The sequence below is a fragment of the Rhipicephalus microplus genome, chromosome 5 (genome assembly GCF_043290135.1).
Source record: "Rhipicephalus microplus isolate Deutch F79 chromosome 5, USDA_Rmic, whole genome shotgun sequence".
NCBI lineage: Eukaryota > Metazoa > Arthropoda > Arachnida > Ixodida > Ixodidae > Rhipicephalus > Rhipicephalus microplus.
The window spans coordinates 99,859,709-99,928,214 of record NC_134704.1 but is presented as its reverse complement, the minus strand read 5'-3'; the positions used below and the strand labels follow the sequence as shown (position 1 = coordinate 99,928,214).

The following is a 68,506-nucleotide window of genomic DNA, read 5'->3' as shown; positions in this document are numbered from 1 at the left end:
TTGCACGAATAAGCGAGTGTTTCCAACACTTTGCTAAGACGACACGGTGGTGGCACCTACCCGTCACCTTGCGTTCTACACTTTATCATCTCTGAGACGGGAGCGCACGCCCGTCTCAGGGCCACGCGCTTTGTTTTCGAAAAAAAAAAACGGCCAGATGGCGCTCATGTCTCACGTACCACGAGACTTGATGCGGTCGTTCGCCTCCGCTGCACGCTCGAGGCACTCTAACGCAGCGCCTCCGGAATACCATTCACCAATTTTCTTGCACAGGACATCAAATAAATGTTTTGTTCACTCTCTCCATACGCAAGACAATCGCCTTTCAACAACATTTGCAGATTACATGCAGATACGAGGCCAATTTTCCCTCCTCGTTTCACGAGATGTCCTTTTTCGGAGTGTTTATTGACTCCCGTTTTCGACCTGCATGCACGGCGTTTTCAAATTTCCATACTTGGCGCACCTTTCACTCCTTGTTTGTCATGCTTTCTTTTTTTACCCTCTCCTGCCCACCTAAAGTAGCGCAGCTCATGTCATGCGCTCTTCATCCATATTATTTGGCATAAGCATGCGCAGAGTACACCTTCAGGAGAGGGGTTGGCGCCAGCTCTCTTCCTCCCCCCTGCCCATGTGCACACCTATGATATCTGGGTTGTAACGTCACTAAACCACAATATTATTATGAGAGACGCTGTATCAGGGAGGGCTCCGGAAATTGGCCACCTGGTGTTCTTTACACTGCACTGACATGGCACAGGACATGAGCCTGTAGCACTTACCTTCGTTTAAAATGTGGCCGCTGCGGCCATGGGATCGAACGCGCGACCTCCGGCCCAGAAGCGGAGCAGAGTAACCGCTACGCCACTACGGTGGACACACCCTCCTTCCAGGCTAGCGAGAGCGGTTCCCAGCAGCCTCTGGTGCCCGTGGTTCTGGCCCCGGCCGAGCAAGAGCTGCTGTCCGGGACAGGCGGCGTGGCCGTTGAAGGCTTCTTCGACTTCACGTGGGACGCCCCGGAGGAAGGGTGGCGGCGAAGCTTCGGCATGGCGAGGCCCGACCGCGCAAGCTCTGCTGGAAGCGGTGCCGACCTGGGTCGCTTTTCCTGGTCATCGGACGCGATGCGGCGGGCGGGCGAGAGGTCCAGTGGCCGGGGCTGGGGCTCCAGCCGGGACCTAGGAACGTACGAAACCTACCGGGGTCGGGGCTCCAGCCTGGACCGAGCGGCGTCCGAAACCGTCTATGAAAGGTATCTTAAGCGGATAGATCGAGCATGCTGGAGAATTTCGTCAATCATGACGGCAAGAACAGAACGAACGTAGGAATGGTCCGTGCTTTGAAAAAAGAAAAAGTCTATTTCGTGCCAGGGCCAAGAATTGATAATTGTTGGCGTTTAAAGTACGAAAACAGCAATATGATTATGAGAGACGCTGTAGTGGAGGGCTCCGGACATTACGACAACGTGGGGTTAAATCTACGCACGCCAGAAGCAAGATAAAATTTGTAAGACTGGCCACGTGAGATAGTTTGTCACTTGGAATGAAAGTGTTATCTACTGCGCGCAGGTATCTTATGACCAGTCGTCATAAGATACCGATCGGCGTATATTAACCAGAGCCCGTAATCTTGGCCGAATGAGCTCAGCCAATATCTGAAGATGCCAAACATTGCTGTGTGGTCTACGCCGAGCATTTATGACACTTCTTGTGGGGAAAACACGAGTTTATTAACAATCGCACTATAAACGTGCATGGCAATAACAGGGAATGGATCAAAACTTTCCTGCTAGAGGTCTGTGGTCATGAAATAGAGAATAATAATAATAATAATAATAATAATAATAATAATAATAATAATAATAATAATAATAATAATAATAATAATAATATGTTATGTACCAAAAGCAGGATGTGATGATGAGGGACGCCATTGTGAAAGGCTCCGAGAATTTCGACCATATGGTGTTCTTTAACGTGCACTGACAGCCTTCACCATTTCGCCTCCATTGAAATGTGACTGCCGCGGCCGGAATAGAACGCACTACCTCCGGTTCAACAACCGAGAGGCCTAGTAACTGATCCACCGAGGCGGACTTCAGTCCCATAAGGGCAAGAATAAAGATGGTGAAAATGGGAGGGTGGGGTGGCGCAGAGAGTAGAGATTTGAACAAAATGCTACCAGATGCTCCCGCATAAAAGCGCGTCTTTTGTACATCCCACCCGTGAGTCAATTATGAGGTCTATTTTATGGTCACAATTATGAGGGCACGTTTCGAAATGCACGTCGCAATTGATTCCCGCATCAACCAAAACCTAGACTCGGATTCTAAAATACAGTTTTTGTTCCACAGTGATGTTCCAACTGATAGTGACGTCATGGAATGCTTCGCGAACAAAAAACGTTTGAGACCAGTCTTATCACTGTAGCACATGAACCAAGTGCTAATATTTGCAACGGGCAAGAACACTATACGAGAACAATTTAGTAATGCCAAAAAACTAGTCTCATCCGACGTAACTCTTTAAAAAATCTCCTCAATTTTGGTCGATACGGCTTTATCCAGTGAGGCCCACGGAAAGGCTTTTAGCCCTGACATAGTAGAGTACCAACTACTCTAAATCGTTAACCACATTTAACACGATAGCTTTAGAGAGCTCGTGTCACTGAAATTAAGCCGTCGGCGTCGGCACCGTTGCTTGTGAGCGAAAAATTGTTCGTGAGCGAGAAATTGAGAAAGAAGCAAATAAAATAAAGAATAAACTTTTTGGTCCATTTTTGGTCCCGTGTTGCATACAGCTACTTCGAAAACAAAAGTGGGCCCCGTATCTGCATGTTAATCTGCAAATGTTGTCGAAAGACGATAGTCTTGCGTGTGAAGAGAGTGAACGAAACATTTATTTGATGCTCTGCACAAGAAAATCGGTGAATGGTATTCTGGAGGCGCTGCGTGAGAGTGTCTCGAGCGTGCTGTGGAGGCGAACTAGCGCATGAAGTCATGTCGCACGTGAGACATGAGCGCCATCTGGCAGTTTTCTTGGAAAACGAAGCGCGTGGCTCTGAGACAGGTGTGCGCGCCCGTCTCAGATGGGATAAGGTGTAGAACGCAAGGTGACGGGTAGGCGCCACCACCATCTAGTCTTAGCAAAGCGTTGGAAACACTCACCTTTTGGCGCAAGCGTTGTATGGTCAGCGCAGCATGATAAGCGCTATGGTCCTTAAAATTACTTATGTATTGCCTTTTCTAGTAAAAGACGCACATGCAGAATATATATGTGATGTTATGGTGCCCCAGATACGCTCAATAATTGCTTTTTAATTGACAATTGCACAAGTATGAACGCTGAATCTTGAGCAACATTGGTGGGCGCTGCGAATAGGGTCAGCTGTTTCGAGTACCTCGTGCCGTTAAAAGTGGACAAACAGACGAATGTACAGACAGACAGACAGACAGACAGACAGACAGACAGACAGACAGACAGACAGACAGACCAAAATTTTTGCGTCGAAGGTTCCCAAGAAAGGCTATCGTCTTTAAAAAAACACTACATAAATGTAGTGGAAGGAGTCTCTTTAACGCATTATCTTCGACAGGTGTCACGATGAAAACTAGACCATTCGGCGATTTGTGGGCGCATTTAGGGGGCCATCAAACTACGTCAAGAGGGGCCGGGATTGTGCAGCCGTCGCCGCTAAAAACACACAGGAACACAGGAACAACTATGCCCATCTAGCGGAAAACATATCATGCCTTTCCAGAGCCGTTGATCAAGCAAAGAGCAAAGGCTAGATAATGTGCTGCCATCTGTGAGACATTGTAAGACTCTTTATGGCCTCCGAGATGGCAAGCGCGCGGCGTATATTCTGGATGCCATGCGACTCTTGCTATAGATAAAAAAACATGTGCGTACCAATCACACGCGCGTGCGTGTGTGTGTGTGTGTGTGTGTGTGTGTGTGTGTGTACCTGTGTGCCATCTGTGAGACATTGTGAAAAACGTGTCTCGACTACAGCAAAGCGCCACACAGCCCAGTCACTGCATTAGCAGAGGGAAGTGGCCACACAGCCCAGTCACTAGATTACTATAAATACGTCGCGCTTGCGCGCGCGAGCGTTTGTGTGCGTTCGTGTGTGCAACAAAACATATCAATAGTATACTTAGCACTGAAGGGCGCACTAGGGGCTGAATTTCGCTATTGTGTTCAACTCTTATTCAAGGCTAAACTTAAGGGTCCCTTGATTTTTTTTCTAACCCCCTTTTATTTTACAAGTTTTTGTGTCTGTGCATGTTCTGTTTTGTGGAGATGTTTGGTTGGGTTGTCGTTGATGCCCACTGTTTCTGAGATTAAATCTTTCTAAAGGTATTCTATGTGAACCCTTGGGCTGCATACTTGAGACCCCTGTGTTAAGACGCATATAAATGTGATCGCAAAATCAAACTACGACAACGCCAGCAGCGCACAGAAAAGTTCAGCTGCCTCTTTTAAAATAAACTAATATGGGCAGCCAAAATGAGAAAATGTGCAACTAAAGATAAACCTCCGTAGCTGCTGATTAATAATACTTGCAGTCTGGCTTTACCCAAGATGCTTTCACAGGTGTAATGGAAGTTCACGGGTGGAATGGTGCTAGACGAAGGGACGAAGTCCTTCCTTACAATGTCGTCCAGTGAATGGCGTCTGGCTCACGATGTTCCTGATTTCCTCGGCAGATTTGCACTTCAGTACACGTTGCTATATGCTGCCAGTTCACAACGCACTACATTGAGGCATTCTCCAAGCAAGCGAAGCTCCGTCAACTAAAGGAACACTACGCGCCCATATTGGCAGCACAACCGCCATTCACGAACACTTGGCTGCTGAGAAAAAAGTAAAAAAAAACAGTAGCCAAAAGAAATTTCACGCTATTTTTGTGACGTCGGGGTGGTTTCGCCTGCCGCATCCGAACGGTGCGCTTGACGCAATGGAAGTCTGGCTTTATGGCGAGCTCACCTGCACAACGTATTCTACTCCTAAGTACGGCTATATACTATATCCCTTAGGTTGCCCTCGTTGTGTTTATTTGAAGAAGTAGTCACATGAACATACAGTACCACATAAACCCTGAACAGCACTGCTGCGTTTGCCGGCAGGCAACGTCTTCATTCTTTGCTGTAGGCTCGTGTGCTGAGATCTGGGTGCACGATAAAGAACCCCAGGTGGTCGGCAATTCCGGAGCACTCCACTACGGCGTCTATCATAACTATATAATGGTTTTGGGATGTCGAACCCCACATACCAACCATATCAACGTCTTCATTATTTTTAGCGTGCTGAGGAATTAAGATGCGGATATGTCTGCTGCGTTACCTTCCGGTCTACGTTAGAAAACAGAAGCAGTGGTACGTGATCGCCAACAACCCCTTCATTTTCAAAATGGTTTCAAGGCGAAAGCCTCAGGTGCTTTATCAGACTGGAAAATTTACCGCCGGCAACAACATAAGCAATCCGAAAAACCCGCCAGCTCGGTGGTTCTTGATTGCTGCAGGCGCAAAGCTCGTATAAAACCAAACCCCGGCCACCCCGGCCGCGTCTTCAATGGAGGCGAAATGATTGAGGCCGGTGTACTTTGATTTTGGTGCACGCTGAAGAACTCCAGGTGGGCCACATTCCTGAAGACTTCCACTGCGGCGTCCCTCATAAATGTATTGTAGGTTTCAACACTAATAATTACGTAATAATGCATTGTAGCGCCGTGGCAGACGCGACAAAAGAGGAGGAGAGCCGCGTTGCCCGTCGTGCGCAAGGCTCGTGCAATTCAGAACGCTCTGGCTCTTGGCCTTGCCAGGCTTGTCATCCGCAACCCCTCCGTTTTTTTTCTTGTCTTCGCCCGCGTCCCAATAAAGACCTTCGACCATGGCCTCGTCCACCACCGCTTCGTCTCGTTCATCCACATCAGTATCGCGTGTTGGTGTCATTATGTGATGTTGCAGATGGCCAAACTCGTGGCTTCATCATGATGTCATGACGATACCGCGGTTACGTCTCATAACGAGACGTCTCATGCTGACGTCATCACAAAACATGTCGCTTAGTCAAAGGTGCCGCGCCGATAATGGAGGCTGTGCAAAATGAGCTGGAGTGCAGAAGGGTGCAATGCCTTTGATTCTGGGGCCATTTTAGGCGCGCAAAGTTTTTGGAGCTGGGCGGAGGAGGATCGGCCCATCGACTGAGGAGAAAGAAGACTGGCGTCCCCTTCGGCGTGTGTTGTTCTCAGACATTATTGCAAAGAGCGTGCGAGCATGTGTAACAAGTTTTGTTCATGTGTCGTAGAATTAAAGGCAAGAATTGTCGCGCTTTTCTACGTGATGAGCAATCAGAAGGTCACAGTGTTGTCTGATATATCGCCGTGTCGAGCCGTCACGCATATCAGTAATTGAAACTACTTTATTGTGAGAAATGAAGTTCCGGCTCTTATTATCACTTTGTTGGAGTGATGTTGCCGCCGGAATGGTCAGCACCTTGCTCAAAGGATGCTGTGGATGGTTGTGAAGAGACGAAAAAGGATGTAATATAACAAAATAAGGACCAGAAATGTGATGTATCACACTCTTTTTATTACCTTGTACACGTAAACATTTACTTTTGAAAAATTCTTCGGAATGCCATGGTTTTTATTGTGGCATTCGTGTTTAAGTTTCTCACTAAAGCAGCAGCGTTTTTTACGATGTGATGATCGTTGGTTTCATTCTGCCTTCTTTTCTAGCGAAGCTGAACTCGAAGAGGAAGAAGCAGCGTAAGTGTAGATTGAATAAAACGTTTAATTTTTTCGTATTTATTAAACCTTTCCGGTCGAATGGTTTCAGCAGGAAGAACGTCCTAGCGACGCATTGATCAAGCGAAAAAAAAAAAACGACAGGACAGAGCGCAGATCTGCGCTTTGTCCTTTCTTGATTTTCCTTCTTTCTGTTCGCGCAACACGTCAAGGAATGACTAACACACCGTAGGTTGCAACTAAGTTTTGCTGCAACTAGCCTCTTTTATTCTCTTAAACAGGTTACCCAAAAGTGGAGGATACAAACATCACCATTACATAAATGCTAGTTCTTCAATGTAGACTATTTCTTTCGTCGTCCTTGTTTCGCAGATAAGTTTATCTAGCTCACCTCAAAGTCCGAGTGTGCACTCCTGACAAAGCTCCAGTCGGATGACGGATCTCTGTTTTCCTTAATACGTATTACAATGTACTGCACAGACAGTGTTAATGCTCTATGCTACGTCGCCCCGCCACGGTAGTCTATAGTGACTAAGGTCACTCACTCACTCAATCAATCAATCAATCAATCAATCAATCAATCAATCAATCAATCTGGGTGCCCTCGTGATCAACCCCTTAACTCGCCATGAACTAAAATCTGGTGGCTGAATTTTCGATGGAGGTGAAAATGCTGTATACTATAGGCCCGTGTGCTCAGATTTGGGTGCACTTTAAAGAACCCCAGGTCGCGGGATCGAATTCCGGCTGCGGCGGCTGCATTTTCGATGGAGGCGAAAATGCTGTGTACAATAGGCCCGTGGGCTCACATTTGGGTGCACTTTAAAGAACCCCAGGTGGTCGAAATTTTCGGAGCCCTCCACTGTGGCGTCTCTCATAATCATATGATGATTTTGGGACGTTAAACCTCACAAATCAATCAATCAATCAATCAATCAATCAATCAATCAATCTGGGTGCCATCGTGATCAACCCCTTAACTTGCCATGAACTAAAATCCGGTGGCTTCATTTTCGATGGAGGTGAGAATGCTGTATACTATAGGGCCGTGTGCTCAGATTTGGGTGCACTTTAAAGAACCCCAGGTGGTCTGCATTTCGGAGCTCATAATCATATGATGATTTTGGGACGTTAAACCCCACATATCCATCAATCATGAACCAAATTTATTATGGGAGCGTAAGATAATTAGAAAAATATGACGCGCTGGTGACACGAATAATGTCACAATCCCATCGCGTACGTCATCAAACACTTTCCACCAGACAGTGGCACATACCCGTGGGTGGGCATGCGCCACTGGTAGGCGGGTATGTGCCACAGATGATTGACATTTAGTAACAAGCTTTAGTTTAGCGCACGCAATGACCCTGCGATGCAACGGGCTAAAGAGAGCAAGACTGCGCATGCGCTTATCGTAAGAGTGATGCGTGCGTTTGCGCGTGCAAGAGATGCGAACGCTAGATGTTGGCGCTTACGCTACGCCCGCTACGGCCGTTGCGTACCTCACCGGCGGCTGTCTCGCGAGGTCTCGACGGCGGCGAGCGTCGACGACATTGCTCCTGCGAATAAAGGCTACGTATATCGACAACTGCAGTTCATTTCTTTGGCTATAGATGGCGCAGAGCAACACTCAGAATTAGAGTAAATGTATATGCAGTTACTCTATTCGAATTGGAGGCTGCTTGCACTGAAGCGGACACCACGTTTCGGTTGTTGCGTACGGTAAACTAACGCTGTGCGCAACAGCGGAACACAACACGCAGCGTGCTGTGTTCTTTGGGCGTTGCGCGCGCTAAACTAAAGCTGTCTACATACCACGGACCACGTATCTATCCAGGAACGAAGAGAACACACAAGGGCAAGTTCAGTGCGCAAATGTGCGATTTGGTCATAGCTGCGCACAATTTCGCTCTACAACATAACTAGATATTTCTCCAACTCTCCTTGGACTAAATTTAAGGGTATTTTCATTAAAATTACTAATATTTTTGTGATGAAAAAATTAATAAGTTTTTGCTTCTTTAAGGATTCTGAGAGAAAGTCGCACCGTTTTTTTTCTTTAAAGAGGGCTCAGTTTATGAAGATTATTCGCTTACTACTTCGGTAGCATATAAAAAGTAAGCATCCCGTTGTGAGGAAATAAACGATCTCGCATGTTCACGACAGTTACTGCTTAGCAGTTGCGAATGTTTTTTTTTCATATATATTGTGCAGAAAAAGTGACCATGGAGTTTCTCTCTCGCATACAAGTGGTCGTGCGTGCTGACGGTGTACGTATGGTTTGCTTTAGAGTGCCTTGAATTTAAGCCTCCGCTCGATGGCGTCCTTCATGCTGTCTGTGACAGGCGAGAGCTATGACGTAGAAGAAATGCATGTTCGCTGCTTACCAGGCTCAGATCTCGCAGTGACGCTTGCGTTTCTATAATTGATTGATTGATTGATATGTGGGATTTAACGTCCCAAAACCACTCTATGATTATGAGAGACGCCGTAGTGGAGGGCTCCGGAAATTTAGACCACCTGGGGTTCTTTAACGTGCACCCAAATCTAAGTACGCGGGCCTACAACATTTCCGCCTCCATCGGAAATGCAGCCGCCGCAGCCGGGATTCGAACCCGCGCCCTGCGGGTCAGCAGCCGATTGCGTTTCTATAGGCTCTAGCCTAAACGCCAAGATGAACTTTAATTAAAGACACCACACAGCAGCTCATTACGACGAGAGTAGTGTTGGCTCCAATATTAATTTCTGACCTTGGTGCTTGCTGTTAATTTTTATGAAGCAGCCCCCTCGACGCGAAGTGAAGGGCTCCAGCAAGTGTACAACGCGAGCACAACACAAGGAAAGAAAAAACGCACAGGACGAGGCTGGTCTGACAACGTGTAAGTTTATGAAAAGATAGTATTCCCTGAAACACCGGTGGCGGTGTCGTCTTTTATTAAACTGCCGTTTTAAGTACAGCCTTGTCCAGTGTGTTTCTTTTCTCTTTGTGCTCGCGTTGGAAACTTCCTGGAGCCCTTCACTTCCTGTACCGAGTGACCCGTATAACCACACTGCTAAGCTGACTGGATGTTTTTTACGCCGGAACAACCGTGGAAATCAAGGCGGAATAAAACAGCTGGAATCAAGGTACACATCACGCTCGAGAATGAGAAGTGTACCCGATGCGATGAAAGAATCTCACGCGTTGATGAACATTAAGAGGCAATGAAGAAGCAGGTAATTATTTCCCACATTCGTATTCCTTTCTCATTAATAGAGTAAAAATTGGAGCTCGTTTTTTTTTGTCAGACACAATAATAATGAGAACGAAGTGGCCTTAGCGCATGCGGGGAGTATGCCTTAGCGCATACGGTGTAGTGGCCTTAGCGCATACTATGACAGAATCACTCTACAATTTATGGTTTTCAGTGAGGGCTAAAAGTACAGAGTCTATTATATTTATACATATATGAAAGAGGGGTATTCGTACAAATTTTCAGTGCAAAACAGGCCTTACAAGTCGCTACCTGTAAAGTCCACCCACTGCAGGCGACTGTCATTTTGTCACGGCGACAGTGACGTCCCATGCAACAAGTATTGGTGCCTTGGTCTTCTGCCACAGTTTTAGCCGCTTCAAATTATTTGTTTCCAGAGTCAAGCAGACTAAAAGCTTAAATATCTCCATTTCACGCGCAGCTGATCGCGAAAAAGTATCGTTGACTGGAATGTAGACGCTCGCAGTCAGCTGCTTGTTACGTCAAGGCTGACAAGTGCGCCAGCGTTGCCCGGCGCTCAGGCTGCTTGCGTGTTTTGTAAAAATATTCAAGTATAAATTACGTTCTCGACAGAATGTGCCTAATTTTGCCAGCTCTTTTGTAGATGCTCAAGAGCTAGCTTACAGATAACACTGATTGTGATGGAAAAGTGGGTGTCCTGGCTCCTTTAAGGCTTTACGCTGCGACTATGCCGTGTTTTCCGCGCCGGTTTTGGAATTCGCAAGGAGCGTTTGTTTTTGACACTTGCGAAACACTGCGAGGGACGTTTTGAAAAGAAAGCAGCTCTTTCTCTGACGAGGGAGCCGAGTCTCTGCCTTTAGAGCCGATCAGTTCCCCAAAGTACAATCTCAGAAAATTCAATGCGCTACTGCTCCCCACCCGCATGCTCTAATGACTTTTTCAAGCTTCTAGCAGAAGACTTTTTCGATTTTCTTTTTCCTAGACATACTCCCTGTGAAAAATTCATCCCGCATGCAATTTTGTATATTTGCACACTTATTTCTCTGTATTTGCATACTGAGGGAACTACGTCCTTTCGTATAACTTTAAAGCCTTTCCAGATAGAATATTTTCTTGCATATAAGTAAATATATGCATATAAGTATAAGTAGATATTTCCATGTTCTTTTGCTTTCTGTGCTCTTGCTCTGTTCATTCTGTATCTTGTGTAGTACTATGAACCACAAATTTGTGCCATATGCTCATGTTTTTGTTTCTGCTTGTTATCACCTGATCATTTGTATGTCCACTCCTGCAATAGCCCTAATAGGGGCTGCAGTATATATAAATAAAAAAATAAAATAACCGGCCCCTGCATAATATGACCCGCACACCTAACTTTAATTTTACAAAAGAGAGGAAAATACACATACAACCCTTGATCATATCCCGCAACCCCATCGCGGAATCGAATCACGGTTGCAGCGGCTGCATTTTCGATGGAGGCGAAAATGCTGATGGCCCGTGTGCTCAGATTTTGACGTACGTTAAAGAACCCCAGGTGGTCTAAATTTCCAGAGCCCTCTACTACGGCGTCTCTTATAATCATATGGTGGTTTCGGGAAGTTAAAATTTCACACATAATTAACCTGCAAACCCGCTTTCTAAGTACATTCATGGTTTTCAGGGTGCATGCGCTATATGCCAAAAGATACGTGAATTCAGTGTTCAGTTCTATTGGCGGCGAGTGGCAGTTCAGAAGAGAAATTTTTAATCGAAAGGCGGCTGCACCGAAATATTATGTCCGCTCGGTAGTGACGGCACATGAACACTGCCGTGATCGGTGACTCCCTAAAAAAAAAAAAAAAAAAACTCTGCGAGTGCCGCGTCTTTAAAGGTTCTCGGCGTTCGAAAATGAGTTCCTGAGCTTAGGGAACAAAACTGCTTCCGGGTTATGGCTTCAAAGCAATCTCTTTCTCGAGTGACAGCTTCCGCCCATGTGAACCGGCCTGTTTCATTTGTAGTAGTCCGCATACTATCAGGAGTTCTGCAGCATTTGCGGTATCGGTCGACCCCCCCACAACTTACTCGAGCAGTCATGTCTATTCTAAAGAAAACAGCGTAGCGTATACAGCCTAGAGTAGGCTAATGCAAGCCACTGGAAGCCAATTCATTATTGAACGTTGCATCTGGTCCACCTGCCTTCATCGAACTATGAGAAACACTAGGCCAGTGAAAACGTTACGTATTAACGTATCAGTTCTCGTTTGTTTTACGTGTAGATCTTCATTTACATACATATGTGTGTATGTGTACGTGTGTATGTGAAACATGGATAATAATTTTCGAAGCAGCCAGGCCGAGTCCTTCGCTGGAGAGTCTTCTGCGGTGCCGGTTGCCATGGAGACCAACCTGCTGCACTCTGATACAGCTACGTCCGAGGATGCTGCATATAAAGTGGATGAGGTGAGCGCACTTTATTGCTACGGAAATGAGACGACTGTAGCCGCCCACTGGATCCACACGGATGCGTCCGCTGCGACTGTTATTGCAGCTGGGGCATCCTGGGAAGAAATGCCTGGGCCTGGTACTCGACATCTTCGTAATGTCATCCGCTCACGGTTTCAAATTATCTCCACCTGTGTTAGTCGGCTGTTTTATTTTTTCCGATACCAAACTTTAAAACGTTACTCCTGTCTATTACTCAGCATTACGAAGTCTTACCTGGAGTATTTGCTATGCTATTTTTTAACATGAAAAAGTTTTATGCTGAGGTCAACCAAGAGTTCAGTGACGTACTTTCATTACGGAAATGACGCCTAAAATAACACATCAAAAGACAAAAAATAAGTTCTGTTATAGGAGTTCAACCCATGATATCTTATTCGGTGACACCAGTTGCCGTGCACGCTATCCACTGTGTCACGGTAACATGACTTGTAGGCTTTAAAAATGTGCCTTTTATGTCTACCACTGCCCTGTCAAAGTATTCTTGGTAAATTGCAATAATGTATCATTACCGTGAAATCTACGATTAGTTCCTTGAACTCGTTGTCTCTACGCCTCCGTCCTATTTGGTGTGTTTTCAATAGAAGTCTAATTTTGTCCACGGTATGACACACTGCCAGGTGGCGGCCTTACCCAAAGCGTCGACGTGGCCCATTGCAAGCGTCCATACCAAAGTACTTCTGTAACGCATAGAGTAACTAAGGATAGAACCTTCTTGAGAGAAACATGCCTGCTTCGCCTGGATGTAACTCGGCGTTTCTCGCTTATGCTCGCCACGGATGACACAACGCGCTTAGTATTTCTCTCTAATTGAGCGGTTGCCTTCTGTAACTCTAACATGCCGTAAATTGGTGATCATAGCCAAAATTTGGCGTACAATCAGTCATGGTGTTATCGCTGTCAAACCACTTTATTTTTTTTATTTATACCATCCGCCGTCATAGAGGTTCCTATGACTCGTAGCAGAGAGGACAATACACTTACATAAAAAAAGTAGAGTTTACGTCAGTTGCGTAATACCTGTCAGATAAGAGTGAAAACAGATATTCTTTTAACTACTGTTGACAACAATACACACTTTACTGACATTTTTCAAAATAAGTGCAATGAACATGAAGTCACTTGGAACTGAAAAAAATGAACTTGGGCGCACTCGCAAGTGGGCCTAGAATGAATATTAGATGTCGGTGACATGCTTTAGTACAACGATAGCGTTTGGTAGCTTGTTCCACATATCTACAACATTCGGGAGGAAAGAATACCGAAATGTACGGTAATTGTTTGGTGTAGTTTCAGGACGCAGTTTTCGTTAGTTCGAGGTTTTAATGTGCCTGGAGCGTGGGATCAAATTGATGGTTCACGATTATTGTATGTCGCGTTTCTGCAGTTGTGAAGTCTACTGTTCGCTGTTTCAAATAGAGCTGAGAGTACACCGTTGCAGCTGATAGTCAACAGTTGACGTTACACTATAGCGTTAAAGCATATGACTTTTTGTCTTTTGTCGTTCGTCTTCTGACGCCACTGTGAAACACAGGTTTCAGCGCAACGCACCTACAAAAATGTGTCATCTTCTCGCTGTACTCTCGCTGTACAGACTACAGAGAAAAGTACAAGTGACAAATCGATTTATAGAACAAAGCGACGCGCTCTGCGCACCAATCTCTTGTTTACACTGCCACCGTAAGTTACTTTCAATAGAATGCATAGGTGGTTTGGCCCGTTCGTTTTGTTTCCTCTTCCACGGGAACGTTATGCTGCTTAATACCCTGCTTGAATTAAACAACAAGCCCAACATCACAATGCGTCACGCTTTTTTGAATTCACCGTATTGAATCCGCAGAGAAAAAAGAGGCTTACAAAGCCAGTGTATACTTTCGTTGACTACATTCGTTCGCCGCAGGGGCACTCTTTTGTGGGCACTCAACAGCTCACCCGAGTCTCACGTCTCTCCAGCGCATCGAAAACGCGCTAGCGTCTGCGCGTTTGCCGAGGCTTGAAACTGGAGAACTCTGCTGTGTGCTACGCACGGCAAAAACAGGCCTTTGTTACGGCTTTTGAAAAGAATTACACCAGGTTAATATTGGGGGGGGGGGGGGGATCCGTATACGTTAACATGCAGCGCGCCGAGTGCACCGCCACAAAGCGTGACAGCGCGGCCGCTACTGGCGCTGCCATCGCAATTCATAGTATAGGAATAGCGTGGACACAAAGCGGAAAAAAGAAAACGAACTAAGAGTATCACCAGTATATATACGGTTGTTAGTGTGGGCGATATGGCAACAGGAATCATTAAGCGAAAAGCCATGGAAGCAGAAATGATTTATTGGATATCTATGGAAAAGAAACCGGCTCTCAGTAACTACCGAAAGGGCAAAAACGAAATAAGGAGGAAGTGGTTTTTATGATAACGAGGGGAAGTGCTCTACTGTCTGAAGCGAGACCAAGTTGCCTTAGAACGCGTAGTTATAGTACGAGATTTAATAAAGAAGAAGAACAATGCAGATGCTGTGGAGGAGCTAAGAGAACGATAGAACATGTGGTGAGTGAATGTGGAAATATCCACCCAGGGATACGGGTGGGAACGAGCGTACATGAGATCTTGAGCTGTAGGGACAACCATGGAAAGCTGAGCACGTCAGCGATAGAAGCAAGTAAGAGACGGTCAGATTACTGGTGGCAGAAAAGTAAAGGTAAGGAGCAGAAATAGTGAGGGAAATGAAGTCATTCTTTCGGAGGAGGCAGATAGATGGACCGTAAATTCATAATTTCACATGAGTGTGTTTTAGGCCGTGATCCACGAAGACTTCAGTGACGTACTGCCGTCACGGAAATGATGTCAAAATGCGATCAAAACAGAGAAAAAAAAGTTCCGTTGACGAGAGTGAAAGCCACGACCTCTCGGTCAGTGACAACAGCTGCCGGGCACGCCACTGGTTCTTGTGTACGTATTTGTTATGAGGTCGGGTTCCTCAATTCCAAGATATGAACTAACAAGTCCAACACTAGACTGTCCCACGCTATGTGCATAATGTGACGGGGTCGTGAGGTGAACGAACGGAGCAGCCTGCAGGTGGAAGATGAAACTGTTTGTTAGCTGAATTCAACTGAATTCAGGAACAGCGCAACCTACAAGTAGTTACTTCGTAACTACGGAAGCGAAAAAAACAAGGACAGAAAAGAGCGCTGTTTGTTAGGCCGAACTGCACTAAGGCCATTTTTTCTCTTTATTGTTTCCTCTCTTTATTTACGGCGCCACGCCCACATAATTTATAGCCTTTAAAAACATGCCTCTTATATCTACCACTGCAGTCTCACAGTAATCTTGGTAAAGCTTAATAATGCCCAATGACAGTGAAATTCTTGATTAGTTTCTCCAACGTGTCTACGCGTCTGTCCGATTCTGTGCGTTTTCAATGGAAGTGCAATTTTGTCAACGCCTTAACACACGACCAGGTGGCGACCTTAGCCAAAGTGTCGGTATGGCTCATAGCATACATTCATACCAAATGTAGTTCTGCAGCGCATAGAATGACATGCCTGCTTCAACATGATTCATGGAGTTTCTTAAAATTGACTATAGGGAACCCTGGCGTTGTGATCGTTCAGCGACCATGGTAATGATGGAAAGTATACACGAATTTGCCTAGTCTTAGTACTTGCTAGCGGCAAATCGCACTTTCGCACTTGTGGCTTCGTTTATTGCTGTGTTTTTGTTTTCTTTTGGAGAAATGAACGAGCGCTTTTGAACTTCTTGACCCGATTTGAAATGGCGAGTTTAAAATATTGAGGCGGTAAAGCACAAGCTTCGAAAATTTGCTGGTTTTTGTTTTGCGAGTAAACAGCTTCAGGCCACACGAATCCAAACTGAGCCACAAGTAGTAAAATAAGACAAATCCGCTTACTACCCAATCATTACCACGCTCGCTGAAGCGCCGTGCGTTGCAGCTCTCATAGACACTAGCGCCAAAGTTCCCTCTAGTGTATATTTAGGAAAGCATATATACCTGGATTGTAGACGGTTTCAAGGTCACAAGCGTTGTACCCTAGAAAACTTCCGGTCACCTCATTTACGGGCTCCTGACGTCGAAACTGAAAGTACATTTCCAAGTTCGTTGTAAATGTAAGAAATGTCTCTCTTTAGTTTTTCAGATAAAAAGAACGTGCGTAAAGTTTAATATCAGCTCTTAAAATTTTTATGTAGCTTAAAAGAACATTGATTTGTATATATTTGCCAAATAAAGGAAAGAAAGCGTAGAAAATCAGCGGGCTATTTTCTGAAGCTCTTCTTGCCCATCGATGCTATTTTGGTACGCCGGTGGACAAAACCGAATGTCATCAAAATGCTGTGTTCGTAAACACTGAAAGGGTCTATAGTGAACCAGAATAAATAGTCTGGATGTTACTCTGCGTTCCCCGCTTTATCTCGCCATGCGAAAAATCATGGCTGGTGAAAGGGAAGACTGATGCAACGTGCGTTGCGTTTCCCTCTAATCTGGCTGTGGCGTTCAATAACTCTAACATGCCACGAGTACGCTACCTTAGCCCAAGTTTGGCGTAAAACCAGTCATGCCCTTCTGGCTATCACACCACTTTCGTTGTTTCCGCTCTCACCGTTAACTACTACAGCTACCACAGGCATGCATGACTACAAGGGCATGTTTAATCGTTAATCAATCATTAATCGTGAATGTTAGTCATCGGGATGGAGATGTATCACTAAGCGTCAACGTGGATGTTTTTACGGAAAATGGTGCTTTAGCTGTCAATCGTCAAGGGACATTGTATAAGCTCTCTTGAACCGCAAGCACTAAACTACCGTTGTAAGAATACGGATACGTTTTAGTTTTATGGGTTTTCTCTGTTATAATAAGATAGATGTCATCCCAGTAGATAAGGTATAGGCCAAGATAAAAATAGTTTTTTTTTCGGTTGCTTCTTTCAAACCTAGTGGCACACCTGTCACCAGCCCGCTATAAAGGGGACGCTCATAGCACCCATTAATTCATTGTAAACTAGGAACTACTACTGTTGCCGCATTCCTTCTTGAATTGTGTTACCGCCCCGTAGCACTGTCAGTTATTCCCAGCGCAAAACACGCCTGCGATATTCAAGACTCTTCAGGACTGTAGTAGATGATTTTGTCAAGATTATGCCCACTTTGACGCTTAGTTAGGCATTTATATCATTAGCAGTGCTGATAAAGATGAGTGAGAGAAAAAGCTGCTTTTAGGCAGCTTGAGCTCTCACCCAGTGTGCCTTAGTCTTCGGTAAGCATTTGGCCAGAGACTCTAATAATACAAGTCATTGAAATAACTTGTTTCCACACTATTATCATCAAGAAAAGTAGTACAAAGAAAAAAAAACAATACAATGAATAAATAGCGCGTGATGCTGCATACTTACTTATCCAGTAACAAATTGTGAAAATGTTCCAGTTTATTTCAGATTAAACTTCGCGAACATTACTGAAAATTCTAGAACCTACGTGGCCGTTAGCAATAACGCCGCAATATTCGACGGCACGTGTACAAATGGCAACGTGCTTCACCGCCGCTTGTCAGTTGATCGACACCCGACACTTTCTTTGCTGCTGTTGGTGCCATTGTGTATCGCTGTAATCTGACATGTAGGTTGCCCCGCCGCGCTGGTGTAGTGGCTAAGGTAGTCGGCTGCTGACCCGCAGGTCGTGGGATCGAATCCCGGCTGCAGCGGCTGCATTTCCGATGGAGGTGGTAATGTTGTAGGCCCGTGTGCTCAGTGGCGCAATTATGTAAAAATTCCAAATCCGGACGGAGGCGGTCTGTCGGTGACGTCAAAAAATGGGCGGTCCGCAGCGGTCGCGAGGACGAAGGGAAGTGAACAGCCAATGAGCGAAATGAAGCCTCGCGTCATCATTTTGACGTGGACTTGGGGACCGTATAGCAAAGTGAAAAGTGTTTATAACGTGTTGAAAAATGTTTAACTACTATTGATCATTATCAAATTGTGTTGGCACAAGTTTTCAAACGTTTATCAAAGAATACGGCACAATATAAACGTATTTTTCTCGTTATTGTTTTGAAATAAAGCTAAATTTAGCGGGACGGTACGTAGTGGCGCCAAGTACAACCCCGTTTCAAGCAGTTACTGTTTTCATATCTCCTCGACTATACAAACCTAAACGGCGCAACTTTCGAAGTTGTTGGCTCAGTCGAGCGCAATCGTGGCGGAGGTCAACTGTACCAGTAGTCAACAGCAGCAGCGGCTCATCGGCGTTATCCGAGGCTCAGCGCGCGCTGGTGCTCGCCTTTATGGACGAACATCCCCAGCTCGTGGCGAATGCCATCGAGCTGCGGCACGGCGTCACCATCACCGACCGGTGGCGGCTGTGGCAAGAGCTCAGCGACGCGCTGAACCATGAAGTGCCTGCGCAGGAATGGCAGGCTTGGTGGCGCAGGCCGGTGCACGAGGCCCGCCGTGACACCGCCGCCATCAGAGACGCACAAACGTGAGTGACCGTCGAATGGCACGGGCAATTTGTTCCGTGACATTAGTGTATATTTCCAGGGGCACTGTAGGGGGTTGGCTGCCTGGCTTCCGCGGCCGGGTTCTACAGTTGACTGGGATGACACGCTTCAGTGGCGTTTTTTGTCTCACCTATCAACAGGTAAGCACTGTGCCGCCGCAGTATCACGGGTTCCTGAGCGGTACCATGACAGTTTGATATCTGAAGGGGTGCCTTTAGCGGAACCTTGTTAAACGGGAATAAAGCACACGAGAAAGTAATCAACAGTGGGTAGGTTTAACTAAAATCTCAGTTTGCAGCCCTTGCAGTACAAGGGGTATTAATTTATCATAAAACACGCAATGACTGCGGGCAAGTGCATGCACTAAAATGGTAATACATGACATCAATGACCACTGAATAGCTGCAGAACATTTCCGCAGATGTTTGGTACTTAAGGTTGCAAAATAGCCAGAGTAACGAATACCCACTTTCTGAAAGATCATGCTTACTACACTTTCCAGCAGGCGAATGTTCCCACTGCTGCAGTGGAAATGGATGTGGAGGCCACTGAAGCGGCTGTAGATGGCAGTGACACAGTAACACGCAAGTATCTGAGAACTTAGTGCTTTATTGAGTGCAGGACTGGAACCTTGAGCAGGGCGACAAGGTGCTCAAGGTGAGTAGACCCTTTGTTTACATTTTACATGAGGGGCATAAGCATTCTACATGTTCTATTATGATGACTGAAACCAACTTGGGCTGTAAACAAGAACCATTCATTGTATTGAGGGCATGGTATCGGGTATCTGCAATGATAAACTGCCGGGCAAAAGGTTGGTTAGCCCTGGGGCTCTTTCATGGTGAGAGATGCATTTGAGGACATTAATAAAGAGCAGTTTCAACAAATGTTTGTAGGTCCGCACGAGGAGGGCATAGCTTGTACACAAAGCTTCCCACTTTCAAAGGATGTCATCAGGCCAGTTGATCTTCAACTGAGGGGAAATTGTTGTGCCCGTTGAAATTCTTGGCAGCAGGAGCAGCTTCCAACCACGGGATGGTTAAGGGTTTACCGGCAGGTCACTTAAACATTTACACCATGACGATTCATCGCAGGTGCTGTGGGAGATGAAAAATCAACCACCCGCATCGCTTCTGCAGCACGGCGTGTGGCAGCGGCACAGGAGAAGGCGGCAGCGGTGCAGGAGAGCATTGGCCATGGCTGAGGTCTTTCTGCGAAAAAGGGATACGTAGTTTAGTTTAATTTTTCGTCATGTGTTCAGTGTTTTTTCTTGTCATCATTCATTAATGATTTGTCGGTTTCAATGTGTTTAGGTGCTGCTGTTCATGTTCAATTTTATACGCTTCGGGAGACATATACATAGTTTAGTTTGTTTTTCGCCATGTTTTCAACTTTTTATCATTCATAATTGGTTTAGTGTTTTTGATATGTTTACGTGTTGCTGTTCATGTTCTATTTTATTAGTTTTTTGTTTGCATTTAGTACATATTACTAGATTTAGGTTAGCATTTACTTTGTACAAGGACTGCAGCATTTTTTATGTTCGATATATGCATTTCTCAATGTATGTTCGAGCTGTTCTAGTGGCAGTGTTTTTTACCCACATTTCAAAGGTGTCTAGTCATTCACACGGAGACCATGAGTGTATAGTTGACATTTTCTGTTAATGTTTCTGGGATATTTGTATTGTCCCACTGTGTTTTCTAGCTCACTGTGATTTTTATTCAGCATTACCACATAGTGTAGTAATGTGATATCTTTTTGCATCACACTGTTTTGCAGTTCACTGTGATATTTTCATTTCAGCCCAATGAGGCTGAAACAACTACATGAAACAACTACATGCAATGAGGCATGCAACAACTACATTCTGAATCTTGTTTGGGAGCGCTAAGCTAGTAAGTGGTCATCTCGCACAGTTTCACAAAGGAAAATGGTCATCACAGCAACATGCCAGCGATTGATTTCATCTAGTTTTCATTGTAAACGACTCTTTGCGGGAATAAATTTCGAACGTGGTATGGTTTAGGAGCCTCGAGATGGCTGAGCGAATTATTCATGCTGTATGTTATCAAAACAACTCGCCTGTTGTTTGCCGTCTTGATTTGCGTATTTTTAGCATTGCAGCATGACTGCAGTCGTGAATTCAAATTAAATGTTATTTTAACATTCACACAATGTTTAGGACAATGAGCAAAAAAACAGCACAACTTGACGAGCACAATTGCTCGTCAAGCCTGGCGTGCACAATTGAATGCTTGTAGTCAGTCACTATGAGAAGATATGGACTTATGTATCGTGTGTTCATACAACATGTTACTAATGGAATCTCGATTTTTATGCGTTCTGGTGAAAAGAATTTTGAGACGTTGCTGCATTGTTTGCACAATTTTGTGATAGCAACATTCAGCACAGAGTGCCGCTCATATATGCTTGCTCCAATCTAGTCAGTTGTGACTGTTATCGCTAATATGGAAAAGGGTGTTTCTGTTGCATATTTCATGTGCCATTTAAAGAAAATGCAGCATTTTGACATTGCCACCTTGCTTCATATTGAAACACAAGTAAGTACTTTGTGTATTCAAACGTGGCAGACACAGCCCTTTCATGTCTAGATGCACTAGAATCAGTGTAAATGAATTATGTGTGGGATATGAAAACATGAAAACTCACCGTTCCTGTGTACTTCAAAAAAGGTCCAAGACAGCGCTGCTGCCGTCTCTGAGCAGCACGTTGCGTGGTGTGAGCATATGGCTCCCCCTTGGCTCTCCATCGTCATCCTCAGCTGGTGGCATGTCCACGACATACTCGTCCAAGGTCCAGTCGCCTGCATGCAATGCAATGTTGTGGAGAGCAAAGCAAGCATAGATGATTTGCGCTGCCCGATCGGGGTTGTAGAGCATCGTTCGAAAGTGCTGCAAGCAGCGGAACTTGCTTATCAACACGGCGATACACCTTTACACAACATTGTGCATGGATGCGTGCTCCTTGTTGTACCGGCCTTCGGAAGCGTTGCACGGTTGACTGCCAAGGACTGGAATTAGGAGCCATGGCTTGAGGGGATAGCCTGTGTCTCCTGCAATGTAAGCATAAAAGCTGAGTGCTCTGCCCAGATAGTACACATTAATACTTACCAAGCAGATATTCGCCAGGCTGCAGATGTGCAGCTAGGCGTGCACGCAGTGGGTTGTGTTCCCACACCCAGGAGTCATGGCACGAGTCTGGGAATCATGGGTCTATGACAATTATGCGCAGCCATGCTTTGCACATCTGCGATGAGGAGCGATATAAAATAGTACTGCATTTATACTCAGAATAAATCCCTTTTTTCTCCGCATATGCAGGAAACAATGCGTACTAGTACAGTCATTGGTACAAGGAGCTTCACTTAGAAGGAAACACAGGGTGTAGCACACTGAGGAGGGGGGAGGGTGGGGGCAACGGCCCCACCTCTGCTGTACACATGGCTACGACTTCCACTGAATGATCGATAAGTGAAAAGCTACGCGTTGCTCTTGGGAAAGAACACTCGTAAATACCAAAGCCAGCTCATGCAATTGTGATTGTAAGCACTTTCGTGTTGGAAATACTTCCCTGTCGTGTATATACTTCTGCTACGTCTGCTGCCCATATTACAGATTACCTCTAAAATGCACAATTCAATGCGTATGCATGCCAGTGCAAAAACGGCAACTGGCTCACGCACAAAACACTTGCCACTTATTACCGAGGCCTTGCGAGCCACCATCTAGCTCGCACCCAATTCCCTGCAGGTTCTTTTTCATTCGTTGCATTATTACTTTTTCCAGCTTTGGCGTCACAACTGAACAATTGCTCCGAAGGGCGAGTAATAAACGATCCTAACAGTACTTACGATCATGACGTTCAGGACATAATAGCCCCTTCTGGACAAGAAGCTCGCCGTGTCGGCCAGTCTGAATCCCTCTGGCTTGCGAATGGTGACCAACGTGCCATCGGCACACGCCAGCACCCCTGGGATGCAACCGCGTAGCACAAACTCCACCTTTGCCTCATCCTTAGCAGCTGTTGTCAGTAGGAAGTCCGCCACCCTTTTTCTAGCAGCCACGGTAATGATCGCCTCCGTCACCTCGTGGATGGTATTGCTCACCGCCGGCTGAGACATGCCGATGTGTTCCTCGCGACCAATGCTCTTCTGGAAGCTACCGGTGGCGAAAAATCGCAACGCGCACAACACCTTTCTCTCTGTGGAAAGGCCACTGGCTCGCTGGCATCCGATGATAGGGTCAAGTTCGTCACACAAGCTAGGCACTGTTTGTTTGGAAAGACGAAAACATTGCCAGAACTCTTTTTCGCTGAACTCTTCTAATGCATCTTTTACCTCGCGTCGTCGCCTCTGCTCGGTTAAAGCTACCGCACAGGCAAGGCGAAGTACCGTGTCAGTGGGAAACGCCATGTTGTCTAAGTGCCCCGGTGCCGAAAAGTCGCGCATTTTTTCCATTTAAATCCAATCCAGGCCACCTTGCAGCCATTTCAATCCATCCGGTTGCTTTCGGACAGTCTCTCCGACCGTTCCTTCGCCTTTCTCCGAAAACCGAAAAAAAAAGAGTCACGTGACACCCCAGTCCACGTCACTCATAACGTCACAGCATTCGTCACAGCTTGTATGGGCCAATCGCGTGCGACTCAATGGAAGAGACCGCCTTTGTCCGGATTTGGAACTTTTACATAATTGCGCCACAGATTTGGGTGCACGTTAAAGAACCCCAGGTGGTCGAAATTTCCGGAGGCCTCCACTACGGCGTCTCTAATAATCATGTGGTGGTTTTGTGACGGTAAATACCACATACCAATCAATCAATAAATCAATCTGACGTGTAGGTTACTGGCTACAAGTTCAGCCTCATAAACAGTTTTAATCTTTTACCTACAGACTGCTCCTTTCGTTCACATCATGACCACGTGACACTATGCCCATAAGAAGAGTCCAGGTTTGTTAGTTCATATCTTGAAACCGAGGAACTCGGTCTTTAAATAAACACTTACACAAGAACTAGTGGCGTAGCCTAGGAGTGGCAGACCGGGCCCATGCCTTCCCCGTCAGGAAAGAAATTTCGGCCTATACGCCACTGACAAAAAGAGAAGTGTCCCAGTGACTGTAATTGTCGTAGCTATTGTGTACGTGTTTTTCGAAGGCAGGGTTCCTGGATTCCAGGTCATGCACGTCGCCAGCATTGACTACGTAGCCCACTGGAATTCTGGGACAACACTGCAGTGGAATGCTATCATACCAACTAAGAAATACCTGTACAATGCACTCACTTTTCAGTCTTTCAGGGTTTGAAGGAGCGTATAATTATGAACTGCTCAGCAGGCGAGAGGAGTACGAAAATGCTGAAGCTGCCTACCACTTTCTCTTTATTACAGCATTCGCTGTAATGTGAACTTCATTTTCTAAACTTGAAATTTGATGAATAGGCTCTGCTTAGAACATGGCATAAACAAGCCGAAGCAGGACATGTGTGCTAACTTTCAGATGATTATGCGACAATATAACATAGCATAACATAAAATAAAATATTATATTGTTCAGCAATTCTCCTGAAAGTATCGCCTTTCAAAAAACAGACAACCTTTACAATGGTACACCCACGTCACAGGCAAACATTATAAACTCTGTCAACACCCGATAAAAGTAATATTCGTTTAAAACACGACTTTTAAAACAATGGATCTATGAAAGCAAGTGAACTTTTATTTCAATTGAAATAAAATGCTGCCACTAGCCCCAGTTCACCGATAATACGGAGCCCTCGACTTATGCTACGTTACCATTATTAGCTATGTACGGAACATCTTGGCTCGTAGAATTAACCAATGAGGCAATGATTGCATGACGCTGCACCACCATACCTGCAAAGCCTAGGGAACGTACGTATGCAATAATAATGCTCTCTGCGCTGCAGAATATGAAATATTCAACGACGAGACGTAACAAAAGCAAAAAGGACACAAAAAAACAAAACAAAAAACAAGGAACACGAAATACTGCCGAATCTGGCGTTATCCAAGTTTGCGCGCTTGCTCACTCGCGCAATAAATCAATAAAGTAATCAATCAATCAATCAATCAATCAATCAATAGATTCATCTAGATGTACTAATGTGCACATTACGACATCGCAGTTCTTCAGGTGTACTAGAGAGAATACGGGGTCGTTTGCAGACGGATCAAACTCACACGACCAACGGAATGCATTGCGCGCAGGTGAACGATGTTTGGGAGAACCAGGAAAATCTCCAAGACGAAGAGATTGGCCAGGAAGGTGAATTTATTGAGATGGTCCTCGTCATGGTGAGTGCCCGCACAGCGATATCGACAAGCTGTACCGATAGAACGACCGTGCGAAGGGACGCAAAAAAAAAACAGATCATGTGATTTCTGCTGAGTGGACCTGCGTTTATCGCCATCGACAAGCCCAGCATAACGTCTACTTCAACGACGACTGCGTCAGAATTGTGAAAACGCTTCAAGTGTCTGTACGCTCTTGCTTTAGCGTGGAAAAAAAAAATCGTGGAAGCTATCAGCATAGCAAGAAGTACGTAAAGTATCTGAAAGCCTTTGCTTGCTCAGAACACATTTTCAATGATGCTCTCTTCTAGGCTGATGAAAAACGTTGATGGTTAGAGCATCGGGCCTCCACGCTAGAGGTACAGAGCCTAAAGGGACACTAAAGAGCAAAACAACTCCTAACTTTAAATTAAAGTACAATTTTACAATTACGAAAACATAGCCCTTACTGCGACACGATGCTTGGTAAGCAATAAAACACGCCAAAAGAAAATGTAGAATGAGACGCCACCTGGAGGTTCCTGCACCAGAAAACGTGACGTCATAAATTTTGAAGGCGTGTATGGGGCCCTACGTGGCTTTTATTAAAAAAAAATGAAGCCCATGGTTATGTGTGGGTGCCGCAGACCCAGCATGTGAATATTCGGAAACGTTCATCGAGCCAAGGCAGCGAGAATACAAAAACATTTTTTAGAACTGCTCACGTCGCACGCCGAGACGTCGGCACGAATTTGAAAAATGAAACTTGATCCATTATTTTTCCCACTAGTAATGAATTTCTTGCAGTAAAACAGATATGATAATATTGTTACGAATAGATATAGCACCTGGTACTATATAAACTTTTTATTTAGGGCGAACTTGAGTCCGTAAACGCAAAACTAAAAAATGGCAGCATATCCACGGAGTGAATGATGGAGAGTGGGGCGAAGCATACGTCCGTCCATGCGTCCGTCTGTGTGACCGTCCATGCGTCTGTTCGTGCGCCCGTCCCTGCGTTCGTTCATGCATCCGCCCCTGCGTCTGTTCATGCGTCCATCCATGCATCCGTCTGTGTGTCCGTTCGTCCATCTATTCAACACTCCAAGTCCCACCATCTCGCATCTTTTTATCATATATTCCCCATATAGAAGCACCGCCATTCAGTGGACATTCCAAGGACTAAACGAGAGGTGGCACACGCACACTTTCTGACGGCTTGCGCTTCGGGTCTACTTCCCACCTTCAACCACCTTGAGTTCATGGTATATACTAGTTCACCGTATTCATGGCACTGCGGCCCAATGCTCGCTAAACCTTTCTAAAACCAAGGAGGTCACGCCCAGCGAGTATAACGTAGCAACCTTTTCCTGTCAGATAGTGCTCAATGTACATGCCAGTGGCTGCTAATGTGAAATGGGAGACAGGAGGATTCAGCTTTTAATTTTTTACAGCTTGCGCTTCGTATCTGCTTCCCCCCTTTAACCACCTCGAATTCATTCATGGTATATACTAGTTCATTGTATCCATGGCCCTGCGGCTCAACGCTCGCTAAACCTTTTTAAAACTAAGGAGGTTACACCCAGCGAGTATAGTGTAGCAACCCTTTCTTGTCCGATAGTGCTCAATGTACATGCCGATGGCTGCTAATGGGGATCGCAGCGAGCGCGTTGACTAAAAGCCGAATGCTCCTGTCTCTCATTCCCCATTAGCAGCCATTGGCATGTACATTGAGCACTATTTTTCATTTTTAAACAACGCACAGAAGAAATCTCTCACCGGCACCACCTTGGAGGTCAAATGTTATACCTATTTCGGGTATGTGCCACTGGTAGTTACGTACTACGAGGGACGCACAAGCCATGCCATAAAGAGCTTCGCCCCTAAAATGGTCAACCAAAAAAAAAAATGTCTCTTGCTCGCTGACTTCATCTTCGTCGGTCTCTTCCTCTGCCCCTCGAGTCTCGTGCCGGTCCCGTGGCGTAGCATCGTGGCGCGTGCAGGATGGCGTTCCATGGCGAGGCTTTCTTGCTACTTGTGTGGCGGCTTTTACGAACGCGAATTTTGTTACGCGTCTTCTGCGATGGTCGAGCTGTGGCAATATTGTTCTTAAAGTCGAGTTTATCAATTTAAATCAAGTCATTGTTCCTCTTTTCTATCCCTTTGAATCCCGTTGTCAGAACATTATAAACGTCTTTATTCGCGTTTGTTAATATTAATCTGGTGGGCATTCGTAGACAATTTATACACGAACAAATAAGGGCAAACGAAAATGCGTTGCTTCGTGTTTAGATCAGCGTGCGTTAAGTGCGAACTATTTCTGACTCGTTGGAATTTACAGAGCTGAGCTAGTTAAGAATGATTCATTTTAAAAGAATCGGAGTGCAAACAAAGATACAAAGAGGCTGTGAAGTTGTAGTGTCTTGACTGCCTTTTGTCTGTGTTTCTCAACTCAGTCTTTTAGAATGATTTCTGAAAGGATGTATATCGTTAATCTGCAGTCACCTCTGATGACCACGTAATTAGCGGTGCGAGATCATACACTCAAGACTTGGCGCATACGGAAGCTGATGCTCCTTTGTAATAGCTTCTTCGCACTTTGTTTGTGACTGTAAATATGCCCTTCGCTGACGTCACATGGGCACATCTGTGTGTTTTACACCAGAAGCTGGATTGTACATTCACCCAGAATCAGTCCTTCTAGCCGAAAATTTTCCATTCGCATTAAAATGTAGAGGTTAGTAGTGATGAACGGCTCGCTCATGAAAGGTTCAAGAGACAACTTCAGAGTCCCAGAAAGCATTATAATTCAGGTTCTTTAGTGTCGTATTGTCTTTATCTCCAGAAACAGCGATGATATAAGGTTCTGTAAATAATCCTCCGTTTATTGGTTTGTAAGTGACTCACAGAAGAAAGTGGTTTGCCGCATCTTGTACTGAAAAAACAAGTCATTACATTACAACATTAGTGATTGCGGTATATCAAAGCAACAATTGTGTGTCTATGCAGCCTACTTTTTGTACTTATATGTCACCTCTTTTTGCTTTTATGCTATTTCTGTGTTTTTGTTATTATGCTGCTCCTTGTACTGTGATAATTATTATTCAATGTAGCACTGTTTGCTGAACTTTTTTCGCGTAGCGAAGCCACGTCCGGCCGAATGGCCTTTAGCTTCGCTTCATTTTTCTGTATTATCTACAGAAATAAAATCTGTTCATTTCATTTCATTTCATTTCGTGTTCGTCATACGCAAAACTTAAATTAATTTTGTATGTTCAACTCGGGGATTTCGATTCACACCTTTCAGCGGCTTTGTTTTTATGCGAAAAAAACAACGAGTGTTTGACGGGCAGTGGTGTGTAAAACGAGTGTTTGATGGGCAGTGGTGTGTTAGCAGAACCACGTTCATTCTTTGATTGAAAGCCGTAGAACTGGCTCGACATTTTCTTTCACAGGCTACTGAGAACGAAGATCAAGTGGAGGAAAGTGGCATTAGAAGCGCCAGCGAGGTATCGCATGCTTCAGTCATGGAGGCCGACCCGGAAACAGGAGTGGTCCGAGCCGTTCAGTCGGCTCCTCCGGGTCCAACTGGTCCTCCACCTAAAGCCGCCGTCTCACCGCACATCGCCGAGCTGATCGAAGAGCAGAAGCTAAAGGCGGACAAGGAGGCTGATCAGATGGACAAGGAGATGCGCGACGTCGAGCTTACTTCGGTAGAGCTGTTTCCGGAGAGCAGGCTAGTCATTCTTCTCGCCTTGCTCTGCATCCTCTGGATTCTGTTTCTCATCCTGAGCGCCGCGGTCAAGCACGGCGTCAGGCCCGGCTGTGACACTACGACCAGCGCTGGTGGAGGCTCCCACGACCACGACCACAGCACGGAGCCACCTACCGAGAGCGACGAAACGTCGCCTAGTGGCCCACCGGCTGGTCCCACCGGCAGTACGTCCCCTACCGGTCCTGTCGGACCTACAGGGTCCACACGCTCTACCGAAAAGCCGCTTAGCGACGTGTATATCTGCTATACCGAGTACTGCAAAAAGGAAGGCGAGTACTTAGGAAGCCTGACATCGAAGTCCTCCAAGCGGGCTTGTGACGACTTCTACGAGTACGTATGCGAGGCCTGGAAGAAGTACGCAACTCCGCTGCGCGACAATCAGCCTGGCGCCGCTGTGTCTACTGACACCCTGCTACAAAGGGCCATGGAGGACCGCTTGCTGGCGTACATCAAGGATCCGACGCACGCCGACGTGACACCGGCGCGCACAATGCACGAGCTATGTACGAACCGAGCCGACGCTGACGCGGTACTTCTGAGTGCGAAAGAGTTGTTCCGCAGCTGGGGCTACGAATGGCCCCGCACCGCCAGTTCTGGAGGCACACCGGATGACGTGTGGCGGTTCGCTGGCAAGCTGCTGAGAGTCCTCGGGGTTCCCTCGATTGTGGGTGTCGAAATAGGCCTGGAGCCGCGCGACCTGGACAAGACAATCATCGAGGTGGGACCCCCTAAGGGGACCATCTTCTACGCCAAGGACGTCTCAAACCATCGAGTCATGGCACTTTTCACAGACGCAGTCAAGTCTGCTGTGCAAGAGCTCATTCCCCAGGATCCCGCTGCTGCCAACGCCGCTGGCACGGACGTGTCGATCGCTCTTGCGGCGCTCTCGCTGCTTCATCTGGACGACCTGGGAACTTCACCACTCGACTTCGAGGTCGGTAGTTTTGGGGCACTGGGGAAGGGCGTGCAGGCATTCATGGGCGTCGTATTTGAGAAAGTGACATCCTTTAGTGCCGGTACTCGAATAATGGTGCACCGGGGTCAACTGGTGCGACGTGACATCGACAGTACCGTAAACAGCGCACCACCTCGAGCGATGCTCAATTACCTTGGTCTTCTCGCCCTGGTGTCACTGGCTCCGTTTCTGCCGGACCGGTTCACTCAACTACGCGCGCTTCACTCGGTGTACTGTATGGGTCGTGCCGAGGCCCCGACCACGGAGCGGCTTTGCCTTCGCGCTACGATACAGGCGTACCCGGCATGCATCTTGGCAGCTTCTCGAAAGGTGCACAAGGACGTACAGCTGTCCCTGTGGCTTTCCCAGCTGGAGACACTTTTCGTTGGCTACGTGCGTGGCGTTTCTTGGATGGACAACCTCACGTCGCTCTTCGTTCGCTACAAGATGCGCCACCACCGCTTCGAGAGGTTCTTTCCAGCCAAGACACTAGATGAATGCAAGGAAGTCTCTACTCGAGGCACACCTAAGGCCATGAATGCTTTCGTAGGTGCGGTCAGTCTGCGGCAAACGGAGATACTCAGTCAGGTGCTGGGCCCTTTTTTATGTTCTCTGTCGTGTTACATGTCGTATAAGTGAGGCCCTCGTTATTCAATTTAATGTGTTTATTAGTATCGTAGTCAATAATATGGTTATGTAGCAATATTCCATTCTGGTGGGAAATAGCAGGTGTGGGTGAGTAGAATTCAAAAATACCATGCATTAATACTGCAGAACATTCTTAATTTTAGTGTACTTCCGTGATTATTGTGACCTGTTTTGTCTAAGCGTGTGTGTGAGAGAGCGGGAAAAACACTTTAGGCTTGCTAAGTGGCGTTTCTGGAGATTTCGTTAGGAATGCCATACATCAATTTTACTTTACTAATTTTATTAATATATGTGTTGCTATTTATGAGTTTGGTATAGGCAGTGCTAGCTGTGGTTGAATTCAGCCGTTTACGATTATCTTAAAAAACGACGAATGAGAAAGGCAGATTGCATAAAGCATTCCAAATTTGTGGATTTTTTTGTTTTGATTCGCCGGCCCAGTTTAGTAATCACGCTTAGCGGTTCGTTCCTTCAGTCACTCGCCAAACCAGTGTCATGGGTAAAGCGCCGGCTACCGAGCATTCTCCGATAACTCTTATCTCCAACTGTTCACAATACAGGACTTCCGTACACACGGTGAACCGAGATCGTATATCCTTGCCTTGAACACTTCTTCGTAGGGATTTTATTGCTCTTTTTATGTTTCTGGGTTAGGCGTACCCTCATATTCTGTACGGTTTTCTTTTTTCCGGTGTCCAGTACGGCAAGAGCCTGCTCCCCGTCGGTCTGGCGTCACCACTGTCCGTCTGGGCCCGGTATCGGCTGTGCCTGCAGCTGATACAGATACCCGTCGGGCTGGTCAACAGTTCGGTGCCCACGGATGGCACGGCCTTCGCGCTGCACCTGTCGCGCTTCGCGGTGCGCCTGTACGCGGGCCTGTCGCAGCTGCTGTACGAAGGCACCGTGTACGAGCTGGAGATTCCGCTGTACTTCACCGAGGAAGCGGAGCGCGCTTTCGACGAGGCGCTCGACTGCCTGCTCTGCGACGCGCGACGCCGTTTCCCGTACGGACTCGACGTTGACCGGGTGCGCAACGCCCTCCTCGAACAGGTGGGCACGGCTACTTTCATACAATGCCAGATGTGAAGTGAAGTGAAATGAAGTGAACTTTATTGCCACATATATCAAAACATGTTTAAACAACAAGGATGGTGGGATAAAAGCTGCATGTAGGCAGCTTGACTAGTCCCACCTCCCATAACAACAACAGCAGCAACAAACATTAACAAGCATTCTTACTTGTCACAATAGTAAAATAGGAATACATAAAGCAAAGCGATAAGAGAAGAAGCAAAAAAGTATGAAACAAACATTCTCAACAGACACAATCATAAACAACAAACATTGGTGTTTATAAAATTAGTTGAAGCACTCTCTTTTTGGAAATATGACGTATGTTGTCATCGCTTAATTTATATTTGTTTAGTATTGAAGGAAGGCGGTAGGAAAGTGTTTGAAAACCGTAGTCTATGCGTGGTCGCGGAACTGCCCAATGTTCAGTGTGTCGGTTTATGCAATATGATTGATTTATTGACAAGTTAGCGATGTTCCTCATATCAGTACTGCCCTTAATCGTTTCATGTTTAAAATAACTTATAAGCTGATACTCATAAAAATGATCAACTCGGGTAATTTTGAACTTCAAAAATAGGTCGCGCGTCAGCTCATTATAAGGTACATCAGCAATAGCCCGAAGGGCTTGCTTCTGTAGTGTGACCAAATTTTCTAATGATTGTTTGATGTACACAAGGAAGAAAAAAGAAGGTCATAACCTCGATTTTCAATTATGTTTGACATGTGGGTGAATCCTTATGTGTCCACGAATAAGGTTGTGATACGCATAATATCGAGCACTTGAATTGTAAACACATTTTTATATGCATGCAAGTGGCCTGAAAATTGGGCAACACTGGTGCACTTGAGGGCCTTGACGTAAAAAAAAGCTTCTTGCTAAGCGAGTGTCTACGTTCCGGCGAATGATCGCTCCGTGGTCAGTCACACGTGCCATTGGGATATTCAAGCTTTTTTTTCATCTTGTTATTGAAATTTAACGATTCTGAGAGGCTATAACGTTTATAGAAGACCACGGCTCTGCTCCATGCTGCGTACGACGTCACACACTCCACGGTGAAGTCGCGGCTGCTAGCGGTGGGCAAGATTTACAGCCGGTGACTTGAAGTGCTGAAACGTTTTTGGCTGTAGCTTTTTGCACATAAGTTTATGCACCAATAGACCCTCTGCTTCTACTTCCAACTTAATGTTGCGTGACCGTGTCATGGCTCCTTTTATTTGTGGAACACGAAACAGCTGAACACGACACGTGCGTACACCAACAGGCTTTGTATCTTTGTACTCGTCCGTGCGCTATTCATCAGCATCATGTTGTGCTGCTATAAAAAAAAATAACGTTTCTGTAGCTAGCCCAACTTTTGTCCACTTAGGCAGAAAATCACTTTCAATTTCATCAGCTTAAGACATCCTTCCTGCTTGAATCACAATCATGTATACAGTGTGTCTTGTTCTACAATTGAAGTTTCTATAAATGTTCTATGAGAGCAAAACTACTGTCTTCGCAGACGGAATCTCAAGCCGAAGCGGGAATACTTTCGCGCAGCTTTAATGACATGAACCGAGTGACTATGAGAATGTTTTGGATTATTTTTTAATTATTGACTTTACGACATTTTTTATCTTAGTAAGTTACAGTGCGACACTACGCATGTCAGCTAAACTTTTTTTAAATCACAAAATTTGCACCTAATTTACCATAATAATTGTCCAACTTTAATGGCAACATCGAAACTGATTGCGCTTGGGGCAAAGTGAACGCTAATACTCTTGTTTTATGAGACCGCTATTACCCGTCACAGGAAAGTGACGAAACTTGTTTGAACTTCGTCGAATTTTGTATGCAGTGCGATCAGTTCGAAACAGTGCATATGAAGTTATTATGATGACCTCTGTTTGGCGCTGCATACAGAATGATTTATTAAGAGCTTCTACCACAAGTTTGATTACAAGCCCCATCTTCCTTTTCTTAACGTGCAGTACATGCTAAATTGAAATGCAAATTCTTAAATGGCCAGGTAAATGATGGTGTCAACGCGAAAAGATGCATGAACAATAAAGACCACAGTTTAGCTTAGAAAAAAAAAAGCAGGAGAGTTTTTTTTGTTGGTGTATCTTTTTGTGTTCCCACTGCATGATAAAATAGAACTTGCTTCACCAATCTGAAACCTTAGTTGCGAAAACTTGTCACTATAGAAAAACGGCTTTGTGCATTTAATTCTCTATACGACTATTTCAGTGAAAGCCTGCTTAACTTTACTTACTTAAATACTAATCATCAATAACGCACTCGTTCATTAAAATTATCTTCTTGGCCAATCATTTTTTATTCGCCCAGAGTTTCTTAACAAGCACCTAAATATAGCCTGGATATTCTGAAATTCAGTTCATTTTTTTTTTCGTTTTATTGCGTTTCGCTTCGTTAAGGTCCTGGCCCTCCAGCTGGCGTTCATGGCCTTCCGGAACCTGATGGGCGTGCGTCGCATCTGGCATCGCGACTTCCAGTATTCCACACTGTTGGGCGTCACGGCGGACCAGCTTTTTTTCCTCTACTACGCCCTAGACCACTGCGAGCTAAGCGACGAAGTCTATGAGTCGCACCAGTTTGAAGCGCATCGACGCCTGCCAGCCTCTGTACGCGTCAACATGGCTCTGCGCCAGTTCATGCATTTCGCGGACTCCTACGGTTGTGCGGCCCATACGCCCATGGCGGCCGGCGAACCCTGTCGCCTTCTCCGCTAGGGGCCGCCACCGTACTTTGAAATTGTTGGCCGCGCCACCTGTATGCATCGAACTGAATGTGTGGCGCAGCTCGATCTACGAACACTTTCAAGCTAGCATTTATAGAAAGGAAATCAAGTTATCTTGCGGATATTTTTGTAATTTTTACGTAATTGACCGTCGTATACGTCACCTGATGCTGATGGTACGATCGCTTAAAGTGAAATACTACCAGCGCGAATGGTGAACGCTCTTTATTTTCGACGAATTGGTTGCCTTGTGGACGATGGGACGTTTAGAGTGCCATAAGCTTTTTTTGTCACGAAACGTTGTCTAAGTTCTAAACAGGGTGGCTGCATTTCTTGCGTAAACTTCAGGTACACGTAGATTTGTCCTTCTAACTGAATGCATTTCGTGAAAAGACGCACTTAGAATTTTTTATCAGATTAAGACGCTTACGTTCGTATTCTTGTGAACGTTTTCATTTAACCAACAAGCAATGAAACTATAGCGTAAATCAAATACCGTAGTTTCTTGTACAAATATTTTTTCCGTATAGCATTTGTTCATTGTATACATTTTGTCTGTATGTAAACTGAGCGTGTCATGCGATACATAAGAAACATGAATTCATTGCGCATCATGTTAATGGACAAAGCAGCCATATGGGATGTCCCATGTGCCTCATAAAGAATATTGTCCAGCTTTGTATTGTACGGTCTCAACTGAAATGCCTTGCTTTCGTTCGAAAACCTTCGTATAATGGAAAGCATGTTTTTTTTTGTAAGCTGTTTGCATTCACAAAAAAGTGTGTACCTCGTGCTTGTGCACTTTGTTCTTTACAGTCGCATCATTTTCATGAGAAACTTTCAATTCATGTCGCAAATGCGCTATAGATATGGAGAGAACTACCTCAGAAACCAGCGCGCCCTGGTGTTGGTTCACGTGACTTGACATACTGACTAAAGAGAAGTCTTCCCACAGTGCCCCTAGTGGGGCAATCACGTACTACGAGTACAGGTTGCTGAAGTGTACTATTCTACTTACTTTCATGTACTCCGCCATGCGTGTTTCTTTTTTCGGCTTGGATTGTCTCACTTCCAAGTTCGGATGGCCAGTCGGCTTTACCTCGTCGTAACCCGAGTAAACGAAAGTGCCGTTAATACAAAGCGAATGAACCACAGCTCTTCGACTCGGGTTGCGAAAGGTAAAGTCAATCGTTAACCCAGCTTTCCAAAGCATTTGGAAGCAGCAGGAGGAAGTATAGGTAGCATGAAGCCAGACTCATCGCAAGGAATAACAATGGAAATTGACAAAAAGCGAGCGCAGACAGATGCTGCGCAAGGCAGCACTGTAGGCTTTGAAAAACCACGTCGATTGCCCCTCGTTAACTTCACGCCTACATGCGTTGGAGCTCTCTTCGCAGCTCTATTAACAGAGTAAACCCAAGTCTGTCTAAAAATTTTGGACAGATTTGATTACTGTAAGATAAAATGTTTGAACTCGTACACCAAGCATGGTAAACGTCATGGACTAATCTGCCAGGCACCGCAAGACGCATAAGGTACATAAGATATGTTCAGTAGTCCTGCAGTTATTTCGATGGAAGTGCTGTCTGAAAACAGTATTGAAAACAGTTGATGGGGCGGGGGATTCTAACAACCTGGGCGAAAAAAACCACTGTTAGTTTCGGCCAAGGCAAAAATATACGCAATTGAATAGCATAGGAATTACGAATTTTATATTAAATTGGGAAAGAAATAGTACGAGTGTCAACACCTTTACAATCAGCATTTTTCGGTTAACCTAAAGTTGACTTCGGGAAATTTCTGTACGAACCTGAGCGAAGGCGATTTGCTAAGTATATGCAAGTAGCTCACACTGACGCGAGACTTCGAACAATAGAGCACAAATCTCTAATTCAAGACCTTATAAAATTATGAGGGAACACCTATAGCAAGGTTGAGCAGAAATACTCTGTTAAGTACTCCGGAATACATGTTTCGAATAGATACACTGGAAGCTTGAAATACACATGCTTAGATGCATTTGTCATTAAAGAAACTGGTGATTCCCGAAATACTTTCGGAACTTTGTTGAAATTTATACTCGTTGCAATCACCAATAAGGCTTAAGGACTACGATAATTGCAGTATATAGTCGGGGGATGCTTTGTCGAAATTTTGTGTTGTATAGAAAATCGGAAGGCGGCTTCATGACGTGCCTCACACGAGAAGCTTTTTAGCCATAGGCATGCAGAGTATCGATACGCCACTATGAATATAAAAACAAAATTACTATGGTCCTTCTGAAATGGGCACAGATGGCTTGATTTATTCAGGAGGTTTTTCACAAAGTAAAAAAGAAGTAGCAAAAACCTGCTCCTTTGCATGCCTTTATACAACGTCCCTACATGGCAACATAAAAGGAGCAGGAAGCCCGAAATGCGTTTTCTAGTTGATAATTTATGCGCACCGTGAATCATCCGCGATATAAATCAAAACGAAATGGCCTGTTGCCATTAGGCATTCAGTGTAAAGCATGCCTGAAGATGCTGTGAGGTATACAAATTCCGTTTCTTCTACAGAATTATCCAGCTCATCGCCTGGAGCACTGATTTATGAAAAAAAGAACAAAAATAATATGAAAAGTAAGCATTGTCAAGTGGTTTACGCACTATATTACTGTAAGAAGCTAAATATTGAAGGTATTGAGAATCGAAAAGGTAGCAGTACGTTTTACGAAGTCTACAAAAACACGACATCTAAACTGAGAAATAAAATCGGTGAGAGGGCCTGAGCTGGCTTTCCACAGTTTATTAAGTCTTATTTACTGCAATACAGAGTATCATTTACTGAAATAGTAATTTGGGTAACAATTTTGTTGTTACAAGATTGTGAGTTCGGATCCCAACGACGGAAAGGGTCTTTCCCGTGCACTGTATTTCCTTTCAATTAAAGCCACAACCATCACATCGTAATCACAAAAACAACCAATTATTTCCCATTTCAGGATGATGCAGGGAGGAGCGTCGATCCGGCAGGGGTGGCGTACAATGAGTGGCGGGGCGGGCTCTCGCGCACCCTATCTTGACAGGGATGAGCAGTAGGTTTATGTACTATCGTGAGTAACATGAGCGGGAACATGTGGGCACGTAGCAACTGTATCCTCAACGCTCATTTTGACTAATACTCGAATGATGAATGAGTGTATGAAATAACTTTGTTAGGGTCCGAAAGGTCGCGCTAGTTTCCTAGCCCGAAACGGGCCGCTCCCACGTTGGGACCGAATGACAAAGCCGCTTCAAGGGCCCGTTGAACTGCCAGTAACTGTCCATCTAATGTGAAAATGCGTAGAGCCTCGTTCCCCTCTTTTCAGTGTTTAGTGTCAGAGCACACGAGTGAGATTTATGGTGTTGTGGCACTTATCGCATGTTGTAGTAGTAGAGAAATCCTGATAAATCCTGTCAATTACCAGAGTGTTAAAATTGGTTCTTGTTTGTAAGGGCCTTAGCGTAATGGCCTGAGCTTTATTTAGTTTGCTGTACGAAGGGGGGCCCTGCATATTAGATATAATTGCTTGGTTAGCTCCTGGTAAGAAAGGAGCTTCTTCCCGAAGACTGAAATCGCAGTGACATCTTGCCTTGTGGCTGCATGTTGGCAAGTCCTCTTGCCGCCCTGCGAGAGATTCCCTGAGGTTCGCGTGAGCATCTTTGATACCTCTCCTGTGAGCGGGAAGCGGATGATCGTATATATGGCTCGATTATTATTCAATCCCAGAGCCTGTCCAGAAATTACACCTTTGGCAAATGCTCTGATGGCTGCCCTATACTCACTGTGCTGTAACAAGTATTCTTTGCAGTGTCACGCTTCTCCTCGAACTGTTGCCACTCCCACCAAAAGCCTATTTCTGTGACTCATTTCAAGGGCAACACACTGAAAACATTTTTACAATGTAACGCCTGTTGTAGCGCTCACAAGCTGCCAAGAGCAGCACAGCTCTTTAAAAACGACAGTCTTTCGTGAGATTTGTCTGTCTGTTTCTGTCTGTCACTCTTGATTCAGCCACCAGAGTGAAGGTTTAACCTCTTGCAGAGCGACCACTCGTATTCATATCCTAGTTGTGTTCATACTAGTGAATATTGTCGCTCAAAAAGCAAACATGACGCATATTTGCACGCGAGTATTATGTAGTGTTACATTCAAAATATGTGTTTACTTATTGCTGTCGCAGTAACAAGCAATGTAGCGAAGCTGAGAGACATATAACACTGATGGTAGGTGTTATTCTTTGCGTCCACCCAGACTCCACCTAGCCATTCGTAAGCGACTACTCTGTGCTCACTGTTATGACTCTGGGGACAGTGATCGATGTTGGGGCCTGTATTATATCAGAGTGAAGTTGTATTCAGATCACCTCAAGAGCTTGATGAATGAAAGAGCAGGTGTTTCTTATACCCCTGTCACACGTAACGACTAAAGTGCACTTCAAGCGAGTACGCTTGGCCGCGAGTGTCATTTACGCGCTGTAACACGAGCAAGTTTAGTGTCACTCGCTGCAAAGTACACTTGCCGGCAAGTGCGTTCCCCAACCTCACTTCACTGCGACGGCTGCGAGAAAGTGTGTAGCCTCGGTACCAGAGGTTTGTACAGAAAGACAGTGTTGCCTAAAGCGGCGCTCATACTATCAAACAGTTAAAATCCCTGCAGTACTCATTGTATTTTCCGGCTTTTTCGGGCGTCAGTCACCAGGTAGCGGGGGAGCTGCACGTGCATTGAACACGCAAATTTTTGTAGGGGAGCTTAGACTTTCTCTTTTTCGTAGGACAGTGCTCGAGTTTTGGGATTATCAACTGCGACAAGTCATAGGGATAATTCGGGTCGGAAAGACATGGTTAAAAAGACTGTAAAGTGTTCAGGATTTGGGGTGGCTTTGAAAGTAGACCCAAGTGTAGAAGTGGAAGGAGAAGAGGCTGATTCGAAGTGTATGCAATGTGAGGTGGAGGAAACAATGCAGAAAATGATGGTTGCCCAGAGTTACCTGCTGATGAGAATCACAGAGCTCAAGACTACGTTGGTGACAGAGCAAGAGAAAACGAGGACTATGGGAGAAAGGCTGAAGTCTGCCGAGGAAGCACTAGCCGAAGGGAACAGAGGAGCGGCCTACGGAGAGAACAGTAGGGAACCGGCAACCAGAACAGCGGAGAAGAAAGAGCAAGCAAGTTCGGAAAAAAAAACAGGTTGAGCCGGTTCAATTGTCGCAAGGCCCAGCTTCAGCGAAGTAGTGGTGGGGCTGGGAGGGGACAAAGCAGCCGGCGTCACAGGCGCAAGTAACCACCAGGTGCAGGACGCTCCAGCTGAAAAGTCACAGCAGGTGATAATTGCCGGGGACTCGAATTTAAATCGATGCACAGAAGCCATCAAAAAGAGGGTAACAGGTGACAAGAGGTTGCAGTAGGGGCGTTCTCAGGACGCAAGCTGGAAGCAGTCATGAGGCAAGCGAGCACACAACTCAAAACTACCGCTGATAGATGAAACCTCGTGATAACTTTAGGCGGTTTAATCGATGTCCTAAATGAAGATACAGCAGGACTAGCAACCACACTGGCGAAAGGCGTCGATGACATGCGCGCCACTTCTCCTCGGGTACAGGTAATGATATGCACGATACCGGAGGTACCGGTGCGTGATGGCAACCTGCAAAGAGCGGTTGTCAACGCAAACCAAGAGATATGATGGATAAGTCGAGAGGAAGGCTTTGAGGTGGTGGAAATAAACAGAGAGGTGTATAGGTGGGGTGGTTTTCAACGAGACAGAATTCACTTCGATGGGCGGCTAGGTCATGAAGTGGGTTGGCGACTTGCAGGACGCGCACTAGCTTTTTTGGGGGCAAGTGGGCCCTTCGGGGTGCAGGATAGCTAGTAACGAGGAAAACAACCAGGGAGACTCTTTGACAGGTGGTATGGACTGATACGATTCTAAAGTGGCGCCAGTATCTAAGATAGGTAGAGTCCGGGGCAGAAATAGACGTAGCCACGAGCGCCGAGCTAACTCAGACATAGGGTATATTAACATGCAGGGTGGTAGGAACAGGCTGAAGCGGGAAGAGATACAAGAACAGCTAAGAGAGGAGAGGCCGATGGTGTACGGTTTTGTCAAAACCCATCTCAGGGACATGGAACAACCTCCTAAAAATGCAGACTACGCGCGGGAATATTGTAATAGAACAGAAGGCAGCAGAAAGGGTGGTGGTATTGGGGCATTCATTCATAAAAGTACAGAGTGGCAAAGGGTCAAGCAGGAGTGCAAAGAACATTTCTGTCTGAAAGGGAAAGTGGCAGGGCAAATGACACTCCTCGGTTTCGTGTACTTGTGGACGGAAGCAAAGGCTAGAGAGGAAAACAAGGCAATGATAGAGTGTATATCAAATGACATTCAGAAGTTAGGAGGAGAGTGTGAGATAACTATACTAGAAGACAAGGATGCGCACATAGAAGATATAGATCGGTATACCGACCTGACAGGCAAAATGATCATGGATATGCGTGAAAGGCTTGATTTGATCGTTTGCAACAGTACTGAGAAGTGTGAAGGGCAAATGACATGGGAGGTAGGAAGGCTACAGTCGACGATAGATTACGCACTGATGTGACATAGGATGTATGATAAGCTCAGAGGAATGCACATACATGAAAGTGGCTCCAGAAGTCTCGATGGGGATCACAAACGTATCAAGCTAAGTTTTGGAAGAGCAGTGAAAGTGGGAAGGAGACAAGATGAGCAACTACAGGAAAATTTTTATTCAGAAAGCCAAATTGAAATAGCCATTAAACAAATTGAGAAAGTAATCAGTGAGGATAAGAAAACAGTGTGCACATACACGAATCTAATTAGACGGTTGGAGCTAGAGCTTGCTAAGGCAGGTGAGAAGTCACCCCGGAAAAGAAGACACAAACCCAAAAGTTGGTGGGATGAGGAAGTTAAGAGAGCCATAGCAAAACGTCAGGAAGCCTCTAGGGAACACAGACATGCTAAGCAGTGGGGTGAAGCGACAGATGATGTTGAAAGAAAATGGGAAAACTTTCTAAGCTGTAGAAGGAATGCATCCTTTCTGATCAATGAAAACATTAGAAGAAAGGGAGCTCAGTGGCTGGCAGAAGTACATAAAAAAGATAGAAATGCAGCTGCAAAATTTTGGAACCATCTAAACTCCTTAAGAAATGAGACGAGCTTAGAGCAGAGGTTTATAACTACAGCTCAAGGTGCTAGGCTAGAAGGGGACGAAGCTATTGAATATATAAGAAGAAGGGTGACAGAAAAAGTTCAACAAAGAAGTGCTTTATGCACCACAATAGACAAGGATGAATCAAGTGGCGCAATGGCTCCTATTTCCCAACGAAAGTGGGGAAGGGCTAAGAAAAGGGTGCCGTGTAGTACATCAACGGGCCCAGATGGCATTCCAATTATGCTGATAAAGACATTAGGTTCGAAGTCTAAGCAGGCTTTGAGAGAGGCAGTGAGCAAAATAATAATCGATGGAGAAGTTCCCGATGGATGGAAACTTAGCAGGATGAGCATAATCTATAAAGGAAAGGGGGACAAAGCTGACGTAAACAACTACCGTCCTATAACAGTGACATCAGTGGTCTACAGGCTGGCGATGCAGATTATGAAGGAAAGACTGCAGGCATGGATAGAGGGTGAGGGGGTGCTTGGGGAACTACAAAATGGGTTTCGGAAACACAGGAGGTTGGAAGACAATCTGTTCTCACTGACGCAGTGCATCGAAATAGCAGAAAAGAAACACAGGCCCCTGTGGCTAGCATTTTTGGATATCAAGGGAGCATACGATAGCGTGGTTCAAGAGGAATTGTGGGGAATACTGGACACACTAGGCGTGGAAGATGTAATCACTTATCTTTTAAATGCTATCTATAAAAATAACAAGGTAATTATACACTGGGAAAAACAGGTATCCAAGCCTGCAGAGGTAAAACGGTGGCTTAGGCAGGGGTGTCCCCTGTCACCCTTATTATTCATGATGTACCTGCAAGGATTAGAGGGTAAATTAGAGGGAAGTGGACTGGGCTTCAACCTCTCTTTCGTTAAACAAGGAAAACTCATTGAGCAGGCACTACCAGCATTGATGTACGCAGATGATATAGTGCTAATGGCCGACAACAAGGAAGATTTGAAGAGATTGGTGGACATCTGCGGTAATGAGGGAGATAGGTTAGATTTCAGATTCAGTAAGGAAAAATCAGCAGTCATGATTTTTAATCACAATGAAGGTAGTGAGCTTAGAATAAAAGAGGTCACGCTAGAGATAACAGATAAATACAAATATCTGGGTGTATGGATAAGCAATGGGGCCGAGTACCTAAGGGAACACGAAACACACGTGACGACTAAAGTTAACAGGAATGCAGCGGTAATGAAAAACAGGGCGCTGTGGAATTACAATACGTATGATGATGTGAGAGGAATATGGAAAGGGGTCATGGTTCCTGGTCTGACGTTAGGCAATGCGGTCTTTTGCATGAGATCAGAAGTTCAAAGTTGATTAGAAATTAAGCAACGTGGAATAAGTAGGCTTGCCTTAGGAGCTCACGGGAATACACCAAATCAGGGAGTACAAGGTGATATGGGAAGGACATCATTTGAGGGCAGGGAAGCTAGCAGCAAAATAAAACTTGAGAAGCGACTGAGAGCTACTTGTACATGAAGAATGTCGATACGAAATGGAGGAAGCGAACCAGAAAAATGACTGATAAGTACTTGGAAAACAGCAGGAGGCCAAACCAAAAAGAATTATTGGTTAAGAACAAGGTGAACGAAGCTGAGGCTAATATGTGGAGAATTGGCATGATTAAGAAGTCTGCACTAGAGATCTATCGAACTTTTAAGCAGGAAATTGCCAAGGAAAGGATCTATGATAATACTCGGGGTAGTTCCCTACTGTTTGAGGCCAGGACACGAGTATTGCGAACCAAGACATATCGGGCCAAATACGAAGGGGATACGGTATGCAGTGCGTGTGGAGAGGAAGAAGAAACTGCCGAACACTTGATAATGCTCTGTAAAGGGCTTCACCTTATTGTTCAGGATGATGGCGCAGAGTTTTTCAAAGCACTGGGGTTTAGGGGTTGGGAGGGCAAAATAGACGTTAAGCGGGTAGAATTGACTAGAAGGAGGTTATCTGATTGGTGGCGAAAGTCAAGGCACGAGTGAAAATTAAACCCTTCACTGCAAAGTACGAATCCCCAACCTCACTATTTAAAGGGAAAAAATAAATAATTTTTTTTGGTTCATTGGGTATTACGGCTTAGTGGCGCTAGCCACCACCCTATCTAAAGGGTACAGCCATATCCACCCATTCATCCATCACCCAGGAAGCATTCCATAGCAAACTTCGGCGACTTTTAGCGTATCTATCTATCTATCTATCTATCTATCTATCTATCTATCTATCTATCTATCTATCTATCTATCTATCTATCTATCTATCTATCTATCTATCTATCTATCTATCTGCCTCCGACTTTTAGCTCTCCTGGCCGTTTCGATAATGTTATCGATAACAAACTTGGTATGGCGTATCATGACTGTATGAAAAGCATTTTTGACTAGTCATAACAAGAAAGGCATGACATGTATGTCATGAATGTCATGATTTACATGTCATGGTTTCGGCGCTCTTGCGGTGGTTTCATTCACAATGCATGTTGCAAAACTGGTATGGTATGACATGATTGCACGGCGAACGCAAGTGACAGACCCTAACATGAAAATCATGACATCCATATCATGTACCAACATGTCTATATGCCACACTCGTGATGTGCTCGTGGCCGTTTCACTAGCGTCACATATACCAAATTTCGTATTACGGCACGTGAATGGATGACGAAGGTATGTGACTGGTGCAAACGTGACAATAATGAGTTGCGTGATATGCAACAACATGACTACAAGCCACACTCACGATGCGCTCGCGGCCGTTTCGCTAGCTTCACATATGCCAAATTATGTACTACGTGATACCAATGAATGACGAAGGTGTATGACTGGTGCAACCGTGATAATCAAGAGAAGTGTGTCATGTGAGGACATGACTACATGCCACAGTCAAGGCGTCAATACATTTCGACGTGTCGTGGTGCGCGTGCTCACCGGCGTTCATTTCGTCACGTCACGCCAGCGTTGCCACGCCAGGTGCCGGTCCTGTCATATACTCGCAGGCACGTGCGCGCTGCGTTGCTTTGACGCATGCGCGTTTCAGTGCGTCCAGCGTCCCTCCGTCACGACAAGAGGGAGATGCCATGTAGTCTGGGTAACGCATCGGCACGAAATGCAGAATGTCGCATTTCGCACCAGTTGCCGTCTATCGTCGGGCCACGCCGACGGATGCTGGTCGCTCCTCACGTCAGACTACAGAGTGCTCGCGTTTTACTAACGTGGCGTCGCTGTGCCCAGCTTGCGCGCGCGTCAACGCTACATTGGAGTATATTGGGCCCTTCATGATTGTCTCGCGGCCACTTAGCTAGCTCCACATATACCAAATTTGGTGTTACGTGACGTCAATAGATAACGATATGTATGACTGGTGCAAACATAATCTTGACACACGTGTCGTGTAAGAACATGACATCATACCACGCTCATAGCGTGCTCGTGGCCGTTTCACTAGCTCCACACATGCTAAATTTGGTATCACGTGACGTGAATAGATGACGAAGGTAAAAGACAGATCTGAACATGATAATCACGACACGGAAATCATGTACGGCATCATTTACCTCCACCTCTTAACGTTGTGCTGATTTTAAAGTGACATCAACACTTATCTATCCTGCTTCGCATATTATCGATTCCCACTGTACGCGGGATCTGCCATTTTATGTTATAGTGAATACGGTCATGTATAAAAGAAGTCCTAAAATACAACAATAACTTCGCCACTTTCACCATCGGGCTGTTTGCGGCCACGTCCGCTAGGAGGATGTGACCACACTTGCACTGCAATGGCTGCGTCCGTCGCGTTATTTACTTCCAGGTACACTTGCACATTTTTAGGTGAGTTCTCTGGTAATTTATGATGGCATGTGCCACAGGTGCTACTTCAACGAAGACAACGTTGTCCAACGATGATACACAGGTGCAAAAATAACAAATATACGTTGTGCTACAAATCCGTCAATCGCCACTGTCCTCATTTGCAATGTACACTTCGTGTTTTGTGTAGCAGCAAACAGCCAAAATGACACTTCGTGAGTGTAAGTACACTCACTCAAAGTGCACTTAAGTTGCCACGTGTGACAGGGGTATGTGTTTAGAAAAAACTTATTGCCACAAACGTCAATAACACTCAACTGAACATTTCCTTCTTAGACATACACTAACGATGATGACAAAACAGGCGTCATTTACATGAACATGGATATGAGATGACGTTGAAAGAACATGTATTACGCTTCGCTAACGCGATATGGTGCTGCCGCCTACCGGTTTCTCTGCGTTCCAAAACTTTTGTTTCTTGGTATCACTGCCAGATTGCATCCGTAGGTCACGCAGCTTTTCCAGGCAAATTAGTTTAGTCTTTTGACGTACTTTGCAGTGAAACGCGCTGATACGGGGCCAACTTTCATTAACACAGAAGTGTTTTATGCCAAAGCCCGTCAAGACATCACTGACGTAATTCCGTAACGAAAATGACGTCGGTAAAACACATACGTTCAGATAGTAAAGAAAAACTTTTTCTCCGTATCTGCAGGTTAATCTGCAAATGTCGTCGAAAGACGTTAGTCTTGCATGTGGAGAGAGTGAACAAAGCATTTATTTGATGTTCTGCGCAAGAAATCGGTGAATTGTATTCTGAAAGCGTTGCGTTAGAGTTCTCTAGCGTGCAGCGGAGGCGAACGAGTGCATCAAGTCACGTCACACTTGAGACATGAGTGCTATCTGGCGGTTTTCTTGGAAAACGAAGCGCATGGCTCTGAAACCGGCATGCGCACCCTTCTCAGAGGTGATAAGGTTTAGAACGGAAGGCCACGAGTAGGTGCCACCACCGTGTCGTGGAGTGTTTCCAACGCTTTGCTATAGCAAAGCGTTGGAAACACTTGCCTTTTTGTGCAAGCGTTGCACGGCCAGCACAGCGTGATAAACGCTACGGTCTTTAGAATTACTTATGTACGCCTTTTCTAGTAAAACACACACACACAGAATACGTACGTGCTGTTATGGTGCCTCAGATATGCGCAATAATTGCTTTTTAGTTGACAATCGCACAAGTATGAACGCTAAATTTTGAGCAACATTGGTGGGCGCTGCGGATGGGGTCAGCCATTTGGTGTATTGGCTGGTGCTGTTCAGTACAGACAGACTGAATGACCAAAATGTCACTCCATAGTGTCACTAACCAATTCAGTGACACCGATTATCATACCATGCGTTGACTAGTCACTACACTCTTAGAATAACAAGAGTATTTGGGCAATTTTTCTGTCCCCGAATGTAGTCACCATATAGCTTTCTCATGCTTTCTGTAAAGAAAACGCGGCTCTCGCCATTTCTCTATTAAAGTGGTGGTGCATTTGAATGGAGGAATATTGCAGGAGCTCTATGCATTTAATTTACGTGGACGTTATGGTGTCCCATTCACTCGCTCTCTGGATTTCACGCCGACTGGTTTTGCCGCGTGCTCTCCGATGACAGCGCAGCTCTGGCCGACTGGGCTCACCCTACGCTGTCTCCTGACGCCGACAAGAGCTCTCGCCGAGTGGTGCCGCGTCAGAGGACTCCTGCGACCGCGTCCATTTTTCCTATTTTCTTCTTTCTTGTGGGTGTCGCTGTCCCTGCACCACGCTCTCTCCTTCCGCCTCTCTATCTCTATACTTTCAATCTTATCATTTTAATCCCTCCTTACCGCCATCCCTTCTGAGCTACTGTTGAGGTTTTGCCCTCTGATGCAGACAGCTACGGGGCTCACTTTTCTCTTCTTTTCTCTTTGAGGATGACATAAGAAGAAAAAAGACCAATTCTTTCGCATTAACAGTACACGGTAACTGCTCAGGAGTGGGTTTACTTTTATAAGTTCCGGGAATGGAGCGAATGTTGTACAGCCTCAGGAGGATTGCAAAACGTTTTCAGGTGTAAATGGGCTCCGAAAAATGTTAGAGGCACGGCTTGGTCACATCAGTACTTTTGAAGATTGCAGCAAGCAGTTTATAACTCTACAATAACCGTACGAGGCAAGTAAGCTTTATTTTACCGTCTAGACTAATAAGATGCCTAAAGAATTAGACTGTACATTCCTTCTTAAAAAAACTCTATTCTTCTAGACGAACATCTCATGCAGTGTGCACGGAGAGGAATTATAGACATGCTGACTGTTGTGCCACATGGAAGTGGCAAACCTTTGTGGTGAACGTATACGTGGACTGAGCCCCGTCGACTGAAGCACGTGAACGCATGAAATAATCATTTTTGCAGCAGCAGTAACTATCGCATGATGAACACTATGGAATGAAATTCAATTATTAGTAGTCCAGCTTGCATCATACGTGCAGGCATTATTCAGTCTCGTGCCAAGACGAGGTGGAAGTCCACTTCTGCAATGAAAAAGATGGCCACGAAAGTTAATGGAGCTTCCCAAAGAGAAGCCGACACAGAAATAAAGAAAACAGGTTTTTTACAATGCCCACATGTGGGAAAGCCATAGCGGTATTGAAATTCAGGTTGTGTTAAAAGTGCAGAAGCTTAATTCTCGCGAATATCGATACTGAGGCATGTTTAGGCTCGCACCCTTCCTGCCATGTTTCTTATGTGTTCGCTTCGTACTTACGTCTGTTATCAACAATGCACAGCTTTATTTATTGATGTTGACTGTTTTACTACTTAGACTAGGATTGTTTGAAGGAAAGCAATGGCAATATCTAAAAAGCATGTATATACACTTAAAATAAAATTTTATGGAATTCACTTGTCGACGGAAAATGCGGAGTTGACTGTAACTAGTAACTTAGAAACTCTTTAGAACGGTGAACAAAAAAAAAGATATCCTTCATATACAATACACACCGAGCTTATTAGAAGGGCTAGCTAATCATTAACATTGGGGCAGAAGAGTGTTCACAACGGGACCGAGAGCGAATAAACAATGCAGCCCTTCGTCACCGTACGTTCTTCGTTCTGTTGTTAGCGCTGTTCTGCCCCGATGTGCACTGGTTTAGCGATAAAGTTGATTTCTCTAATATTTATTGTGACTGCAATTTTCTTATTTGAATCGGTCCAGCAGTCAGCCTTATAAGATGGACTGCTGTGATAAAAAGTGTTGGCCAGCACTGGTTGATTGTTTAGGAGTAGTTTTAACCATGGAGGGTGTCGAACAGAAAAGAAGATAGCGGTTGTTTTGAAGCCCGGGTTCAGCACGTTTCATTCGCAAAGTGCTGTTGTAGTTTTTGAAGGAGAGAGAGAGAGAGAGAGAGAGAGGGAAAATTGGGAACCTTAAGCTTTGCCTTTAAGAGTGAAATGCCACAGCGATAATACAGTCCCTAGTGCGTACTTCACCCAATTAGTGCATACTTCTATTGTATGATATTGCTCGAGTAGTTCAAATTTTGCTTGACTACGATGTAATATAAAGTATAAAGTGGCTTGTGTCAGTGAAGCTTTCGTATATGGCTGCATATTGTTTGATGCGTAGCATGCTTTGAACTATGAGCAATTGTGCGCGTAAAATGTGTTCAATCTGGCTATGCACAAGCTACGTGGTCTGAAGGGAATGCGCACGGTAACGTGTGTGCCTTTTGTAACACATGGCCTGCACCTTACCACGGTGGTGTAGTGGCTAACGTACTCGGCTGCTGACCCGCAGGATCGAATCCCGGCTATGGCGGCTGCATCTCCGGTGGAGGCGGAAACGTTGTAGGCCTGTGTGCTCAGATTTGGGTGCACGGTAAAGAACCCCAGGTAGTCGACATTTCTGGAGCCCTCCACTACGGCGTCTCTCATAATCATATCGTGGTTTAGGGACGTTAAGCCCCACAAATTAATCAATCAATGCGTGGCCTGCTTTTAACGACAAAGTCGTTATGATAATCACATGTTCTGATGCCCGCTTACTGATGCACGCTTTCTGATGCACGCTTACCCCACGCAATACCTCTGTGATATTGCATTTATACTGTGAGGTATATATACAATACGCGTGTGTTGGTAAGGTGTGGATAGTATGTTCACGGTAGTTTTTTAGGCAGAATAACTTATTTTAAAAGTGTTTTGAAGCAGACGTGTGGATGTACGGTACAACATTTGCTTGCCTCGTAAGCAGCCGGGGCTCGATTCTCGCTTGAACACGCCAACTTTACTGATAACTTTTTTTGCATGTTTCTCGATTTTGTCCGTTACGCACAATATAATTTTTCGCTCTCAACCAACGACGAAAATTTCTTTGAAGTCAACTCTTTCAGGCTGCCACGTTAAAATGTGGCTGATTTCTCTGTCTAGAAATTGGTATAGTAGGAAAGTGAAAGATCACAGAGGCAGTAGAGCATTTATTGCGCAATGAACGCTACAGCCTCAAATTACCAAGAACGACAAGCAGCGTGAGCGCGGAGCTCAAAGAGGAAGCCCGCACGAAAGGAGCGTGACGAGCGCAGATTAACAACTGTCACAGTTCCACACTGCCGCTCGCTGCTGCGGCAGCGAGCGAAATGGACTTCGCGCTCTCCCATATCACGAAATAAGCGCACAAGAAACCTCGTCCGGGGAGGCGCGCGCTCCTCGAAACGCGAGAGGCGACGACCTTTAGAGTGCGCCCACCGCGCGCCCTTCAAATCTCCCCACTGGTGACGGAAGCACATTGAAGTTGTGGAGGTCTGAGCACCGCTAAACGGTATACGGTATGTATAAATAGCTTGCCGTTAGCACCTGCACAATGAGCGCTCCGTGGCCTATAATGGTATCGTTCCGCGCGCTGCAAAGCGACAGGTCGTTGGTTTGACGCCTGGCGCTAGAACTTCACGTTCTTTTTCCGTACAACCTGTTAGTATATGTTTTACAACGTCATATCAGTGACTAAAATACGTCAGCAGAGCCGTGGGGGACCCCGGAAAGATGCACTTGCGTGTTGAAATCTCATGAAGCCTTCGCTCTATATAGACTGGGAAAATGGGGGAGCAAGCAACGTTTGACGTCTGCGCATATGAACTATTCCTTTCTTTCTTTCTTTCTTTCTTTCTTTCTTTCTTTCTTTCTTTCTTTCTTTCTTTCTTTCTTTCTTTCTTTCTTATTTTCTTTCTTTCTTTCTTTCTTTCTTTCTTTCCTTTTTATTTCTTTGTCGTTACGCCATGCTACCTCCTATAGATTCACCCTTTCTTTATGCCGGTTGTTAGACCTTCCTCCACGGGGTTAGCACTGCAACACTTCAATTGCTACCGGCAACAATAAAATGTGACGTGTCCCATCGAGAAACGATTCCTTTGTCATATCTGAAACGGCTGATCACCGAGTAGCAAATTATTGAGAGATCATCAATTGTCGTGAAATGGCGCGTGGAAATAGCACGCACTGTCGAAAGTAATCGATACAATATACCGAGAAGAAAAAGAAGATGGATTTCACCGTCGAGTTGGCTTACTTGCATTAACCACCGGCTTCTTGGCCAATCCCCCTTAGTGGGTGAGACCCACAAAAGAAAGGAACAAGCAAGCAAGCAAGCAAGCAAGCAAGTTGGCTTACGCCAATGCGTATAGAGGGACCTTGTGGCTTTTTGTTTTCTTTTCTAAACGTTATAAACGCTGCCTCCACAACAATTAGGTCGTGACCAATGGTAGAAGGTAAATTTGCCACTACACCAGTTAACTTGAACAACATTCGCGTGATAATCAAAGCCAACTGTTTCTAATATATCAGCGCATGTTTGTTGAAAGAAATAGGAGAGCAACGCCGCACTGGGGCGTTCTCCTGTAGTGCGTAGCCTTCTTGAATTTATTTTAGGAATCCGTGAACCTCATCAATCATCCTTTTCAGCCTTTAAAGTCTAATAATTGACGATGGCCTTTCCTAATTATATTCGGTTTACCCTCTTTTGAGCGAGTTCACTACATGTTATCCCGTCCTTACTTCGTCACTACAAATAACTTGCTGCTTTCCACCCCTGCGTTTGCCCTCCAGGAAGACTAACTACGGCTCGTTACCGGTGAGGCGATGAGTGAACCTTCAGGATTCTCGTGAAGGGAGACCGCTATCATGAAACGCATGCGCAGTGGAGTTGCGAATAAATATTCTCACTATTCTGTTCCCTCATTCATTCGTTTTGTCATTCCAATCTATTCCTCACAATTCTGCTGCTCTAACAAACCGCCGGTTGCCTGTCTGAGGTATCGCGCAGACGCCCCTGTCTTACCTTTGACGTCACGCGAAAGAATGGGACTTGCTAACCCTGCTTGTTGCCTGACCCATACTGCCGTCTTCCGATCTTTCAGTGTTAAGCCTACCATTGTCCGTGTGGTCAATAGAACAGCCTTGTAACAATAGGGATGAACACATCAAAGAAAGCGCATGCACAATGTCGATCTCCTAATGAGCATGTCTCGACAAAAGACTGAAAACATCGCGCGCGTATAACCTCTATTTGTCATTTGAGTAGCACTCTTGAATTCAGCTGGTTTTCAATGTGAAACCTCTGTTTATGCAGCACCCCCTTTTTTTTATTCACATATGTCAAGGTTTTCTCACAGAAAACCAATGGGGTCAGGGTAAAGGAGCTAGCATATGCTATTGAAACGTTCCATATGCCATTCTAATAATTTGGTATGTTTTCATGAGATTCTTACGGAGAACATCCGGATTCCGTGAGCTAACATACAGAACTATTGGAACGGCATACGGAATGTTTCAATAGAACATTATGCGCCTGACTGAGGCACTGACCCCTTTACAGTAGGGGTCCAGCGAAGGGACATAATTAAGAAAAAGACAACAGCTGATGTAGACACTAAACACATGATAGAGTAACCAACATAATCAATATGAGTAACATCAGTCGAATAAACAACACAAGTGACAACAGTAGCAGAAGGAACAAGACACACATTATGTTCAGCCTATATATTGTTGGCAGTGATAACAAGATACAAGAACGACAATTTGCTAAAAATTTAACGATATCTGCAGAACTGATCACGTGTGCGCAGAAATATAAGGCATAGGACAAGGGAAGAGACGAAGGGGAGAGCTCACTTCCAACAATATTTATTTTGAAGAGCGTACGCCATAGATACTCTCGAAATGTAAAAAACGAACAAGACAGTAAAAAAAAAAAATCCGACAATTGCCTTGCGTGAGAACTTGTCCCTTATACACTCTTAAAGAAGGCAATACTTCTAATATAGCTACCAGCTCTTTGTTTGTATTTTAGAGTTGAGGAATTTCTTATCTCAAGAACATCGTGCCATAATTTGCTCTGGTTTTAGGTATTTTAGAGTTTATCACGCGTAGGTTGAGGTCTCTGGTCATTTACACATAGCTGGTCTCAAATTTTGCCCACGGTTCCTTAAATTACATGCACGTATGAAATGAGAGCTTCTCTGTGTAAGCTAGACTCATTTCGCAAATATCCTCACTTGTACAATGGTTATTCCCTTATACGCAAGGCACGCGTTTTGTGCACGTGTCGTCACACTAGAACTAGACGGGTGTTTTCTTCTACGTTGAGCAGTATGAAGGAGGACTAGTCCAAGTCGCATTCATTGCCGCGTTTGTGCTGAGATGGAGGCCACGCTATACACTCTATGAAAAAGTAAAGAATAACAAAATCATCTTTTGGGTCTCGCAGCTCTGCAACGAGAATATAATGATCTCCAGAGCGAGTTCGCCTGCCTCCATAAAAATTCATACTCGTTACAAGTCAGTATTTTAAAAAAGGAGTCAGAAATGACTTTTTTTCGTAAGTGTATTAGTGTACTTGTTAAGTGGTCTGGCGTTAATGCGGGACGTAGCGGAGCACAAGCGATCACAAATGCGACCTATGTTTCATTTAGGTTGATTTACAAGACGCACCGTTTGCGTTTAAATTTTGCTCATATGTAAACATTCATTCTTACACATTAGACGCATTATTTGAGCAAGCCTTACTTACAGAGCCTAGCTGCTGAGGGCTGTCAGTAAAAGTAAATACAGAACTATATGCTTCATCTTGAAGTGTCTCCAAGGACTTCATAAACGTTGGTGTCTTCCTAGCCTACTAACAATATCGAACATGAAAAGAATCTGATAAATAACCCCTGTACATAGAAACATAAACTAAAAAGGATTCTTTTGTTCAGAGAACATCATTTAAAACTACGCCGCGATTTTGTGTTAGTACCCAGGCGGAAAAATCTGCGGAACTTCTTTTATTACGAGCGCAGAAATAACGAACTAAATAAATAATATATGCGACATCTTCGTACGTTGCGCTTGAAATAACTCCTGTGTAAGTCATCATCATGGCGCTTAGTCATTAAACGCCTGGTGTCATTACATGGCAGCTCAGACTTTGCACGAATGGTCAAGTCATGAACCACACCATGATGAAAAAAAAGTTTTAAAAAGTCAGTTAATGTGGTGTTTACTAGGTGTTCCCAACCTTTCAATAGTCTTAATGTGGTGTTTACTAGGTGTCCCCAACGTTTCAATAGTCTTGAAATATATGAGACGTTGCAACCGCTTTGAAACCTACTTAGCGTGTTCGGGTTAGTAAAGGTTACTACTCGCCTGCGTGACAGGTTATCAAGGTGCTTGTTTAGGCAAATTGTTACTACTCCATTTAACTGATATAACGCGCATACTTTAGGGACGAGAGAAAAGAGATTGGGACACAAACAAGAGCTGTATAAACATGTGTGTGTCGCATTCTCTTGTCTGTCGTCACTGAAGTAGTCGCTACATAGCATTGACAGGTCACTAAGGGTTGCTACTTCTGTTGGTCGATGAATGTTGGGCTTTAATTGTGACCATTTATTGGAAAGCTTATGCCCACTATATTTATCTTGATTGTCTCGAAATATCAGTCCCGTGGTTCATCATGGCAGATTTGTAGGCATGTATAGTAAGATATAAGGATGTGGATCCCGAACATATCCATTATATGTCTTAAGTTCATCGACGCTCTCCGGTACAACATGTGGTGCACGAAGTAGGGTCTTACACAGCTTTAAGCTAGCTTTTAGAATAGCGTGGATAGCATTCGCACGAGCGCATGTGCGTGTGTGTGCTTTCGTTCTTGCCTCGAGAATATACACATTGCTCTTCCAAAATGTCAATGTCGTGTGAATTTATTAAAACAAGGTCTTGCGTTTTTGCTCCACACACCACTGCTAGCGCCCAAGTCTAGCTCATCTGCTCCAGACAATAATCTAATGTTGCGCATGTAGGTTGATGCATTTTCGCTCCCCATTTTAGATGCGGAGCATCTTATACTCGCGCCTTGTAGTGCGCCGTCCGCGCCGTCCGCGCCGTCCGCACCGCTTCTCGAACATTCGACAGCTGACGCGCGCGCATGCGCCGTCGCGCCGTCGCCCACTCTTCCACCATCTGTGCATCCCTTCCTCCTCTACACACCGCGCGCGCTTCACTCCTCCACCATCTGTGCACCCTTCCTCCTCTACACACCGCGTTCGACATCTACAATTCTCCTGATTCTCCAGTGGACGCGCATGTGGCGTCGCGCTTCGAGAACATTCAACAGCTGACAGTGCATGCGCCGTCGTGCTGTATATATACTCAAGGTCGGCGCTCGCTCGCTCAGTTGCCGCTCGTCGGTTGGTTTGTACGGCGCGTCGACGTCCAAGGTCACGGTGAAATGAATTCCAACGAATCCACAAACACAATGATCGACGTCCCTTCGACCAGCGCCGCCCTTTCGCATACGTGTGTACGTGTTCACTCATTTAACACCCCCTCCTACAACCAGGTTAACCAATTTAGCCATCGACCCAAGTAATTCGCAATTTAACACCCCATTTCACAACCACGTTAACCAATTTAGCCATCGACCCAAGTAAGTCGAACTTTAACACCCCGTTAACCAATTATATGGTCCGCTTCCTCCTCAGTGTTCCCCCGAGGGAAGCTACGGGCAATTTTTTTTTCACGGCGTTTCATTGTAAACAACTGCGGACTATGCTATGGAGCTACTTTTTTGCATGTATATATCTTATTTCGGCAAGCATTCCGTATTGAAAAAGCAGGTTCTACCTTCTCACGGCATTTTTCACTCCTGGCTTGGAGCCCAGTACAGCCGAACGTAACAAAGGGCGGGCCGAGAAAAATACTCGCAACTGGACCAAGCGCATCGCGATGAATACAGGTATGATATTCACCTAGCGATACCCAAGATGGGCACCCGTCACTTATACGTGCTGAGATTTCAAGCGAAAGAAAGTACTGCTTCGATTTGGACTGATATATGCAAGCAATCAAGCACGACAACCACTAGAACGCCGCCACAGCAGATAGAGCAGGAAGGTTCTATGTATGCAATAAAATCTCGTTCAAATAACACGTTTCGGACACATCGTCATCATCAGCCTGTCTACGCCCACCTCAGGGCAAAGGCCTCTCCCATGTTCCGCTAATCAGCCCAGTCCTGTCTTTTCTGCTGCCACGTTATACCTAGAAACTTCTTAATCTCGTCATCCACCTAATTTTCGGCACCCCTTTCATGCGTTTGCCCTGTTTTGGAATGCAGTCGGTTATCCTTAATCACCAGCGGTTATCCTGCCTACGCCCTACGTTCCCGGCCCATGTCTATTTGTTGATTTACAATCTATTAGCCCCCGTTTGTTCCCTGATCCATTCTGCTCTCTTCCTGTGTCTGAAAGGTACATCTTTTATTTTCCTCTCCATCGCTCACTTCATCGTCCTAAATTTAAGTTGAGCCCTCTTTGTAAGCCTCCAGGTTTCTGCTCCATGGCAAAGACCGGAAAAATGCATCTGTTATATACCTTCCTCTTGTGGAATAGGGGTAGTTCACCATGCATTCCCGATTGGAGAATGTTTGCCGCACGTGGTCCATATCATTCTTATTCTAGCTATTTCACTCTCGTGCATCGGCTCCCCTGTTGCTACATGTCCTAGGTAGACATTTTCTTAGGACTATTTGTAACGAGACTGTTTAAAATAAGATTATGTTCTTCGGGATCACACCAAAGTCTCATATCAGTGACTGTTGGCAACGCTGACTACGTACTTGCATTAGTGTTATTTTGAAGGTAATTCAATGCGTTGAACTTTTCATTGGTGTACAGTTTGCCATATATAGAGGTACATGTAGTCCCGAACAGTCCGCAAGAGTGAGGGAAAAATTCACACCTTCGAAACAAAAAAAGAAAACCTGACTTTGTGAACAGTGTTTTTTCATCCTTCGAGAAGGTAAGTGGCAAGTATATTCAAGGTTGCTTTCTTCAGAAGTTGTCTCAATTTACTCGTATCGGGCGATGCAAAACACGTTGTGAAGACATTTCTGCAGAACGCGGGAATGCCTTCGTGGAACCAGCTCGACTCGGGAAAGCAGGCGTTGTAGCAATGTGGACACACGCCTACAAATGTTAAAGAGCCTACAATTGAAGAAAACTCGACATTTCGGGTGTCACGCATGTCCCGTTTATTAGGGAGGTGATCGCCGGGCTAATTCCAAGGGTCGAAGTATCGGCCCCCCGAACCGCACCACGACGCGTGGACAATTTAGAAGTGGTTTTTTTTGGTGCGCCAGCGGACGCCGGCTGTGGCCCAAAGAACAAGTCAGAGCCGAGAGTTGATAAACCAACAAAATTATATTCTCAATAATGGCAGATCAGAAAAACAATACACAAACATGCTCACTCCACAATAGCTGAGTACAATATGTCACCAATCAAACAACGTACTACACAGTACAATTAGCCACACTCGAACAACGGACACAGACAACAGTACACACTACAATGCAGTCGCATGCATTGAACAACCAAGACACTTAAAGACTAAAGAGATAGAAAACCTATTCAGTCCAAAGTCCTTGCAACGAAAGTCTGAATGATACTCTTCCGAGAATCACTCACTCAAAGTACAGCGTTGTTGTCATTCCGCTGCCCCCTGAAGTTTCTCTTCCAGGAAACCTCGCCGAAGTTTCTCTTCCAAGAAACCTCGCGTCTTCAAATGGCCACGCTCCACGCTTCAAACTTCTTCGCCGGAAACACGTCGGCTTCACACACGCAGCTGTTGCCACGCGTCTTCGCTCGATAGCGGTAAACTCACGCCCTTGCCTGTAGCTCGAGCCTTCACCCCTCAGGTGGAAATCCTCTTCTTCTCCTGCTTTGTCGCTACGGACAAAACCTTCGCCGACTACATGGCGAGAATCCCTACGCGCTCTGGCACTAACTTCCGTCTTCTCCTGATCTCTCATCTCGGCCGCTCGATTGAATACCTTCCGCGCGAAATTCCAGAAGGTTCTCGTCATTTCGTCGGCGCGATACGCAGCGAAGGCTGGGGAGAGGGCGAGACGGTTCGAATGCCCTCCGCGTCGGATGACTCAACTCGGCATGACCACGCCTCTTTCGTTCTAGAAATTTCGAGGGCTTGCTCGGCCGCCGATGTGGGGTGAGGAGGTTCGTTGGCGAAGCCACGCTTCCGAGGGGAGAGCGCGCGCCCGAGGAGCCTTGGATGTTTGTTTTCTTTTTTTCTGTTCTTTTATCGTTGACCTCGCGGCGTCACTCCGGCGTTTCGTCGCGAGAATTTGGCGGCGCGCCCTTTTTGAGCGCTCGTTCTGTGACACTGCCCCCCACTTTAAGAATATTATCTCATAGTATTCAAAACCACACAAACTAGCGCGAACAGTCACCACACACTCTCAAAGATTGTAAATAGTCCGTCGCTCATGACACGTCACATGCACAATATATCAATCCATACAATTGGACATTACAATTCAATCTCACACACATGAAATATAACCGCAGGTACATGAGTACAACGCTTCATCACACATTCCAAACAATACAAACGTACAAGGTTCTGTCTTTACAACAATTATACAACACTATACATCACATCACAGAAAAGACACTTCGACACTTTTGACACAGGATAACACAACATTAACACAACATATGGCACTCAGCACTGCCAAACACATTCTGATTCAACTTCAGCACTTATCCTGTGTACTTTGAGCGGCGCTTGCGCCCTTTTTTGCGGTGCTCGCTCGATCTCTTCTTGTGTTTCCACGTTCTTTTTCGGCGAGCCCTTTCCAACGACGTTATCTGAGGCGGCGTCTCAGCCATCGTTGTCGCTTCCGACACCGTTAACGGGTCATAACGTTCAACGGGTCCTGTCTGTTTATTTACCAGCTCGTTCATGTCACGGCATTGGGCTTGGCTGGCCAACTCCGTCACCATTACACTGTCGGTCGGTTGGGGTCGTGCCGACGTATGTCCAGTCGCAGCACGTGAACTCATTCAACACGATCGTCTTCTCATTCGCTGTCTCTTGCGCCGCGGCTTCACCTTGGGCTCTAGTGAGATCCGCCACGGGATGCTCCTCCACTGTATCTCGCGGTCGCTGCGTTGGCGAGGGCTCTGTCTTAGGGTCTTCTCCCAAACATTCCGGATCATTCGGTCCTCGCGCCCCGGTGATATTTCCGATGACAAGGTCGTAAAGGGGGGTCGTCATGCATAAAGCAGTAACCTTCCCGCTGAAGTTCGGGGTTTCAACCTCAATCTCTGCTTCGGGAAGCATCCGAACCGTACGGTCAATTAGGCAAACCGGTTTCGTTCTGCCTGTCAACTCACTTTCCCGTACCAAATTTCTCCGCACGATAACCGTGGAGATACCGGTGTCTCTTAGAACCGTAATCGTCTTGCCCGCAACCTTTCCAGGCAGCGTTGGCATTCCCTTCGTAACACCGGTTGGCTGTTTTGACATTACAGCACCCACAATAGGAATTTTCTCCCCATTTTTCAACTCTACGAATCCGTCGGTGACGGCATTATTACCGGAGTTCGGTGCCGCTTGCACACAGGATACCTGGTGAGTTTGACTCGCTCCGTTTCAACATGCGTCTGCTTTGTGCCCAGTCTGACCACACTTAAAACATTTTACTACCGTAGGGCTCGTAAAGATTGTTCGACAGTTTTTCGCGCGATGACCCACTCGGTTACACAGAAAACATCGCGGAATGCTCTCTGGTGCACGCTTCTTTTCTTCGGGAGCCAATTTCTTCGAATCTTCTGGACAATCCTTCTTGACCTTGGCCAAATTAGTGCCACCTTGCGCTTCCAAGAATTGATCAGCCAATTCAAGCATTCCTTCAAGTGACTCGGCCTTCCTCTCTTTCAAGTACAGCGACAGGCTTGGGTGGCAACTAGTAAAAAATTGTTCTCTAATTAGGAGCTCTCTAAGTTCATCGTACTCCTGCGCTGTCCCTGAAAGTTCAATCCATCTGTCGAAATAATGGCAAAGTCGGGCGGCATACTGCGTAGCCGTCTCCCCATCAGCTGGTTTTCCTGTCCGAAATCTGTCCCGAAATACTTCCACAGTAAATCTAAATCGCTTCAGCAAAGCAGTTTTCACCTTTGCATAGTTGGCTGCATCGGTCGGCGTCAGCCTACCGTATACACTGAGCGCTTCACCACTCAAGCAAGTACTCAAAGCAGTTGCCCATTGATGTTCCGGCCAATTCTGGCTCCTTGCAATCGTCTCGATTCGGTGAAGGTACGCGCCAAGGTCGTCCTTCCTTTCATGAAACGCTACGAGCAGCTTGCTTGGGTTCAAGCGGAAGCCGTGGTCGTCCCGTTCGCTGCTTTCAACTCTAGCTTGGACCGGAGTTTCACTTCGCTGTTGCAAACGGAGCCACTCGAGTTCTATCTCGTGCTGTCGCTGCCGTTCCCTTTCCTCTCTTTCTTCTTTCGCCCTCTCAGCTGCCAGTCTTTCTCTCTCCAGCTCCAACTTCAATTGCTGCTCTCTTTCTTCTCTCGCCCTTTCGGCGGCCAGCTTTTCTCTCTCCAGCTCCAACTTCAATTGCTGCTTTCTTTCTTCCTTCAGCTGTCGCTCCTTTGCTTCTCTTTCTTCTCTCGCCCTTTGAGCTGCCAACCTTTCTCGTTCCAACTCAGCTGCTTTTTCTTCCTTGGCTCTCTCAGCTGCCAACCTCTCTCGTTCCAACACAGCTGCTTTTTCTTCCTTGGCTCTCTCAGCTGCCAACCTCTCTCGTTCCAACTCAGCTTCTTTTTCCGCCTTGGCTCTTTCGACCGCCAGCCTTTCTTTTTCCAGCTCAGCTGCCTTTTCTTCTTTGGCCCTCTCTTTTTCTTCTTTTTCCTTCTGGGTGACCCACTTCCGTAGTTCGGCGCCAGAAAGACCCATCTTCTCACCAAGAGCGACTAACTTTTCGAGATCCATTGTGTCTCGCCACTCGAAAATAAAACCTTGCCGCGTGCAAAAAGTATCTGCCTAAATCAGTATATCGGAACACTCTCCTGCACTCGTTAACGAGAACACTGAACAACACTCAAAATCGTTCCGATAGCACTATCAACAACTCGAGGCTCTTTCTCACTACTTTGGACACACTGTGCACCAAAAGGTCCTGTCGCAGACGCCAGATTAATTGTCACGCATGTCCCGTTTATTAGGGAGGCGATCGCCGGGCTAATTCCAAGGGCCGAAGTATCGGCCCCCCGAACCGCACCACGAAAGTGTGGACAATTTAGAAGTGGTCCTTTTTGGTGCGCCAGCGGACGCCGGCTGTAACCCAAAGAACAAGTCAGAGCCGAGAGTTGATAAACCAACAAAATTATATTCTGAATAGTGGCAGATCAGAAAAACAATACACAAATATGCTCACTCCACAATAGCTGAGTACAATATGCCACCAATCAAACAACGTACTACACAGTACAATTAGCCACACTCGAACAACGAACACAGACAACAGTACACACTACAATGCAGTCGCATGCATTGAACAACCAAGACACTTAAGATAGAAAACCTATTCAGTCCAAAGTCCTTGGAACGAAAGTCTGAATGATACTCTTCCGAGAATCACTCACTCAAAGTCCAGCGTTGTTGTCGTTCCGCTGCCCCCTGAAGTTTCTCTTCCAGGAATCCTCACCGAAGTTTCTCTTCTAGGAAACCTCGCCGAAGCTTCTCTTCCAGGAAACCTCGCGTCTTCAAATGGCCACGCTCCACGCTTCAAACTTCTTCGCCGGAAACACGTCGGCTTCACACATGCAGCTGTTGCCACGCGTCTTCGCTCGATAGCGGTAAACTCACGCCCTTGCCTGTAGCTCGAGCCTTCACCCCCTGGTGGAAATCCTCTTCTTCTCCTGCTTTGTCGCTACGGACAAAACCTTCGCCGACTACACCGCGGACTCCCTACGCGCTCTGGCGCTAACTTCCGTCTTCTCCTGATCTCTCATCTCGGCCGCTCGATTAAATACTTTCCACGCGAAATTCCAGAAGGTTCTCGTCATTTCGTCGGCGCGATACGCAGCGAAGGCTGGGGAGAGGGCGAGATGGTTCGAATGCCCTCCGCGTCGGATGACTCAACTCGGCATGACCACGCCTCTTTCGTTCTAGAAATTTCGAGGGCTTGCTCGGCCGCCGATGTGGGGTGAGGAGGTTCGTTGGCGAAGCCACGCTTTTGAGCGGAGAGCGCGCGCCCGGGGAGCCTTGGATGTTTGTTTTCTTTTTTTCTGTTCTTTTATCGTTGACCTCGCGGCATCACTCCGGCGTTTCGTCGCGAGAATTTGGCGGCACGCCCTTTTTGAGCGCTCGTTCTGTGACATCGGGCAAGTATTTTTCAAAGAAAAAGAATTCCTCCAACGTCTTGAAATTACGACACTTTATCTACATACCATTACCTGGTTTCCTGCCCATCTCGAATCCCTACTGGGCTCTTTAATAAACCTTGATGACACTGCTCTCTCCCGGGCGTGCACACTAACCTTCCGCACTGGGGAAGACATATAGGTCTGCAGGTTGGCAATGGGATGTTTATGGATGCTTTACTTACGTTATGTGAAGTGGCTAAACACTACCAGTTGAGTAGGCGGTCATTTGCTCACCCGCACAGCAAGTTGTCTAGACCTCAGGCCATCACGTTTAAAATGCTCCTGACCAGGTCCTATTCACGTCTACCTTTCCTCAGCGAGGCCTCCTCAGAGGTTTTTGACTCTACTTCTCCGGATTCGGGTGAGGTTAGTGACTTCGAACAAATGCTCTTGCGGTGCCCCTCGTTAAGGGGCCCAAATAGGCTCACTGAAGAAGACTGGGACTTTGCCTTACGATGTTCAGAGTTGCTACCACAACTACGAGCTGTCCAGAGAACCCACGATGTGGCGGTGAGGCTAAGACTCCCCGATCGTACGCGGGAGCGGCCCGCGACGTTGCTCTAAAAGACTAGCGTTTCTCAGTACCCAATGAAGTTCTGTGTCTGTCTGTTTGAGACAAACGTGCCCTCTTTTTCAGAATACTGCTCTTGAAGACACTTTAAGAGGTCACGTGCTGTTTCTTTCCTCACCATCGCCTTCTCATAGTGCACTGCAGCAGCATTGAACCTGTGCGAAAAATTGCGAGTGTCATGATAGTCGCAGCAACTGCTACAAAGGTCTGTGTCTGCGTCAGCGAAGCTAACCCCACAAGTAGGAATCGCATACAACTGTGGCTCACGCTGAACGCCGCGGCAGATTTTGACGTTTCGAGTCTGTATGTGCGCCTGCAAATCAACCAGTGCAGGAACTGACGCAGAGACTGGGATGGCAGTAGCGTTCACTCACGGCAGCATGTGGGCGTAATCACTGTGGTTTTTTCAGAAGTTACCATTAAAAGCATCCGTAACGCTTACCAGTTTCTTAAAAAGAACAATCTTCGGCTGAAGAGGATTTCTTTCACACTTTTTACAGAACTGACCAAAATTATCTAAGTGATAAGGCTTCTCAAAGGCTTCTCTGTTTTCTCAAGGGCTTTATTTCTAGTAAAATTGAAGAGACCATTGTCGAGTGTTCAACACGGACTGAGGCCAGCCACCAAGCCAGTATTTTCATTCCCTTGAAATTGACTTCTTTCGCGCGCATATATTGTTTCCTGTTTGTACGCCGTAAAAGACATGGTATTATTGCGCCCTCAACACTCACTTCCCAGCTGCCACTGTCGAAAAGGCTTCGAAATGTTGGAATGTTTCAGTTAAATTTTATTATTATTTGTTGTCACGAGCTTTATAAAATGATAATGAATGAACAAACAACTTGCCTAAAAAATTGCACAGATGAGCGTGCAATTTGATGTGGATTGTTTTTTTATGATAGTGTTCGCCGAGTCATTTCTGTGTTACCTAGAATTCATGGTTGTTTATTGATAACAAATTAGTCTCATTTTTTAAATTAGTTCAAATTACGTCAGTTTTGTTACTTCTTTGTCACGCAAAACAAACTTGCGATTCTTCGTAACGGATGTATGAGCCCAACTTCCGGTGTTTTCACATGTAAAAAAATAATGGAGCAAAAGCACTAAGAAGAAAAAAATGCCGCTTCCAAGTTTATTCTCATGAAGTGACATCGTTACAACAATTATTTTAGAACATTCGCCTTGCTTTCGCTTCCTCGTGCTCGCTTCGCGGCATCCTACATACACCATGGCTAATCGTGTTTACAAATACGCTGTAAATACCCATAAAAGCACGGATATGTCGTGTGGTAGTATGATAAACATATTAGTAACACGTTATCCAGACGAAACACCGCAGAACTAAGTAGAACAAGTGGTAATGCAGGAAGTAGAACCCTGCGAAAGTAAACGTAATTGCGACTTTTTCAAAGTACCAATATTTGCACTTCGACACCTCTGTTGAAATTTGCCGCACACGAAGCAATGCATCGTTTTCATGCAGTGGGCCTTACAAGTGCGTTGCGAAACTCTTGAAAGTCGCTTCCTTCATTTTTTTCCGCAAATGAAAATGGCCATCAATTTCCCACGTGGGTGCCTCTTTGTTGCGAGCGAACAGAGCACGAGGCCACCATCAGCCGCCGTGCTTTGCCCCTGCTGGCATTGTCATGTCAACAATGAAAGCTACGGGCGTCTCGCGTCTTAAACTCAGCAAGATCTCAGTCAGAGTTTGCTCTAAAATGTGATGGTGACACAGTGTGCGGGTGTCTTCTTCCGCCTTCTCGTTCGTCTGGCTGCACTTTTGACACCATTGTGCCGAGGCTAGGATTAACAAACGCACTGAAGGCTTTCGCCTTACTGACAAGAAGAGACCAAAAGAGTTCGGCACGTGCTGCAGGAAGATCGGCTAGCGTGATTTGACAGAAAAGACCCAATTACAGTCCCTGGTGGAATTCAGGACTTGAAGCAATACAACTTTTTTACACATTCACAATAGGACGGTAAGTGTAAGCCGTAAGATAACAAAAATGAAATGTCAGCTATCATGAAATCAGAATGGAGCTATCTTTTTACGCTCAAGTGGACATGCATGTTTTGGTATAATTTATAATGCAAATGTGTAGACGTCATGAAAATTTGTGCCAGGCGCCACGGAGCAAATAATGAGCACGAGATATTACGGTATATCTTGTTGTATATTTGAAAGAACTAAAGAAATTGGACTCCACCACGGAATTTAGACAACGTGGGCACAAGCAGCCAGTGTTGTTTTATACGAAAAAAAAACAAAGTTCGCTCAATCGGATGGAAAAGCCAGTGCACATGTCACACTATTGTCTCTCACATCGGTACCAAAATACAATACAAACACAGACCAGACACGATAAGACCACTTCTCCGGCGCTTTGAATAAATATGTCTGCAATACAAGGTACCGAATCAGGCACTAAGCGTTGTCCGATTGCCGGAAAGACTGGCCCCAAGGTTGGACTTCTCGCACTACACTGACCTTCCGTTAACTCATTTAAGGAAGAAGGAAACTCCATGGGAACCAATCATCCAGGATTTCCTAGCCGTATAAAAAAATATAACGCACACTCTGAATACTACACTGATGGATCAAAAACACAAGAATATATATGAAATGCCGTCATATCAAAACACTCAGGAACATGTATAAGACTGCCGTCATTTGTATCTGTCCTCACGGCAGAAGTATATGCTATTTTGGTTGCTCTCGCAGAAATTTTATCAAGAAACCACAAAAACGCTGTCATATATACACTGGCTCCTTTGGAGCATCAAAAGCGCTATATTTAAAATCAGAAAGCGAACCGTTTCTAGGGTACATTTTACAGATGCTATAAAGAGGTGAAAAAAAATGCCTAGACAATCCGACTTGTATGGGTGCCGAGACATGTTAATATCCCAGGAAACGAAAAGGCAGACAGGGTAGCAACAAAGGCAAGTCATCAAAGCATAACAGAAATAAGGGTACCATTCAGAAACTGTTTCAACAGTTGTCGGACAGCCTTTAGGGCAAAACAGCAAGAAGAGTGGCAGGCTCAAGTGCATAACAAGCTTCAAACTGTCAAGCCTATTCTACAAAAAATGGAAGTCATGCAATCCCTAAAAGCGCTTCATCGAAGTAACACTATGCCGCCTGCGGATAGGCCATACTCACCTCACCCGCAACTTTTTATTGCGCGGGGAAAATCAGCCAGAATGCGAACATTTCAAAGAACCTCTGGCTATCAATCACATTTTGATAACATGCCCAGTCTTTGAAAAAAGGACACACGCTTATTTTAAAGAAATTTACAGAACACAAAAACCTTTACACCCAATGTTAATACTGTTACGTTTGAAAGAGACCGGTAGAGGTTCTAAGGCGCCATTTATCAGGTCGTGAGGGGCAGCTCAGAAGCAGCCGACTGGTTAGAGATTCTCCCGATCCTCTTCTTCCTTTCTCGCTCCGGGCGACAAGTGCGTTCACCGTATACGCTTCGTTGTCTTCGTGCATGTGCGCAACATTCCTCTCCGCGCAGACAAAGGCCGCCGGACAAGTCAGTTGAGTTGTGGTGGCTTGTACTGTTTCAGGCGGGCAACATGAATCACGTGAGTTTTGTCAGCTCGTCGACCACTCGCCGTGAGACGAGATATTACGTAGTTGACTTCTGTATGTCTGTCGATATTGACAAAAGGTCCATCGTAAGTGGCCAAAAACTTTTGGCATAACACGTGCTTGCGCATCGGAGTCCACAACCACACCCGATCACCACGGCGATAAATCCCTGCTCGATGGTGAATGTCATAGCGTGCTTTCGCTTTGTCTTGCGATGCCAATGTGCGTAGTCGACCTATGCGACGCGCCTCTTCGGCGAAGCAGAGAGTCTCGGTGACAGTGACGTTGTTGTGATCACAGAAAGGTAAGATCAGAAGATTCTGGGTACGAATCCTGGCAGGCTTGCCACTCACAAAGACTTTCCCCGTGCGACAATTTACAGTGGCACCACATTCTCGCAAGAAGTCCATGCCGAGAATGACGCCATATGTCGACCGAGGAATAATAGCAAACTTTGTCGTTATGGTAAGGTCTCCCAAAAATACTTCACCATTACACACACCAATAGGGTGCAACGGCTCTCCACTCACTCCACAAAACGTCGAAGTTTCATCCCAGGTAAAAACAACTTTCCGCCCTAAGACGTCTTTAAAAGAAGCACTCATCACGGAAATCGTTGCACCTGTGTCCACCAAGGCCATCACATGCACATAATCTGCCAAAAAAAACGCACTTTGTTTTTAAACATACACACAGGAGGTATTTCTGTCAGTAGCACGTTTCCAGCAACTTCACCCCCATTGGCCGCGCTGGCTAGTTTTGCGGTGGTGAAGAGGGCGCTTTGCGACGCAGTGGTGAAGGAATTCGATGAGCACGAGGTCGCGGGGGGGGAGGCGTTAAACTCCTGTCAGATGCCGGGTAGTGGTTGCGGAAGTTGCTGGGCGAATAGTTATCATCAGGTGGTATGTGGGCCGGCCGCCGGACACCATGAGACTGTTCGAAGGGTCGTGAGAAGTTGGATGGTTGGTGATACCGAGGAGTCACTCGACGGTTGCAAAATCGTGATATATGGCCTGGCACACCGCAGGAATAGCACACCGGCTGAGGTCGAAACGTTGGTGGTTCGTCGACGAATCGAGCGTCATCATTTGTTCTTGTGTAACAGATGTACTGGTCGGGTACGTCGTGACGAGACGTCGGGTGCCGAGGAGGCATGCGCTGAGAGCGTCGGTCATACCACGATGCGGGAAATAGGGTTGTCATTATTGACTGTGGTGCTGGGTTGTACTCCACAGTTGCCGCGCTCATCGTCGGTTACCATGGGGTCGAAGGAGGCACATCCATAGTCTCACGTGGCAGACACAACTCGGGATGGTCCGCTGTCGAACACGACATTTCTCGGTTGGACAGTTCTTCGCGAACAATCTGTCGAATGGTAGAAAAGAGGTCGAGGACAGGATGCGTGCCTACACTGGCAACAATTGTAACGTTAGCCAGCCGACCAAACTTGGGCGCAATTCGGCGCATCTTGAGCGTTTCAAACGTTCGGCAATGCTGAATGCCGTCGAACACAGAACTGAGGCTTTGTTTTCCAATTAGAAAATTATACACGTCCTCAGCAATCCCTTTGAGCAGATGACAAACTTTGTCCTCTTCCGACATGGTAACACAGACCACCTTGCACAGCCTTAACAATGTCTCACTTGGTAGCTGTGCCCATTGCGACAGTGTTTGCTCAGCCCGCTTTTTTCTAGCAACCGAGTCGCCGAAACACGCCCTGAGCTCTTCAACAAAGAGGTCCCACGTCGTGAGGGCATCCTCGTGGTTCTCGTACCATACCAGGGCGGTGTCGGTCAGGGAGAACACTACGTTGGCTAGCATAGCGGGTGCATCCCAACCATCGGACTTGCCCACATGTTTGTACTTGGTGAGCCAGGCGTCGACATCTTCTCCGTCTTTTCCTCCAAAGGGCAGTGAAACTCGGTGGTACGGAAGCGGACCAGACGGTGCTGTCCTGGGAACGCCTGCTTCTTCAGGAATGTCGAAGTCACTCACGGCAGATGGTGGGAGACGACCGGCAAGTCGACGGCTTCGTCGAAGCGGT

General features: G+C 45.7%; 2 protein-coding genes across 2 annotated transcripts; both read left to right on the top strand.

Moving 5' to 3' along the window:
• Nucleotides 1-18,586: 18,586 nt before the first annotated feature.
• Nucleotides 18,587-20,141, top strand: LOC142817332 (uncharacterized). The gene is made up of 3 exons (XM_075894368.1): nucleotides 18,587-18,942; nucleotides 19,002-19,618; nucleotides 20,056-20,141. Exons 1-2 carry the CDS (start codon nucleotides 18,746-18,748, stop codon nucleotides 19,156-19,158), a joined length of 354 nt encoding a protein of 117 aa, XP_075750483.1. The 5' UTR covers nucleotides 18,587-18,745; the 3' UTR covers nucleotides 19,159-19,618; nucleotides 20,056-20,141.
• Nucleotides 20,142-25,192: 5,051 nt separating this feature from the next.
• LOC119173407 (neprilysin-1) lies at nucleotides 25,193-35,148 on the top strand. Its single transcript, XM_075894556.1, has 4 exons — nucleotides 25,193-25,294; nucleotides 28,726-30,588; nucleotides 31,348-31,698; nucleotides 34,144-35,148. Exons 1-4 carry the CDS (start codon nucleotides 25,193-25,195, stop codon nucleotides 34,456-34,458), a joined length of 2,631 nt encoding a protein of 876 aa, XP_075750671.1. The 3' UTR covers nucleotides 34,459-35,148.
• The last annotated feature ends 33,358 nt before the right edge of the window (nucleotides 35,149-68,506 follow it).

Coding starts and splice junctions, on each gene's coding strand:
- LOC142817332 (XM_075894368.1), top strand. CDS start 18,746: ATGGACGAACATCCCCAGCTCGTGGCGAATGCCATCGAGCTGCGGCAC. Junction 18,943..19,001: donor GCCATCAGAGACGCACAAAC/GTGAGTGACCGT, acceptor GTATATTTCCAG/GGGCACTGTAGGGGGTTGGC.
- LOC119173407 (XM_075894556.1), top strand. CDS start 25,193: ATGCATTGCGCGCAGGTGAACGATGTTTGGGAGAACCAGGAAAATCTC. Junction 30,589..31,347: donor AAACGGAGATACTCAGTCAG/GTGCTGGGCCCT, acceptor TCCGGTGTCCAG/TACGGCAAGAGCCTGCTCCC. Junction 31,699..34,143: donor GCAACGCCCTCCTCGAACAG/GTGGGCACGGCT, acceptor CGCTTCGTTAAG/GTCCTGGCCCTCCAGCTGGC.